At 39.1% G+C, this 72,089-nt stretch overlaps 2 protein-coding genes across 6 annotated transcripts in view; one reads left to right on the top strand and one right to left on the bottom strand.

The window, feature by feature from the left end:
- The window catches only part of LOC133633574 (D-aminoacyl-tRNA deacylase 1-like), a 21,122-nt gene extending 3,220 nt beyond the window's left edge, over positions 1–17,902 (top strand). For 2 of the 5 annotated variants that reach the window (XM_062026142.1, XM_062026145.1), the window contains exons 1-4: positions 2,607–2,774; positions 4,972–5,095; positions 15,322–15,557; positions 16,710–17,902. In XM_062026142.1, the coding sequence (XP_061882126.1) occupies positions 16,902–17,756 (855 nt within the window). In that variant the 5' untranslated portion in view covers positions 2,607–2,774; positions 4,972–5,095; positions 15,322–15,557; positions 16,710–16,901 and the 3' untranslated portion in view covers positions 17,757–17,902. Of the gene's footprint in view, positions 1–2,606; positions 2,775–4,971; positions 5,096–15,321 lie in introns of those variants that run through there. The other 3 variants (XM_062026144.1, XR_009821787.1, XM_062026143.1) reach the window with 3 other exon arrangements.
- A 26,772-nt stretch (positions 17,903–44,674) lies between these two features.
- mchr1a (melanin-concentrating hormone receptor 1a) lies at positions 44,675–69,470 on the bottom strand. The gene is made up of 2 exons (XM_062025948.1): positions 69,413–69,470; positions 44,675–45,740 (listed from the first exon to the last, which is right to left on the bottom strand). Exons 1-2 carry the CDS (start codon positions 69,468–69,470, stop codon positions 44,719–44,721), a joined length of 1,080 nt encoding a protein of 359 aa, XP_061881932.1. The 3' UTR covers positions 44,675–44,718.
- Between the last annotated feature and the right edge of the window lie 2,619 nt (positions 69,471–72,089).

Below are 72,089 nucleotides of genomic sequence, written 5' to 3'. Positions count from 1 at the left end.
ATAAGTCGGATAACTCGCTAAATGTAGCAACCAAGTCATGGAGCCAGAAGACTGCCAGGAAGTTTTGGTATCGAAAAAAAAAAACTTGGCATTGTAAAAAAAAGTTATATTGACACAAAAGAACAAATATTGGTGTTGTAAAATGCTGAAGTGATAAATTAAACACAGACATTCAAAAACATATTTTTTTGTGGTTAATGCCAATCTTCCGATTTTTTTTACACCGATATTAACGATTACAATTTTTTTAATGAACATTTTAGTTTTTTCATATTTTATTTTTTCCGTTTTATACTACCGGCACTATTTTTTACAAAGAGGGGGCGGGGCTTGGAGTGCGAGAACTCACCTGCTGGTTTTAAGGAAGTCTTAGCTATAAACATATAATATTTTCATTTATTTATTTATTTCAGGCAATGACATAAAGAAGTACAAGTTGAAAAAACATAATAATATAAATTAATATAGTGCATGATTGTCCAGTTTTGTCTGAATATACAAATAGGCGCCTACTTGAACATATTTTTTAATGATAATTTTTTTTATGCCTATTTGTTTCCTAAGTAAGTATGTGGTCCTTAAGTTAAATAACTGTCAAAAAAAAGCTTTTTCACGACAAAATGTTGTTGCATTAATTTTTTATTTATTTACCAATTGGATATGAAAACAGAATAATGCACTTTTATTTCATTGCATTAGTTAACGAGCAGGTCTGCCTTTACCAATCTACTCATTGCGGTGTCTCCAGTATGCGTTAGGCCCCCAACCCCCTCTTACCGCTAACGTTAGTGGCTATCGCTATCATTAGCTGACAATACACAACGTGTGCGTGTGTGTTTGTTGCATGGTGCAACAAGATATCTATGTGCTGAGCATGCCAAATAAAAAGCGCTCAAAAGTAAGACTCTCCTTTTCAAAATATGCAAGCTCGATGCTAATATATATACCATATTCATGCTACTGATTAGCATTGGCGATTTTACAAGGCAATTTCAACACCTCCGAATTTGATAATGAAAACTACAACTCGGATGCACATTACAATCAAACAGCTGGTGTGTAGTAGGTACGGTACTTACAATATAAATATTTTGTGTTATGATCCGTTGCCTGGATCATGTTTTCGTCGTTTAGTTTTGACTACCTCAGTTCTGTTTTCTGCACTCCTGGGTTTGTGTTTTCAGTTACATTGGTGCTGATTAGTTGCAGCTGCCTCTGATTAGTATCTGGGATGCTCACCTGCTGCCAGGCACTAATCAGAGTGCTATTTATTAACGTTGCTCGCCACACACTGTCTGGCTTCCTAGTTTGCATCCCGCAACAGGTAACAATGGTTAGTTTTGATTCGTCTTTGTATGCTAGCTCCCGCGCTAGCCTCCTTAGCTTTTGCCTCCCGTGCCCTTGTTTTTCCCTGTATGATTTATACCAATAAATCATTTCCTACCTGCACGCTTCTCCGGAGTCCGTCTGCACCCTGGGAGAACGACCTCCGCATCACCATGCGACCCGTTCGTTACATTTTGTAGGGCACAACAAAAGACTAGAACGACATATTAAAATAAATAGCAAAGACCACTTCCTGTTGCATACTTGCCATTGAGACTCAATGAGAAGTGTAAGAAAACAGCATATAAAAGTTATCATTAACAGCGTAGGGTGTTAAATGTTCATTAAAATAATGACATTTTATTATTAAACAAATAAAAAATTTTTACCACATGAACTCACACAAAGGTCCCGAAAATTGGTACTGTTGAGGTACCGGTATGGACTCCCATGTGCCGAAAATTGGTACTAAATCAGTTCAAATGTGAAAGGTACCCATCCCTATCTGTGTGGTAAATCTATACAGGCTGCACGCTGACTACTCTAAAGTATATCCGAGTTTCCTTTCCATAGTAAAGCAGAAATGTGAAGGTATACTCGCTTTTCCGTATCATCTTTTTCTATCATGATTTCTTTTTATTCCTTTCATGAAAATGCATATATACAAGCCATGTACAGTTCACACTTTCATTGTTTTTTGTTTCTTATACATTTCCATGATCAGAAAGGAGCAGATGGAAGAATATTATTCTTATAGTTTTTGCCCCCTTTTTTAAAACAAATTATTTAGATGACTTTATTGTTCCCTCCACCAACACCCGGACTCCAACATACTTTTTAATTTTCGTTTAAGCATCAAAATCAAAAATCAGTTTGATATAATTCCAGTTGTCTCTTTTTGTAACTCTTTTTAAAATCAAAAATATTCTTGCAACTTTTTAAGTCTTTCTTTAGAGAATTCCATGCTTTCACACCAATAACAGACAAGCACGTTAGTTTCAAATTTGTTCGCACTCTTGGATACTTAAAATCATCCGGCCTTCTGTGATTCTCATCTTCAGATGTGAACACAAATAACTTTTGTAAGTCCTTCGGAAGAACTTTATTTCTAGGTTTGAACATCACTAATAGAGTATGCAATTCTACAATGACTTTTAGTTTTCATAATCCTGCCCTAATGAAGAGTGGATTTGTGGTCTCTATATCTTACTTTAAAAATAATACACATTACTCTTTTCTGTAAAAGAAATAAAGGCATTATGTTGCTGTGGTATGTATTTCCCCATATTTCTGCACAATAATTGAAATAAGGTAGAATAATTGAGCGATATAACATTCTCATTGTGTTATACGGTTATGAGGTATGACAGCAGGCTTTTTTTTTTTTCTACAGTTGGCCAAAAACGACGACTGATTAATACGGACATCATTTCAGGGAGCAGTGAAAGGTGAGCTTTCAAATGTGCTCCATGATTGGATCTTAAACCTGCAGGCTTGTTTAGTTATATTCACTTTCACATTTGAGCTTGAGAGAATGCTGAGCTTGCACATTGTCCCAGGATGAATAAATATGTCCTAAAACTCTTGGCTCACAGCATGTTGGAGTAAATAATAATATATTTCACTTTGCCCCTCAGTGACCTACTCAGTGGCCTAGTGGTTAGAGCAGGGGTGGGCAATTAATTTTCACCGGGGGCCGCATAAGCAACCCGAGCACTGCTGGAGGGCCACACGACAATATTTCAATTAAATTTTGCTCAATATTATTTTTGATATACCGTAAGATAAATAATAATGATGATAATAATAATAATAATTTAATTTAACCTAACTTAACTTTATACAAAAGCAGATTGCTTTTGATGGTCACTTTATCCTGCATTATCCAACATTTTTCCCCATCAGATTTGGACAACCACCTGTTGTTAAAAATAGTTTTTAATCATATTTATTTTATATTGTTTTTTATATTGGTTTTATATGTAATTGTTTTTTCTTTTTATTCAGTCATTGGTGGAGCTAAGGATAATATTTGAATATTGTTTTTAATATTGTTGTGCAGCACTTTGGAAACATTTTGTTGTTTAAATGTGCTATATAAATAAAGTGGATTGGATTGTCACACCTGCCAGCTTGTCCCAACACGCATTTACCTCTGTGAACAAGTCATTACCTGTGGTTGTCTCTTTAATTGACTGCATCAGAGCTCTCATCCAAAGTTAGCGAAAAACAGTCCATGTCTCCGGGCATTATCAGCGCAACAAAGTCCAATAAGCACTCCTTAATAAACTCTCCGTCAGAAAACGCCTTACTTTTTCTGGCGCTTTTGTGAGAAATGACGAAACTTGTCCTGACGGCTGCATCTCTGGGGGTGTGAAATATGGCACAAAGTCCTTGTTGGGTTTGCAGTTTTACCATCAACGCATCAGCCTCCCTTGCGCGCGCTTCATCAGACACATTCCGGTATTTTCCCTCGTGTTTCTTCGTGTAGTGGCGATTAAAATGATATTTAAACACAGCAACCTGTGTACCACACATTAAGCACACGGCTTTACCATTAATTTATGTAAAGAAATACTTGCCAGTCCAAAACACGCCATTCCTCATCAACTTTTCTTTTTTTAGCGTCTCATCACTTGTCTCTATGCACCTTCACTCACAGGTTCCCCCCGGACATACGGCATAAATAACACATTTCAAAATAAAAGCAGCACAGTTGTATTGCGCGCACGACATAGATGTTTTTTAAACTTTATTTTGTCATTTGTAATTGCGCCGTTCAATTCACTCACAATCGCACACGCGCATACGTCCACACGGAAGTAATACAAAAAACACTTTTCAAAACAAAAGCAGCACCGTTGTATTGCACACTCGACATAGATACTTTTTGAAATGTATTTTGTAATTTATGATTGGCCTCACGCGGGCCGGACAGGGATGCGCAAAGGGCCGGATGCGGCCCGCGGGCCGTACAATGCCCAGGTCTGCAGAGTGTCCGCCCTGAGATCGGTAGGTTGTGAGTTCAAACCCCGACTGAGTCATACCAAAGACTATAAAAAAAATGGGACCCATTACCTCCCTGCTTGGCACTCAGCATCAAGGGTTGGAATTGGGGGTTAAATCACCAAAAATGATTCCCGGGCGCGGCACCGCTGCTGCCCACTGCTCCCCACTGCTCCCCTCACCTCCCAGCGGATGATCAAGGGGATGGGTCAAATGCAGAGGACAAATTTCACCACACCTCGTGTGTGTGTTACAATCATTGGTACTTTAACTTTAACTTAACTTTAACTTTCTTTGGATACTTACAGCAATACATCTCTTGCAAGGTTGTCCCACTGTTATGTTTGTTGATCATTCACCAATGATAGGCTTTCTAGGAAATGACAAGTGACCATGAAGGATGGTACAAAGTATTCTACTTGATTGTGTAAAGACCTGTATCAAGTTGTTATGAATGTGTTGTTGTGCAGCTTGCGTCTCCACCAATCAGCTCTCAGCTTCCATACGCCGCCTGTCATCACCTCGTGTTTACTTACATGGTTTTTGTTCAGTATTTCAGTATCCTTTCATTTTACGTAGCGGCATTTTTCCATGTTTATTCCCGTTATTTTTGTCTTCTAGCTTCTTTTTGTCTTCTAGCCAATCAGGCGGCGATTTATGCCTGCCTCGCCTGTTCCTCAGTGCTGGAGGATTTTGTGAGGAACCCGCATGGCTGCGGTAGGTTGTGACCCCAAGATGCAGAAAACAGGAGCATGACATGCAGGTAGGAGTCTTTAAAATACTCAAAATAGGAGGAAGCAGTCATACATGCAAACGGTCCTAAACACAATCAATCCTGGAGCACTGAGGACTGATTATGGGTTATGGGTTATGGGTTATACTTGTATAGCGCTTTTCTATCTTCAAGGTACTCAAAGCGCTTTGACACTATTTCCACATTCACCCATTCACACACACATTCACACACCGATGGCGGGAGCTGCCATGCAAGGCCCTAACCACGACCCATCAGGAGCAAGGGTGAAGTGTCTTGCTCAAGGACACAACGGACGTGACGAGGTTGGTAGAAGGTGGGGATTGAACCAGGAACCCTCAGGTTGCTGGCACGGCCACTGTTCCAACCACGCCACACCGTCCCCGATTGATTGATTGATTGATTGATTGATTGATTGATTGATTGATTGATTTAAACTTTCATCAGTAGATTGCACAGTACAGTACATATTCCGTACAATTGACCACTAAATGTTAACACCCGAAAAAGTTTTTCAACTTGTTTAAGTCGGGGTCCACGTTAATTAATTCATGGTAAAACAGGCGAGGCAGGCATAAATCGCAGCGTGATTGGCAACTCCAACCAGGTGTGCCAGGCTACCAATCAGGGACAGGTGAGGGAAACGAGCGCTCAGGGAGACATGCAGGAAGGGGAACAAAAATAAGAGCGCCGACAGGAAACAAACACCAAACGAGGAACCACAACCAGAAGTGAAGTGACAGATCGTCACACTTTTCTCTCCATTCCGAATGAGTGGCGAGTATTTTGTTTAGTAGGGATGCTAAAAAAATTTATTTACATCTAAAACGCTGTTTTTATTTATTCTGATTCTAAATCAATTCATAATTTTCAATAATTCTTTATTTAAAAAACAAAAGATAGTATTTTTTTTTTTCAATAATCAATTTTTGGATTAGACTTAGACTTAGACTTCCTTTTATTGTCATTCAAATTTGAACTTTACAGTACAGATAAGAACGAAATTTCGTTGCATTAGCGCGTTGTAGTGCAGGATAAAAGAGCAATAAGGTGCAGATATAAATAAATAGATTACTGTACAGATAAATATATTGCACTTTTGCATATGCATCCACGTTTATGGATGTATGTTATATTGTCTTTATAGTCCAGCGAGGTAATCCGTTTTGAGGGGGAATTGAGGGGATTATTATGATGCGTTCAAGAGTCTTATGGCCTGAGGAAAGAAGGTGTTACAGAAACCTTGAGGTTATGCTACGGAGGCTGCGGAACCTCTTTCTAGAGTCCAGCAGTGAAAATAGTCCTTGGTGGGGTGGGAGGAGTCTCAACAGATTTTCTGAGCCCTGGTCAGGCAGCGGCTTTTTGCGATCTCCCGGATTAAAACCATTAAACAACTATTACTGATGTTACTATCATTATTACAACTATTATTGATTTTGTTGCTTCTGTTATTTTTTTAGTATTGTTTGTAAGTATTGTAGAGTGCATCAGGAAAATATTCACAGCGCTTCACTTATCCCACATTTTGTTATGTTACAGCCTTACTCTAAAATGGGACAAATTAATTTCTATCTTTGACTTGTCTATGAGACCCAAACCAGCAGCTGTCAGGGAAATACTCATAAATGATAGCATAAGGACACATTTTGTGGAAATGATTAGGTTTAAAAACACCCTCCCCAGCAGGCACAAGACATTGAAACAACGTTGAGAACTTGTTGAATTAGGTCCTGAAGTTGAGCAACTCAAACCTAACGTTGAAACAACATGTTTTTTATGTTGTTTAATCAATGTTGGGTTCTGACGTTGATTTGACCATTAAATTTAGGTCATTTACCCATCAATATTTTACAACACAAATACAACGTTGAAAAAACATGCTTTTTGACGACGTTTATTCAATGTCAGGTTGTGATGTTGATTTGACCATTGAAATTACTACGTGGATCCAACATTAGACATAAACATTGTCTCAATTTACAAATACAACTATGTTTTTTTCAACGTCAGGTTTAAAGGATATTTATGAACAATCAACATTGTATCAATACAATGTTTTACAACATGGCCTTTTTAAAAACATTTTATACCAAATCTGAATAGCAGTGTTTTGGCTCAATACATAAACACATTTTATTTTGTGCAATACTTCAATGCCGCACCTTTCGATCTCTATTTCAAGGAGATATGCACTTTTTTGGGAATGCTGCCTGTCCTTCTGAGCATACAAATGTATAGTATACAAATACATATTTTGAACAAACAATTATTTTATTAATAATAGTAGCTCTTAATTTAGCACCAAAATGAAGCATCAATATCTACTTAGTTTTTCGGCCTGGTTATTACTACTATGTCAATATGGGACAGAGTTTCATTGCACATGCAGACCGACTTACTGAAAACCCGGGTAAATGTAATGATTCCAGTTGAGAAAACTTTCATGCAAACTATTTCTACTATTTCTATTCTTCAATCATCTGACCATGAATGTAGTGTTAAATGTGTATATGTGTGTATGAGGGGCTGTTAGGGACATTATTCAGAATTGCCTCTTACATACACTACTGAAATGCTCTCACATAAACAACTGAAATGTTTTTCTCTCACACACACTACTAAAACACTCTCATACACACCTAACAGCCCCTCATGTGTGTACGTGTATGTGTATACAATTTGTTATAGTTTATCACGGAGGCAAGTGCAATTCACATTAGTGCACTTCCTCCTCTATTGTATTGCTGTCTCACCATAGTTCTGTGTGACAAGCCCTTTGCCCAATTATGTTGTTAAGCTGAAACAATTGTCATGCTTCGGCAGCTCAGTGCTGCCAATTACTGAAGCAAATGACTGCCTTTCACTTTAGAAAGCTAAAATAGATCCAAGGCTCATGAGTCGGGACGTGTCTGCATAAGCACAGTTTGGGGTTGGCCCTTTTTTCTCTTCCCAGTGCACAAAGCAAGCGACGTAAAGGAATGCTTGGGTGGGTTCAGTGCGGAAGAACTTGACTGAAGCCTCTTGGTGACCTTTAAACTCACAAACGCACACTAAAGTCTAACGGAAAGTCTGGCCTGAATCCTGGCGATGTCTCACATAGAGTTTCAAAACGTTCTGGTCGGACACAAACATTGATCAGGAGGAGTTGGAGAAAAATGAAAGACATTCTTCATATGAGCTCACTTTCAGTGATGTCTGAGGCAGTGGCAGCTGCTGGTCTCTCAAGGAGGAGAAATTAATTCTCTGCCTACCTGTGAGAGCTTTGGCACGGTGAAGGAGCTCACGGTTGCACCTGCTGCTCGTCAGGGAGACTAACTACAGAGCATCAGAAGTCAAGAGTCTCCAGACACGAGTACAATTTCCAATAACGTCAGAAATAGATGATGGATTTGTAGTTTTTAACGAAGACAAAGTGACTAAGAGGGTTGGAAAAGTCTCCAGATCATCTCGGAACCGTAGGTGGTTTATATTTCAAGATTGCTGATTCCATGCCACACAGTGTCCATGCTAGCCCAGAGACGCTTAGCCTCCCCCATTACAAAGAATGTGACACAATGTCGGGCATTTTTAAATCAAACTTAATTTGATGCATGTTTTGTACTAAAACAAATTCAAGGGAAAAAAACTGGGAGGGGAGGAGATTGTGCCCCATGAGGAACAGTTCAAGTACCTTGGGGTCTGGTTCACGAGTGAGGGAAGAGTGGACCGTGAGATCGACAGGCGGATCTCTGCACTGATGCGGACCCTGCATCGGTCCGTCGTGGAGAAAAAGAAGCTGAGCCGGAAGGCAAAGCTCTTAATTTACCCATCCTCACCTATGGTCATGAGCTTTGGGTTATGACCAAAAGGACAAGATCACGGGTACAAGCGGCCAAAATGAGTTTTCTCCGTCAGGTGGCGGGCTCTCCCTTAGAGGTAGAGTGAGAAGCTCTGTCACCCGGGAGGAGCTCAAAGTAAAGCCGCTGCTCCTCCACCTCGAGAGGAGCCAGATGAGGTGGTTCGGGCATCTGGTCAGGGTGCCCACCGAATGCATGTCCAACCGGTAGAAGGCCACGGGGAAGATCCAGGACACGTAGAGGAGTCTCTCAGATGGCCTGGGAACGCCTCGTGATCCCCCAGGAGGAGCTGGACGAAGTGGCTGAAGTAGAGGGAAGTCTGGGCTTCTTCGCTTAGGCTGCTGCTACCGCGACCCGACTTCGGATTAGCAGAAGAAGATGGATGGATGGGAAAGAAACTTTTAAATTATACAATTCTGTGCAAAATTAAAAAAATGTTTGTTGTTGCCAAAATACTGGACAACTGTGCATTAATAGGGTGACTTTCCTGTACAGTCACAGAGACTGCATGCTGATGTGTCTGACTATTTTTATGAGCTCCAAATTTTTCAATAGCTTTTTTCCAATTTCTAAATCTAAAAGTGATAAAGGTGGATTCTGATTTCTACAGAAAATAGTGTACATTTGTCCTGGTTAATTGAAATGAAATAACACAAAACTCCCTTCTGCACTGCATCATAATGAAGCCAAGGCACGTCCATTTTTTTTTTTTTTAAGTTTTGTTTTATATTACTTGAGTGTCTAGGATTTTTGGCTGTGGCAAGTCACAATGTGGACTGCACTTACTACAAGCAAGCAGCACCATTTTCCGCTTTTTTGTGAACTCTTGTAAAATATCCACTGTTATACTGTACGTAGTTTTGCTCCTTTCTCCTCATGACTTGGACTCCCTGCCTTAAGCCTGTGACGTTCTTGCATGGCAATAACGGTTTGGAACGCATGGCTGCGATGGTTGTGTTCCCTCCAATGCAAAAAGACAAGCAGGAGTATGTCTTTTAATTCCTTGTAGCAGGACAACAAAATACAAAACCTCAGACGCTAAATAAGCATCAAGCCAAAAACCAAATAGTCACCAAGGGTGAACAACGAGAGTCTATAATGAGGGAAAACACTTAAGCATGGTGAAAACAAGGTGAAACGTAAATGTTGCATTTAAGGCTGAAACGACGCGTCGACGTAGTCGACGTCATCGGTTACGTAAATACGTCGACGCCGTTTTTGTGCGTCGGCGCGTCGCATATTTACGTCACACTACCGTCATGGCGGAGCGCAAAGCAGACTGTGCGAGCGAGGGGAAAAACGCACGCCAAAAGTCGTCAAAAGTGTGGGAGTATTTCAATACACAGCCTAATAATGTTGTTGTATGCACACTGTGTCGAGCGGAAATGGCCTATCATAGCAGCACAACGGCTATGAACGAACATTTGAAAAGAAAACCATCAACCATCAACTAGTCAATCGTCCGCGTTAGCATACGTTGTCATCATTACACAAAAACATGAATGTGTCATTTGTATCTGCTAGGGGTGTAACGGTATGTGTTTTGTATTGAACCGTTTCGGTACGGGGCTTTCGGTTCGGTACGGGGGTGTACCGAACGAGTTTCTAAGCTAAAGCTAACTTTAGCTGCTAAAGTCTTAACAAGTTGCTTTGCTCCTCTGTCTCAGCACGCAGCATTGTCCCACCCATACAACCATCTGATTGGTACTAGGGATGTGCGTATCGATCCTGTGGTATCGATATATCGATACTCACACGCTACTCATTTGGCATCACTTTTCTGAAAAAAGTATCGATATAAACCAAAAAAACGGCGTGTGGGGGGTGCAAGCATCACTTTCAGATGTTTTTGATGACTTACTTAACTTACTATGTGCTGGGACACCCCTGTACCTGGCAGAGTATAGAGCTGGCCCAGTCACGTGACAGGAGACAGCGAATGAGCGTCGTCAACGTGCAACACACACACAGCCAGCCGACAGCGATGCAGCCAGGCATATCCAGTGTTGTCCAATTGTTGACTTAAAACAGGCATTGTTTTTTTGTTTTTTTTAGTAATGTTTACTGAATATTTTTGTTTAAATGATTATCCTAAATTCAAATAATTTCCACACAGAGGAATTTACTGTTAGTTGAAAATTGCTTGAGTATTTAAAACAAGATAAGAAAGAGATACAATTTTGAGATTCTTCATCTTTGCATTACAGTTTTATTTTTTTCCAAGAAAATCTTGACTATATGATTGAATGTGATTTTGGTTTTAATCTGTAACATGATTTCTTACATTTCGAAAACATTAGCCTATTTCATATTTCATTAATTGCTAATTATATCACAAACTTTAAAAAATAACTGCAGCTTCTTGCAATTCGGATTTGACTGTTAATTGGAAAGCCCTAATATTTAATTATTATTATATATAATATATAGTTATTATTATATATAATATTTAATTTATTTGTCATATTTATGTTATTTAATTAAATTTTACTTTTATTATATATTGACCATAATAAATGTGGTATAAATGGTCTGTATTTGTCTTGTGATTTGTCTTAAATAATAACAATAGTAATAATATTTTTGAGTGACAAAAAATTGCCAATAAGAAATTATTGGTATCGGTATCGGTATCGATGAAAATGCAAGAAAAAGTGTCGGTATCGTATCGAATCCTAAAAGTGTGGTATAGCCCATCCCTAATTGGTACACACGCAGCATTGTCCCACCCACACAACCATCTGATTGGTACACACGCAGCATTATCAGCCAATCAGCAGTGCGTATTCATAGCGCATGTAGTCAGCGCTTCAGCGTCGAGCAGATAGGTGTTTAGCAGGTGAGCATCAGGCAGCGGACTCTCCCCAAATGATAATAAACACCTCCCAGTCAACTACTAGTAACATCACTATGAGCCCGTTGACCTACTAGAAACTTAAACTGCAGCTCAGCTCACTCGCAGTCCTGGCTTGAGGTGAAGGCTAATTACCTCTCAGTTCCAGCCACATCGACCCCTTCTGAGCGCCTATTTTCAGCTGCTGGGAATATTGTAAACAAGAAAAGAAGCAAAGCAAGTAGACATGCTAACCTTTCTTCATTACAACTGTTAGTCACTCACTGGAATGAGTAGAATTGGTTATTGTGTACTGTGTTGGACTGGATGTTTATTTTGCACATTTTAAAAGCAATACTTAATGTTTACAGTGCTCCAGAATATTTAGATTGGCACTTTTTTGTATTGGATGTTTATCTTTATTTTTGCACATTTTAGCAAATAAGCAATACTTTCACTTTTGTTGAAATGTTTACACTGTTGTTACAGAATATTTCGTTTTGCACTTTTTTGTATTGGATGTTTATCTTTATTTTTGCACATTTTAAAGCAAAATAAGCAATACTTTTACTTTTGAAATGCTTATACTATTGCAGAATATTAAGATTTGCACTGGATGTTTACTTTTATATTTGCACATTAAAAAGCAAATAAGCTACTTTTAATTTTGTTAAATGTTAAAAGTTTTAAATGTTTATATTGTTACAGAATATTTTGTCATGTTGTTGTCAATGTTGACTGAGTGGCCATACTTTTTTTTTTTGTAAATAAAAGCCATGCCTTTTGAAAAAACTGGCCTACTTTTATTTTTTCATCTTCATTTTAAATAAAATAAAATAAAAAATAATCGGTAAAAGGAAAAATAATCTATAGATGAATCGAAAAAATAATCTATAGATTAACCGATTAATCGAAAAAAATTATCTATGGATTAATCGATAGAAAAATAATCGTTAGCTGCAGCCTTAGTTGCATTGACCGAGCGACTTGTGCTAGGTGACTAGAACATACGTATAAAGGGGAGTGATTAACCAAACAGCTGGTGGGGAACACTAATTACTAAAACGAGGGCATGTGTGGAGAATTAGTGTACATGGAAACCAAAAGTAAAGGAAAGAGGTTAGGGCACAGAAACAGACAAAAGCCACAAAACATAAATCAAGCCATGGCTCGGGCAACGGATCATGACAAACGGATTTACAACAGACAACATTACCTAGAGTTATGTACTGCAGCAAAAACATAACTCAAACCCCAATAGTACTGTAGACATTTTTAAGTTATCACAATAAAATAAATGTAATGTATCCTAAAAACAATTATTTGACATGAGTCATCAGATGTTCCTTTTTTTATTATAATCAATAATTGATAATAATAATAATTGACCTGCTGAGTGGCCTAGTGGTTAGAGTGTCCGCCCTGAGACTGGAAGGTCTTGAGTTCAAACCCCGGCCGAGTCATACCAAAGACTATAAAAATGGGACCCGTTGCCTCTCTGGGGGTTAAATCACCAAAATGATTCCTGAGCGCGGCCACCGCTGCTGCTCACTGCTCCCCTCACCTCCCAGGGGGTGAACATGCGGATGGGTCAAATGCAGAAGATAATTTCACCACACCTAGTGTGTGTGTGTGACTATCGTTGGGACTTTAACTTTTGAACTTAAATACTATTTTGAAATCTTTCTTTACAAACTCGAGTCACATGACATTGACTCGAGTCAGACTCGAGTCATGAATTTGATGACTTTAGACTCGACTTGACAAAATGTAAAAAGACTTGCAACTCGACTTATCGCTATCTGGAACGGGATGACAAAATACGGGATGACAAAATACTCTCTATGTCCACTACTTGATGTCCATATCCTAACCCCCCCTCCACACCCCTGATTGTAAATAATGTAAATAATTCATTGTGATTATCTTGTGTGATGACTGTATTATGATGATAGTATATATGATAGTATGTATCTGTATCATGAATCAATTTAAGTGGACCCCGACTTAAACAAGTTGAAAAACTTATTCGGGTGTTACCATTTAGTGGTCAATTGTACGGAATATGTACTTCACTGTGCAACCTACTAATAAAAGTCTCAATCAATCAATCAAGTCCTGCATGTTACTGCATTTAGAACAGTTTTGGGAAGTTGGTGTGGATGATTAGTACTAGGACGCTGACACGGAACTGGGTCTGCACACCAGGGAGGTGTCAGAACAAAGTGCAACCAACACTTTATGTTGAATTAACGAGAGGAAGCATATTCTGCTCTCATTTTCAATAGTCAAGCAATTTTCAATAAAAGTACAGTAACCAACATTTTAACAGCAGATTTACATGCTATATCTCCTTTGGTTTTAATTGACCAAATTGACTACAACCTCAGTCATGATTTCGTTGTTTAATTCAATGACTATCATCCACTTCTTCCCAGAACTGTCTTACACTCACTTTCTTCACACTAAAACACTTCCTTGTGGTCTTCATAACATGTAATGGTGGTTCTTTGGTCAAAATTTTGCATAGTTAATGTTTTACACAGCATTTTCTAGTAGCTTTCTGACTATCTCTTTTAGAATGCGCCGTTTTGTGGGCCGTCTAATTTTCGTGCCTCCACTCAGACTGCGTCTTCTCCCCGTCAGCCATGTTGTAGTTTTTTGCGCTTCCATATGGAGTCTACTGACAAATATAAGTCCGAACTATAAGTTACTTTGTATTAGAAATGGCAACAGCGCAGGACGCATGTGCATGTACGAGCCAGTCTGCCCCACAACAAAATGATAGAGAAAAAGAAGGAGCTTATTGACTACCAATGGCAGACTTGCGCAAAGCTCTTCGGGTAAAACTTGACCATATAGGGAGACTGGGGAAAAACTTCATAAGTGGGGCAAATTCCAAACTTTTTTGGAAGAAGTATGAAGGAAGGCAAGATTGGTTTTATAAATATCTATGCCATACGTCCATGGTTTGATTTCAAATATATACAGATCCCAAATACACAAAAAGGGGTACTAATAGGTAAGATGGGTTGGTTTTGTATAAAAGGTCCTCTTTAAGGAGCACAAAAATCCAGTATCTTTTTCATAGGATTGTTTGACCTTTGCTTATATTTTGTAATGTGGATATTTAAACGCACATTAAAAAGTACATTTTTTAATTTTTTAATTTTTATTTAGCCTTTATTTAACCAGGTAAAATCCCATTAAGATCAAATATCTCTTTTCCAAGGGAGACCTGGCCAAGAGGGCAGCAGCAAGGTTACATTAAAAACAGTAAACAACACATAAAACATCAAATTTACAACATTAAAACTTGCTCACATAACACATGTGCATACAGACAAGGTAGACTGCAGTCCTTTCACAGAAGCTTTAAACTAATCAATGTAACAAGGGTTACAAAACCTTTTTTATTTACAAAAAAGTTGTTTTTATTTCTATTTTCATTAACAACCTTATTTAGCCTTTGTTTTATGAAACTAGGTTAATCAATTATTCTCTTAATCAGCTCAGAGTTTCTGTATTTCTCAGTGTTTTCTCAACTTGTTTTTTCTTGCCTGCAGAGTACGTAAGATACTCAATCTGCGGCTTTTTGAGGACGAGAATGGGCGGGCATGGAGCAAAAGTGTCATGGACCGGAATTTTGAGGTGCTGTGTGTGAGTCAGTTCACCCTGCAGTGCATTCTTAAAGGCAACAAGCCGGACTTCCATTCAGCGATGCCCGCAGAGTTGGCCCAACCTTTCTACGCCAGCATCCTGGAGAATATGAGGAGTGGCTACAAGTCCGAGCTTGTTAAAGGTGGGTTAACCGATGACACTTTCATGTGTTACTTTACATAATAGTCTGGGGAAAACTTTGTTTTGTCTCTAAAAGTGCTGGTCTATGAAGTCTCGCCCTTATAATTCAAGGGCTAGACTCAATGACATGTCATTGAGTAAAGCACAGACATCTGCCTATGCTGAATTGGTGCCAACAGACTCAAACTGTAATACATTCCTTTATCAGCATCTTTATCTAGATCAGGGGTGTCCAAACTGCTCGCCAGTGTCTTCAAATCTGACCTGCAAGACGTCATGTAATAAGGAATTTGGCCGCAGGGAGATATCAAGTCATTTTGAAAGTTGATTGATATGCTGCTACCTTATTGCCAACTTGTGGAGTTATTCAGGTCCACGACCAATTAGAATTCTTTGAATGATATAAAGGTGCAACCGTTTCTTACAAAACTCAAAACTAGAGATGTCCGATATTATCGGACTGCCGATATTATCGGCCTATATATGCTTTAAAATGTAATATCGGAAATTATCGGTATCGGTTTCAAAATTATTAGTATCGGTTTCAAAAAGTAAAATTTATGACTTTTTAAAACGCCGCTGTGTACATGGACGTAGAGAGAAATACAGAGCGCCAATAAACCTTAAAGGCACTGCCTTTGTGTGCCGGCCCAGTCACATAATATCTACGGCTTTTCACACACACAAGTGAATGCATGCATACTTGGTCAAAAGCAAAGCACATATTGTTGAGACTTGACCAGATCACCCACCCACACACTGCAGAATGTATAAAAACCAGTGTTGACCGATGCACAGAGGACTGGGGAATACCACAACACAAAATTCTGACAGTCATAACAGATAACGGAAGCAACATGGTTGCAGCGTTCAAACCTAATGAATCGGATGCATCAGCCAGCTCCGAGGAAGATTCCGCCGAGACAAGTGACACTGAAGACTCTGAGGTGGTTGAAGACCAAAGGTAAATTATTTCAGTTTGCTGTTAATTAACAATTTCAGAATGTCAGTCTCATTGAGTTATGCTAGGTTATAGTCACTTATAGCTATTGTTTATTGTATTGTATGGTATTGTTCATGCCAATTTTACTAAATTTCCTATATTAGATTAATAAAGTGTCTTATTCTCTGTGTTTTTGTCTTATCTATCTAGGTTTGGACACAGGACTCCATGTGTTGTACACACACTGCAACTCGTGGTGAACATGGTCCAGAAAGATGCAAGTGTCAGCCGACTGCTGGGCAAAGTTAGAGAGCTTGTCAAGCTCTTCCGCAAGTCATCGGTGGCAACTGAGCGACTGCTGCAGCTGTGTCAACTAACTCTGGTCAAAGACTGCCCTACTAGATGGTCCAGCACATATCTGATGATATCACGGCTTCTTCAGATCAAGGACTCAGTAGTTCAAGTTGCGGATGGGATGAGTTGGGACTATATCTACTTCCAAGTGAGTGGCAGAGGCTGACTGCTCTAAGAGATTTACTCCTCCCCTTCACTGAGCATACCCAGATGCTCCAGAGCGACACACAGTCTTTATCCCTTGTTGTGCCTGCCCTTCTGGACCTGCAAGGTCATCTGTCTGAGTTCCCCCATGCCCAGGGTTTTAGCTTCAAGGACCTAGCTTCTCTGGCAAAGAAGATGAAGGCAAACATGGACAAGCGGTTCAGTTGCTTTCTTGATCACACAAACTCTAAGTTTTCACCGCTCGCTGCTGCTGCATGCTTTCTCGACCCAACAGTTTCAGAAGCACTCCTTGAAAATGATGATGAGCAAATTACAGCGCTTCTGGAAAAAGCAGAAGAGTACATTACTCATTTGGTGTTACCAGTTGTACGGGAAGAGGAGGATGAACATGAGGAGCCAGAGGAGGAAGAAAAGGAAGAGAGACTACAAAGAAAGCGGCCCAGATTCAAATTCTTGTCAAAAGCAAGCCGGCCATCCAGGTCTAGCTGCTCAAAGCCATGTGTCAAGGAGGAAATGAAGAAATTCAAGGAGCAGCTGTCACAGCCTACAAACGAAGAGAGTGAGACTGCCCTTGAATTTTGGGCTGCACAGGGAGATTCTGTTTACCCAAGCCTAAAACCTATCGCCTTAGATCTTGTGGACATGCCAGCATCTCAAGCATTTGCTGAGAGAGTGTTTAGCATAACAGGTGACCTCACTCGTGGCCGTCGAAACAGCGCAAGAGCCATTTTAGAGTGAAGCGCTTTTCTGAAACTAAATCGAGGTCAGTAGGCTAATTTTGCTAACAGCAAGTTGTTACTATTATTAGTACAGATACAGATATGTGATTGTGATATTAAGTTTGTTCTTGTTTTGAGACAGGCCCTCCTCTAATTCATATTAAACACTGTGACTGTTGTTATTGTTTTTATTTATTGAATTTACTGGTGTTTACAGTATTTACAGGGTGGTCTTTTTTGTTCCAAAAACTTAAGAACATGTTTGTTTCATACTTTCAAGTATGTACAGTATAACTCTCTGGTATAACTTACAACCTACCTCACTGTACCTCAGGAATTAATTATTTTATTACATGGTTTGCACAAATTAAAGAGTGGGGTTGTATGATATCTGTTGTAATTGCACTGGCAGACAGGGCCAAGTTGAGCATATGTGTTCCTCATCCATCACTCATATTTTGGGCATGTTTATGTTCATTGTACTTAAAGAAATTCTGAGAAAGCCACAATTGCTGAAGTAGAATGTTTTTGTTTTTTGGCTTTTTTGGAGTAATGAACTTTGATTCCACTGTTACCACTTTATCTGTGTGTAATAAACAATCCTTGGATCAGAAATTTGCTGTTGGGTGGAAACCTTATATGTCTAAAACCATTCCTTTATTGTTATTATTTGTGAAAATAGCAGATCTGCAAGCTTACAATGGGTTGAACTTATAGATCTGCTGCTATTTTCACAACTTATGTGTGACACTGCCCAACAGCAATCTCCAATAATTATTGACCTAAATTAATTTGTTAAAAGACTATACTTATACTATACTTTTTATTCTTTTTTTTTTGACTAAAACTAGACTAAAACATTTTTGACTTTTCATCGACTAAAACTAGACTAAAACCCTTTTGAGTTTTCGTCGACTAAAACTGGACTAAAACTATCACATATAGAAGTGACTAAAATGTGACTAAAACTAATAAGCATTTTAGTCCAAAAGACTAAGACTAAGACTAAATGTAAGATGGTTGTCAAAAACAACACTGCTACATTCAACAGATTAACAAACCCTCCAATTTCACTTTCAAAAGAACTAATTTCCGCATCAAAGGGCAATGAGTTTGCAATATCTTTTCATGATAATTCTGTGGATGAATGGATGGATCAAGTTCAAGGCATTAAAAATGCAATATTTCCTGAGAAACAAATAGCTACTCTGCAGTCAGCGAGTCAACTAGAGCTGGCACATTTCCCTCCTGTTGAAGAAATCATCCACAGTCTGAGTCCATCAACATGCTGCCTTGATGAGTTACCCCCTAGATCAGTGTTTTTCAACCACTGTGCCGCGGCACACTGGTGTGCCGTGAGATACAGTCGGGCGTGCCGTGGGAGATTATCACCTATTTGGGTTAAAAAATATTTTTTGCAAACTTATAATTATAGTCTGCAAATTATTTGTTGTTGAGTGTCGGTGCTGTCTAGAGCTCGGCAGAGTAACCGTGTAATACTCTTCCATATCATTAGGTGGCAGCCGGTAGCTAATTGCTTTGTAGATGTCGGAAACAGCGGGAGGCAGCGTGCAGGTAAAAAGGTGTCTAAAGCTTAAACCAAAAATAAACAAAAGGTGGGTGCCACTAAGAAAAAGCATTGAAGCTTAGGGAAGGCTATGCAGAACAAAACTAAAACTGAACTGGCTTCAAAGTCAACAAAAACAGAATGCTGGACGACAGGAAAGACTTACTGTGGAGCAAAGACGGCGTCCACAATGTACATCCGAACATGACATGACAATCAACAATCTCCCCACGAAGAAGGATAAAAACAACTGAAATATTCTTGATGGCTAAAACAAAGTAGATGCGGGAAATATCGCTCAAAGGAAGACATGAAACTGCTACAGGAAAATACCAAAAAAAAGAGAAAAAGCCACCAAAATAGGAGCGCAAGACAAGAACTAAAACACTACACACAGGAAAACAGCAAAAAACTCAAAATAAGTCACGGCGTGATGTGACAGGTTGTGACAGTACATCTACTTTGAGACAAGAGCTATATTGATGCATGGTTGGTTATGGTTTAAAGTCATATCCAACAATTGCGACAACGACTTTTTACTGTCAACTGAGTTTCGTTTATTTTCAACGCAAAAAATTTGCCTTGGCTCAAAAAAGGTTGAAAAACACTGCACTAGATGTCTAAAATCTGTGCTGAGCAGGTCGTTACCACAATTTGCTCGTCTAGTTAACATCTCACTTCAGACTGGAATATTTCCAAAAGCCTTAACTCTAGTTTTGATGCCACAGTACTGAAGAACTATCGGCCCATATCAAACCTGCCATTTATGGGCAAGGTCCTTGAAAAAGTTGTATACCAACAGCTTAGTGACTTTCTCCTGTTTAAAAATGTTTTTGATATTTTCCACTCAGACTTCAGGCACCGCCACAGCAATGAAACAATGCTGATCAAGGTAACAAATGATATCCGCCTGAACACAGAGTCTCAGTCTTGGTTCTGCTGGACCTGAGTACTGCCTTTGACACAGTTGACCGTACTATCTTAATACAGAGGTTAGAGGTTCCCACTGGGTGGGAATATCTGCTTCTGCTCTTAACTGGTTCAAGTCCTATCGTCATCACAGGACATATTTTGTTCCTGTGTCTCTACCATGTGGCTATGACCTGTGGGAATCCTCAGGGCTCGATACTGGGACCCCTATTGTTCAACTTATACATGCTGCCACTAGGTCAGCTAATACGCAGCTTCAACGTGTTCTACCACAACTACGCAGATAACTTTCAGATCTACGTGTCACTGACAGCACGTGATCATTGCTCTGTTGATTCACTTTGTCACTGCATAGAACAGATCAGTGTGCGGATGCAAACCAATTTTCTTCAGCTCAACTCAGACAAAACTGTAATTATTGTCTTTGGCCCACAGAAACCAAGATAAACTATTATTAGTCACCTTTAGACACGCTCCCTGAAACCTAATGATCAGATTAAGTTAACAATTAGAAATCTAGGGGTAATAATGGACTCAGACTTGAATTTTAACAGCCACATTAGGTCAGTAACATCAGCAGCTTTTTACCACCTGAAAAACATTGCCAAAATCAGAGAACTAATGTCTAAATCAGGCTTAGAAAGACTAATCCATGCTTTTGTCTCCAGCAGGTTAGACTATTGTAATGGCCTTCTCACTGGGCTCTCTAAACGAGCTGTAAATCAGCTGCAGTACATCAAAAATGCTGCTGCTCAAGTCCTGACTAGAACCAGAAAATACGACCATATTAGTCCAGTGGTCAGGTCACTCCACTAGCTTCCTGTTGCTCAGAGAATGGACTCTAAAATGGCTCTCCTTGTGTACAAGTCTTTTCATGGTCTTGTGCCAAAGTACATCTCTGACATGTTAAAGCCATACAAACCATCTCAAGCTCTGAGATCCTCAGGGAGTGGTCTCTTGCTGGTGCCTAGAGTCAGGACCAAACATGGTGAAACTGCATTTCAGTTTTATGCTTCTAAAATCTCGAATAGTCTTCCTGAAGATTTGAGAGAGGCCTTAACTTTGGCAATGTTGAAATCCAGGCTGAAAAGATTTAGACATAGACTTAGACTTCCTTAATTCAAATTTGAACTTTACAGTACAGATAAGAACACATTTTTGTTGCATTAGCTCGTTGTAGTGCAGGATAAAAGAGCAATAAGGTGCAGATATAAATAAATAGATTACTGTACAGATAAATATATTGCACTTTTTCATATACATCCACGTTTATGGATGTATGTTATATTGTCTTTATATTCCAACACTTGTATTTAATTTTATATTTTATCTACACTCTTTGATTAATTAATAATGATTGTTTTTACGATAATTATATTTTGTAATTTAATTTGAAATATGATTTTATATTTTTATTTTTGCCTTCTTTTAATTTTCTGTAGAGCACTTTGAATTGCCTTATGTATGAATTGTCCTCTATAAATAAACGTGCCTTGCCTTACCTTGCCTTGCCTACAATATTATACTGTATAGTCAAACCCATTTGTAAAAATAAGATATTAATTTCCCAATCTGCTGTAATCTGCTTTGTTTCAGGCCAGAATGTGCAGCAGATGCTATTATTATTCCACTAGTGTGTATACTGAACATACACACTGATCTACTTGTTTATCATATCTATTTAATTGTGTAAATGAGCAGCTGCAAGCAGAATGAAACGCTTCACACAAAACACATTTATGTAGATGAATGTATCTTTAAAATATAGAAAATGTAATTAAATGTAAAGTTCAATCACAGTTTGGGTGGAATGTTCCCTTTTTATTAAAAAATAACAGTCAAAAGTGACACAATATGCATTACCACAAAGATCTCAGGAGATGTTTGGCTGAAAAATATGTATTTTCTTTGCTGTAGTTCTTTTGGTATTGACATTTAGGCTTTTAGCAAGTAGCTGCATGTGCACAGCAACACACGACCATAAACAAATACCAATAAATAAAGAACAACATTGCACTTTTTCCCTCCCGCTGTTTGGCAACACACAAAAGACAGCAGGAGCATTGATGTAAAAACAAAGCCCCTCTCTATACGTAATCCAAGCCCCTTCCTGCTACGTCACTGACAATGATTATAATGGCAAATGTCCCTGGGCATTCGTATTTCCCAGAGTTAGTGTTGGAGTTGTTTCAGGAAGATGTGCAAATGTATGTTTTAATTATGTTAAATTGGTTATTTCACATTTTATTTTCCCTGAATTAATTTGAGTCCAAAACATGCATTAAATTAAATTATATTTAATTTTGATTTTTTTAAGTATAAAAACTATTTCACATAAATAAAAAAATGTATGTTGTAATGGAGGGCAGGGGGAGTCATAAAATGAAATTCCCTGGTGTAAACATAACAATATATGTACAGTATTTAGAGTCAATACTGTTATAAGGAAAACATGTATCATTTATCCTGCACTGCAATGAGCTAATTCAACAAAATTCCGTTCTTATCTGTACTGTAAAGATAAAATTTGAATGACAATAAAAGGAAGTCTAAGTCTAATATAACATTGTTTGTGGAAAAAATACACATTTTACAAGAACAAGGTCAGAATTTGTGATAAAAATGTGATTTTATTCAACTAATACCATACAAATTTGTTGAATATTTGGTTTGAGCAGACTTAGATTTTTATCCTCGTACTACAAAAAAATGTGTGCAGAATTGTGACCATATATATATATATATATATATATATATATATATATATATATATATATATATATATATATATATATATATATATATATATATATATATATATATATATATATATATATATATATATATAAAACATACAGTTTACATTGTAGATTGTCACTGAAGGCATCAAAACTATGAATGAACACATGTAGAGTTATGGACTTAACAAAAAGGTGAAATAACTGAAAACATGTTTTATATTGTAGTTTCTTCAAAATAGCCACCCTTTGCTCTGATTACTGCTTTGCACACTCTTGGTATTCTCTCGATGAGCTTAGAGAGGTAGTCACCTGAAAGGGTTTTCACTGCACAGGTGCGCCTTCTCAGGGTTGATTAGTGGAATGTATTGCTTTATCGTTGGGGTTTGCACCATCAGTTGTGTTGTGAATGAGAAGGTGTGTCCAAACCTTTGGCCTGTACTATATATATATATATATATATATATATATATATATATATATATATATATATATATATATATATATTTAGGATCATTATATTTAATTTAACGTTAAACAGATGTTGCAGATTTGACTGCTCTGCTAATAACCAGCTAGTTATGCTTCTTAAAGGCCTACTGAAAGATTAAAGATTAGATTAAAGTACCAATGATTGTTACACACACACTAGATGTGGTGAAATGTGTCCTCTGCATTTGTCCCATCCCCTTGGGGAGCAGTGAGCAGCAGCGGCGCCGCGCCCGGGAATCATTTTGGTGATTTAACCCCCAACTCCAACCCTTTGTTGCTGAGTGCCAAGCAGGGAGGTTATGGGTCCCATTTTTATAGTCTTTGGTATGACTCGGCTGGGATTTGAACTCCAACCTACCGATCTCTGGGCGGACACTCTAACCACTAGGCCACTGAGATGCCCACTACTACGGACCACGCAGTCTGATAGTTTATATATCAATGATGAAATCTTAACATTGCAACACATGCCAATACGGCCGGGTTAACTTATATTGTGCAATTTTATATTTCCCGGGAAACTTCCGGTTGAAAACGTCTAGGTATGATGACGTTTGCGCGTGACGTCAATGGTTGAAGCGGGAGTATTCGGACACCATTATATCCAATACAAACAGCTCTGTTTTCATCGCAAAATTCCACAGTATTCTGGACATCTGTGTTGGTGAATCTTTTGCAATTTGTTTAATGAACAATGGAGACTGCAAAGAAGAAAGCTGTAGGTGGGATTGGTGTATTAGCGGCTGGCTGCAGCAACACAACCAGAAAGACTTTGAGTTGGATAGCAGACACGCTATCCGACGCTAACCGCCGACCACATCGATGATCGGGTGAAGTCCTTCATCGCGCCGTCGATAGCTGGAACGCAGGTGAGCACGGGTGTTGATGAGCAGATGAGGGCTGGCGTAAGTGGAGAGCTAATGTTTTTAGCATAGCTCTGTCGAGGTCCCGTAGCTAAGTTAGCTTCAATGGCGTCGTTAGCAACAGCATTGCTAAGCTTCCCCAGGCGGTACAGCATTAACCGTGTGGTTACAGGTCCAGAGTTTGGTAGTATTGTTGATCTTCTGTCTATCCTTTCAGTCAGGGGCTTATTTCTTTTGTTTCTACCTGCATTTAAGCACAATGCTATTGCATTAGCTCCGTAGCTAAAGTGCTTCGCCGATGTATTGTCGTGGAGATAAAAGTCACTGTGAATGTCCATTTCGCGTTCTCGACTCTCATTTTCAAGAGGATATAGTATCCGAGGTGGTTTAAAATACAAATCCGTGATCCACAATAGAAAAAGGAGAACGTGTGGAATCCAATGAACCCTTGTACCTAAGTTACGGTCAGAGCGAAAACAGATACGTCCTACACTGCACTCTAGTCCTTCACTCTCACGGTCCTCATCCACGAATCTTTCATCCTCGCTCAAATTAATGGGGTAATCGTCGCTTTCTCGGTCCGAATCGCTCTCGCTGCTGGTGTAAACAATGGGGAAATATGAGGAGCCCTTCAACCTGCGACGTCACGCTACTTCCGGTACAGGCATGGCTTTTTTTTATCAGCGACCAAAAGTTGCGAACTTTATCGTTGATGTTCTCTACTAAATCCTTTCAGCAAAAATATGGCAATATCGCGAAATGATCAAGTATGACACATAGAATGGATCTGCTATCCCCGTTTAAATAAGACAATTTCATTTCAGTAGGCCTTTAAACATGAATATCTTTGACAAATAGAATGTAGTATTTAATAGGTGGCCACATAGACCAGAATAAATATTCATGAAAAATTAAAATTAAAAGCAATCTGTTGAGAGTCTCTTTACATTTGATAAAACAGCTGTATTAAACACACGTGAACATTTATTTATTTATTTATTTTAATGCAGGACAGGAATCGATCTAAAAACATACAGTAGCTACAGTTTCATTTTGATGTTTTTAAATGGCTAATAACGTCATTCACAGGATTTAGGCTTTCAAAACAAAACAGAATATATCATTATCCCAATACATTGATTGTGAGCTCGCATAAGGATCACCACTATTGCTATCCAACAAGCCAGTAAAATACTTTTTTCAATTTTTTTTATTTTAATTTGATGAAAAATGTAAATCAAAGCTTGCAGTATAAAATATCATTAAAGGCCTACTGAAATGAATTTTTTTTATTTAAACGGGAATAGCAGATCCATTCTATGTGTCATACTTGATCATTTTGCGATATTGCCATATTTTTGCTGAAAGGATTTAGTATAGAACAACGTCGATAAAGTTCGCAACTTTTGGTCTCTGATAAAAAAAAACCTTGCCCCTACCGGAAGTAGCGTGACGTTGTCAGTTGTTCACTCCCTCATATTTTCCTATTGTTTTCAACGCAGCTAGAGCTATTCGGACCATTACCCCATTAATTTGAGCGAGGATGAAAGATTCGTGGACGAGGAACGTTAGAGTGACGGACTAGAATGCAGTGAAATACATATTTTTTTTCGCTCTGACCCTAACTTAGGTACAAGCTGGCTCATTGGATTCCACACTCTCTCCTTTTTCTATTGTGGATCACGGATTTGTATTTTAAACCATCTCGGATACTATATTCTCTTGAAAATGAGAGTCGAGAACGCGAAATGGACATTCAGTGCCTTTTATCTCCACGACAATACATCGGCAAAACGCTTTAGCTACGAGCTAACGTGATAGCATCGTGCTTTAACTGCATATAGAAACAAAAAAAATAAACCCCTGACTGGAAGGATAGATAGAAAATCAACAATACTATTAAACCGTGGACATGTAAATACACGGTTAATGCTTTCCAGGCTGGCGAAGGTTAACAATGCTGTGCTAACGACGCCATTGAAGCCTACTTAGCAACCGGACCGCACAGAGCTATGCTAAAAACATTAGCTCTCCACCTACGCCAGCCAGCCTTCATCTGCTCATCAACACCCGTGCTCACCTGCGTTCCAGCGATCGGCGGAAGGACGAAGGACTTCACCCGATGCGTTTGGCGGCCCGGAGACGTAGGAAGTCAAGGTGAGGTCGCCGGCTAGCGCGTCTGCTCTCCAACAAAGTCCTCCTGGTTGTGTTGCTGTAGTCCGCTGCTAATACACCGATCCCACCTACAACTGTCTTCTTTGCAACCTTCATTGTTCATTAAACAAATTGCAAAAGATGTCCAGAATACTGTGGAATTATGAAATGAAAACAGAGCTTTTTGTATAGGATTCTACGGGGTACCATAACTTCCGTTTAACTGACTACGTCACGCGCATACGTCATCATACCGCAACGTTTCAGCCGGATATTTCCCGGGAAATTTTAAATGTCACTTTATAATTTAACCCGGCCGTATTGGCATGTGTTGCAATGTTAAGATTTCATCATTGATATATAAACTATCAGACTGCGTGGTCGGTAGTAGTGGCTTTCAGTAGGCCTTTAACCGAACAAAATTAACAAAACACATGTTTTAAAGCACCTCTTCCTGAGGGCGTTTCAGTGTTATTACTTCACCTTTATGGTCAGTTTTTAGGCCAAAATGTGTCCGTTCTCCCTTTTCTGTGTACACACTGTGTCTGTTTGTAAGTACTCTGTATTTGTGCGCTGCCAAACATGCTCCTCTGCTCGCAAAATCAGCAATGTCATGACGTGACAACGCGCCGTCATTACTTTTTAAACAGAGTATAGTACCGTTTTTGATTCATTAGTACCGGTATACCGTACATCCCTACCTGATTTTTATCACCTGCCTCTGATTAGTGGTCGGGACGCTCGCCTGCTCCTGGTCACTCATCAGAGAGCTATTTATTCCTGCCTCACGCCACACTCTGCCTGGCAAAACAGGACACTTACCTTGGTATTTACTTTCATAATAGTTTTTGAATTCTTGCGGCCTGGTTTTTAAGTCTCATTGCTTTCCGTTTCGTATTTTTCCCTTCTTATTGGAATAAATCACCTTCTTACCTGCATGGTGCTTCCGGGCGTCTTTCTGCATGTTGGGGAAACGACCACCGCAAAACCATGCGGGTTAACCTGAAGAGATTTCGTTGCACTTAATTTTTTATATTAAATTATTTTGTATTTGTATAATTTCTATGTAAAAAAAAAAAAAAATACAGTAAAATTAGCAGGTACTTCTGCTGTACATTCCACCTGAAGAGATGTTGGTTGCAGTTTATTATTGATATTAGTATAGTTTTATATAATGTTAAAAAACAAAACAAAAGAAGAGGTCGCAAGTAAAGCTACTATTACAATGTTGGTCACTGTACTTTGGCTTGAAAATGTCTTTAATGTTGAAAATGTGAGCAGAAAATGTTTCCTCTTGTTAATTCAACCTAAAGTGTTGGTTGTACTTTATTCAAATAAGATGTGAATGCATTGGCCATTAAATGTTTGTCTACTTGCTTGTTTGTATGCATAATTCATGTATACATAATTCCCTTACAATGAATAACAGGAATATATGAATCTTTACATGCAGTGTCCAGTATCCACTGTTTATTTCACAGTCACACCGGTGACATTTTTTTTGCTGAATCAATTTCAACTTACTGAATCGTTTCGGATCGTATCGTTCTAAAAAAAAAAAATATGCTAAAATGTTAACATTTAATATGCTAAACTAAGAGCGCCAAAAGTGGTGTGCCGTCAGGGCCAGCAAGGCCTTCTCTGCTGGCCTAACATAACCAGAAATCATGATCATAATTAAAGATAAAAGTATTTTTTTATTTACTTTCCCTAAATATCTACAAGTATTCTTATTCTCTTCATGTCCTATTATGCTCCTTCCAGCGCTGTTGTTTTTAGGTTATAGAGTTTTTATCCAATAAGAATTCAGCTAGCTTATGTTGCAATGCTGTACCAAATATGGCCGGGGCCTTCAGAATCAACAATGCGGGCGTCCGTACACTGTAAGTGAACGGGGACATACAGTTGATAGACAGTTGCGATAGCCAATCAGATCACAAGTTGTTGTCAGTAAGGCCTTTTAGCTGGTCTAAGGCAGATATATATTGTGATGTTATGAGCCAGGTAACATAAGAACACCATTATCCAGCATGCCACAGTAGTGAAGAGCATGCGCAGTAGCACCGGCAGCAGGATGTTTTTTTGATGAGCACTTTGTGGAGTAAACTTTAAGAAGTCAGCAAATACGCCTCACCTGCATCTTTTATGATTAGACAAGACAATACATATATTTGCAAGGCCATTTTCAAGAAAGATATTTAAAGAGAAACTACATCTTGTGAGACAATGTCAGCCAACCAGAACCTCGAATGGGTTCTACAAATTGTGACTTCAGATATGTTATTTGTTTATTTTTTTCACGTTTAATATGTTTTTTGCATTTTTAATTTTGACAGTACCACATAAGATATGTTTTAATTGCTGATTCGGGTTCATTGATTTTTAAATGCGCCAGAAAATTACCCCTTTTGTACACTGTTGAGGTGCTTCAATGCGCAGTAGTGCGTAAATGTGTTCCTGTACAGTATATCACCAGCAATGGCCATGTGGTGACATAAATGATGGTATTTTGAGAGGTAATCATTGGACACAGGACATCACTGAAGGCCTAGGTGGGAAATGCACAGTCTTGTACCAAAATATTTTCCAAAGTGCTAACATATACAGCATGCTAGCAAAAGGTAACAGTAGCCATGACTTTTAGTTTTATACATATAAATTGGATAAGATGCCAACAGTTAGCATGCTAGCACCTACAAAGTTCAGAGAATGCTGAATAAGTTGCGCATATTGACTTTGTAACAGTTTGGTCTGGATGAAAAATATGGGAGTATTATTATTCTGAAATGCGCCAAAATTATCAATTTCAATTCTGCTTCCTTCAATTTGGAATTTCAATTCTACTTCCTGTTTTACAAACCACAATGTCATGATCCATGGTCCGGATCATGTTTTTGTGTTTTCTGTTAATTTTGGACTCCTTTTGTTATTTGTTGTGCTCCTGTGAGTTTGTTTTGGTTGTCATGGTCACTCTTTGTGTGCACCTGTCTCTGATTAGTGCTCGCCCGCTCACCTGCTTCCCGAGCGCTAATCAGAGGCATTATTTAAGTTGCCTTTGCCAGTCACTCGTCCTGCTCTCATTGTGTTTGCTCCATGCACTTGTCACGTGAGTTTTTGAGTTGTAGTGTTCCTTGTCTTTTGCCTATGCTAAGTAATAAGTTCCTTAACTTCCCGTGCGCTCTGCACGCATCCTTGTTGTTTTTGTTTATTGGATGATTTATGATAGATAAATCACTTCCTACCTTACGCCTTCGTCCGGAGCCGTTCCTTTGCATTGGGAGAACAACCGCGCAGCAAGCTGCGACCCCCCGATCGTGACAGAATGAGAGCAGCAACCGTTCTCCCGCAAATGGACCAGAGTGAGATGGATGAAGGTACGCGCATGGTGTTGTGAGCGATGGAAGTGGAGACGCTTCACTATTCGACGTAGGAGAGGTCGAACCTTATGTGGGGACCTGGAGGCTCCCTTATCCCCATCGACTCCCTCTGGTCCGAAGACATCGCCGCTACACAGCAGTACCGGACGCGCAGGCAAAGGCGGAAGCCGTCCAGAAGGGCTTCGCCTCGCCGTCAGAACGCGTCACTCCCGCAAGCTCCTCCCCCGGACCGAAGCAAGTTGCAGGCAGCCCAGTATCCTTCCCCCGATGACGTCACTCCGTCCACGGCTGATGACGTCATGGCCCAGAATTTTTTTTTTCTGAATTCTGTCTCCTTGTGTCAACAACCTCCTAAAGACTTTAATTCTAAAATTATACCTTGTCAGGACATTCTTTTGAAATTTAGATGTCAGCCACAGTCTCCTTCTGAGTGCCAAGCTCCGCCCCCTAGGACTCTAGCCCCGCCCACGTCAGTGACTTTTTCCTCTCATCCTCCCAAAAGACCTCAGGTGGGGGGTGGGAAAAGACATTTTGGACAATTTAGAGGGGAGGATTTTGCCCCCCTCCTGACTTCCCGCCACCCACCCGTAAAGACTGTTCCAGACCGCAAGCAGCGCGTCTGGTATCCGCCCCTTGAGGGGGGGGCTGGGGCCGGGAGCTGTGCTGGTGGGGTTGCTCGGCTGCGCCCAGCCAGGCCGCAACCTCCAGCCCGTCCTCCACCACCAGTCCGTCGGCATGCCAAGCCGCAACCCCCAGCGAGACCACCTCTGCCATGCTCATGGCTAACCTCAGCCCGGGTGGGCCTGCAGACGCCACCAGCATCTCCGGTGGGCCTGCAGACGCCACCAGCATCTCCGGTGGGCCTGCAGACGCCGCCAGCATCTCCGGTGGGCCTGCAGAAGCCGCCAGCATCTCCGGTGGGCCTGCAGACGCCACCAACTCCAGTTCCTGTACCTGCTCCTCGGCAGACGCCTGCACCTCCTCCTCGGCAGACGCCTGCACCTCCTCCTCGGCAGACGCCTGCACCTCCTCCTCGGCAGACGCCTGCACCTGCTCCTCGGCAGACGCCTGCACCTGCTCCTCGGCAGACGCCTGCACCTGCTCCTCGGCAGACGCCTGCACCTGCTCCTCGGCAGACGCCTGCACCTGCTCCTCGGCAGACGCCTGCACCTGCTCCTCGGCAGACGCCTGCACCTGCTCCTCGGCAGACGCCTGCACCTGCTCCTCGGCAGACGCCTGCACCTGCTCCTCGGCAGACGCCTGCACCTGCTCCTCGGCAGACGCCTGCACCTGCTCCTCGGCAGACGCCTGCACCTGCTCCTCGGCAGACGCCTGCACCTGCTCCTCGGCAGACGCCTGCACCTCCTCCTCGGCAGACGCCTGCACCTCCTCCTCGGCAGACGCCTGCACCTGCTCCTCGGCAGACGCCTGCACCTGCTCCTCGGCAGACGCCTGCACCTGCTCCTCGGCAGACGCCTGCACCTGCTCCTCGGCAGACGCCTGCACCTGCTCCTCGGCAGACGCCTGCACCTGCTCCTCGGCAGACGCCTGCACCTGCTCCTCGGCTGACGCCTGCACCTGCTCCTCGGCAGACGCCTGCACCTGCTCCTCGGCTGACGCCTGCACCTGCTCCTCGGCTGACGCCTGCACCTGCTCCTCGGCTGACGCCTGCACCTGCTCCTCGGCTGACGCCTGCACCTGCTCCTCGGCTGACGCCTGCACCTGCTCCTCGGCTGACGCCTGCACCTGCTCCTCGGCAGACGCCTGCTCCTCGGCAGACGCCTGCGCCTGCACCTCGGCAGACGCCTGCGCCTGCACCTCGGCAGACGCCTGCGCCTGCACCACGCCAGACGCCGGTGGTACCTGCAAGCACGCCAGACTCGCCGGTGGTACCTGCAATCACGCCAAACTCGCCGGTGGTACCTGCAACCACACCAGACTCGCCAGTGGTGCCTGCTGCCACGCCTGCCATGACGGCGCCGGTGCCTGCTGCCACGCCTGCCATGACGGCGCCGACACGCCCACCTCCTCGTCGACCACGGATGTGGCCGCTCCCTGGTCGTCCGCCTCGCCAAGTGCGCCCACCTCCCCGTCGGCCACGAATGTGGCCATTCCCTGGTCGCCCGCCTCGCTTGCTGCAGCGGCGTTCCACTCGCCGCCGCCACTTGACTTTGCCTCGGTGGATTCGGGGACACTTGGCCTGGCGACCCACCTCCAAGTCCTCCCTCCGCCCGCCCGTGACTTTTGACCCTGCTTGTTTTTTGTTTTTGTTTTCATATGGACATCTTGTATCTGTCCTTGAGGAGGGGGTACTGTCATGATCCATGGTCCGGATCATGTTTTTGTGTTTTCTGTTAATTTTGGACTACTTTTGTTATTTGTTGTGCTCCTGTGAGTTTGTTTTGGTTGTCATGGTCACTCTTTGTGTGCACCTGTCTCTGATTAGTGCTCGCCCGCTCACCTGCTTCCCGAGCGCTAATCAGAGGCATTATTTAAGTTGCCTTTGCCAGTCACTCGTCCTGCTCTCATTGTGTTTGCTCCATGCACTTGTCACGTGAGTTTTTGAGTTCTAGTGTTCCTTGTCTTTTGCCTATGCTAAGTAATAAGTTCCTTAACTTCCCGTGCGCTCTGCACGCATCCTTGTTGTTTTTGTTTATTGGATGATTTATGATAGATAAATCACTTCCTACCTTACGCCTTCGTCCGGAGCCGTTCCTTTGCATTGGGAGAACAACCGCGCAGCAAGCTGCGACCCCCCGATCGTGACACACAATTCAAATTCATTTAAATTGATGGAATGGATTTGGAATTTCGGAGACATAATCAATTTTATTTTGAATTTTGCACAATGATATTCTTTATTTGTGTTACTGCAGCTCAATAATTGTGTGTCGGTATGAGATAATAACTACAAAAAAATAACAATAGCACAAAAAAGGACAGTGCTGCGTACAGACAGCACACAGAGCCTCTATTCAATAAGCATAAACATTGGCATTCACTGTTCTGGTACAACAGATAAAATCATGCACAAAAAGAAACTATAACGTGCTACCCAATAAAATGCTTTTTTTTTCCAGCAGGAGAGAAGATATGCGAAAAGTGACATTTAAAACATTTGACCACACATTTAACAGTCAACACTTCAGCATATCTGCACGTGGAAATCAATTATTTAACGTGTTGAGCAAGAAACAATACAGTTCCTATTAGAAAACTGGTAACATGAAACTTGGTAAACAGGAAGTGAAAAGAATATCAGTTATTACTAGTGACGAGTGAAACAATACCGAAGCATGATGAGACACGTGGAGTGATACTGGGAACCCTGAAGCCTAGACATGTGTTACTTTAAGAAAAAAAAAAATCATGTTTGACATCGGTTTTTGTCACCATTATTGATCTAAATGAAACGAAGAAAAAAGGAAAAATCTGAAGTGTGACTTCGCCACATCATCTAGCAAATGACCATTATGAAACACCAACACATTATCAGTGCAGTGTCGATACAGGTAGTGAGTGTGTCATACACTCAGAGGCCTCATTTTACCCATCACTAGTAATAACGATCTTTTTTGTATGTCATAATAACCACAAGTGCCATTTAATCACATTAAAACATCACCAACAACACCAAATAGCAGTGTAAAGTTGTAGTTGAAAGCTACTAGCGCTAGCTCATTAGCCTGTAGCATTCTCTTTTTCTCTTTACATTCCCACATTAACAAGCTGAAATCACCACAATCGCTCCCTAGTGTACGAGAGGCACACTGCGTATGCCCAACCGTCTCATTCGAGCTAGAGCATGGAAACTGGGACATTACATGTGGGTGTGAAAATAGAAGTAACCAAATTATTTGAGGAATCAGACTAATTTAGAGCGTGGAAACGCACGGCTCTGCTTCTTCCAACTCCTTTTTGGAGATGTTGAACTATGCAAGTGTAAACATGTGATGTCCTTCAATGTAGCTTTGTTAGGGTTGTTCAAAAACAAACAAAAAAACTAACTATTCCAACAACAAAATTGCCTGATAATTAAATCACCAAAAATTATTCTCGGGCGCGGCCACCGCTGCTGCTCACTGCTCCCCTCAGCTCCCAGGGGGTGATCAAGGGTGATGGGTCAAATGCAGAGAATAATTTTGCCACACCTAGTGTGTGTGTGTGACAATCATGGGTAACTTTAACTTTTTAACTTTAATACGATTGTTAGTAGAGATGTCCGATGATATCGGCCTGCCTGCATATATCGGCCGATATTATCGGCCGATATATGCGTTAAAATGTAATATCGGAAATTATCGGTATCGTTTTTTTTATTATCGGTATCGTTTTTTGTTTTTTTTTAAATTTGTTTTTTAAATTTTTTTATTAAATCAACATAAAAAACACAAGATACACTTACAATTAGTGCACCAACCCAAAAAACCTCCCTCCCCCATTTACACTCATTTACACAAAAGGGTTGTTTTTCTTTCTTTCTTTCTTTCTTTTAGTTTATTTCGAACATGAACACATTTACATCATAATACATCACACAATTTCATATCATTTCATTTACATCATGCCCGAAAAGGAGTAGGAAGAAGCAAAGCTTATTTAATCCTACCCCTTTCCCACTTCAAAGCATTTACAATTATATAAAATCATTTACTGACCTTTTTATATAATAAAAAAACATCTATGAATTAGTATATACAACAGTTTGTAATATGTAATTAATTAATTCAGTCATTATTAACATACTGAGATGAAGAATATTTTCAATAAGGTTGGACGTTTTTCTCATAATTCTTCTTCTTTGTACTTTGTAAGCACTATTAATTTAAACAACCTCTTAAACTGGATCATGTCAGTACAATTTTTAACTTCTTTACTTAATCCATTCCATAATTTAATTCCACATACTGTTATGCTAAAAGTTTTAAGTGTTGTACGTGCATATAAATGTTTTAAATGATTTTTTCCTCTAAGGTTATATTTCTCCTCTTTAGTTGAGAAGAAATGTTGTACATTCTTTGGTAGCAGGTTATAGATTGCTTTGTACATAATTTTAGCTGTTTGCAATTTTACCAAATCACCAAACTTTAATATTTTTGACTTAATAAATAAAGGGTTTGTATGTTCTCTATATCCAACATTATGTATTATTCTAACTGATCTTTTTTGTAACATGGTTAACGAATGTAGCGCACATTTGTAGTTATTTCCCCATATTTCTGCACAATAAGTCAGATATGGTAACACTAGTGAGCAGTAGAGAATATGAAGTGATTTTTGGCCCATGACGTGTTTTGTTTTATTCATTATTGAAATGTTTTTTGCTACCTTATGTTGTATGTTTTGTAAATGAGATTTCCAATTCATTTTATCATCTATTAATACTCCCAAAAATCTGGTTTCTTTTACCCTTTCGATGTCTACTCCGTCTATTTGTATTTGCGTATGATGCTCTTTCCTACTATTACCAAATAGCATTATTTTAGTTTTACTGAGATTCAAAGATAGTCTGTTTTTGTCAAACCATCTTTTTAATTTGTTCATTTCTTCTGTTATTATTTGTATTATCTTCTGTGTGTTCTCTCCTGAACAGAAAGCAGTTGTATCATCTGCAAATAAAACTAACTTTATGTCCTTTGTAACTTTACAAATGTCGTTTATATAAAGATTAAACAATTTTGGTCCCAGTATTGATCCCTGCGGCACACCACAGGATATATCTAGCCGTGTTGACATATTTTCACCCATCTTCACATATTGCTTCCTGTTGGTTAAATAGCTTCTTACCCAGTTCAATACCAAACCTCTGATGCCATATCGTTCTAATTTTTGTATTAAAATATCATGATTAATTGTATCAAATGCTTTTGTTAAGTCCATGAATACTGCTGCCGCACATTCTTTACCATCTATTGCATTGGTAATTTCCTCTGTTATTTTAATTAATGGTATTGATGTTGAGATATTTGCGTATATTAGTGTAGGGGGTAGCGGGGGGAGTATATTGTAGCGTCCCAGGAAGAGTTAGTGTTGCAAGGGGTTCTGGGTATTTGTTCTGTTGTGTTTATGTTGTGTTACGGTGCGGATGTTCTCCTGAAACGTGTTTGTCATTCTTGTTTGGTGTGGGTTCACAGTGTGGCGCATATTTGTTACAGTGTTAAAGTTGTTTATACGGACACCCTCAGTGTGACCTGTATGGCTGTTGACCAAGTATGCATTTGCATTCACTTGCGTGTGTGGAGAGCCGTAGATATTATGTGACTGAGCTGGCACGCAAAGGCAGTGCCTTTAAGGCACACCCCCAATATTGATGTCTGGGTGGAAATCGGGAGAAATTCGGGAGAATGGTTGCCCCCGGAGATTTTCGGGAGGGGCACTGAAATTCGGGAGTCTCCCGGGAAAATCGGGAGGGTTGGCAAGTATGCACCAGACTATAATCTGCAAATATACTGTATACCGGTGCGAAATATTTCATAAATGTTTGTGTACATACCTTAATTGTTTCCAAACGATGCCTGTCACATGGCAGTAAAATGGCTGATGAAACAAAACAAAAGTCATCGTCATGGACTCACTAGCTGCGGAAGCTAGCTCTCCAATCAGCTAAACAGACTTGTTTTGGTGATTTGCGAAACTGAAACAATACAAAAAGAATGCATTTGTGTGTTACAGAATACTAACACACACACTTGTAAACGTGTTGGCGTATTTGCTAGCGCTAACGACTCTCGCTTGATTACATTACTATAGCACGTACAAATATGCACGAAAACACTCCTACTAACATCACACACGGGACGGTTTAGTAAGTATAAATAGTTTTAGTTGTATTGTAAAATTTACGAACATTGCTTGGGGCGATAAATGACAAAAACGCTATGGATGGTTTTACTTCTGGTTCAAACCACAAAACAGGAAGTACATTTTCAACCTGCAGTGAGCAAACTCGTCCAAAAGATAGCGCCGTTGCACAAACAAAGAAACACCTTTTCAGTGCCTTGTCGATGTAATATGAAAACTAATTGTTGACTACAAAACATTATGGCCGTTAGCGGAAAAAAAATTATAAATTAGCCACACATTTTTTTAAGTCGCTGGGTTCAAAGCTTTGGAAAAAAGTAATGGCTTATAGTCCGGAAAATACGGTAAATATTTACATTATTTTATGGTGTGGAATGTTAGAAAAGGCCTGCTGAAGTGGAATTACTCAAACAGAAAGCAATGGTGGCTATCATGACAGTTTGGACTACTTTAGTTATGTTCTGTATCATTTCCTGTCCTGGTGCTTCTACTTTGTAGTTTCAGTGTTGTAGTTCCTGCTTATTTCTTATTGGGTTTGCTGTCCCTCCATCTTTCGCTTTCCTTTCAGTACCCCTGCTTTCTATTTGTAATTCGCATGATTTATTTTCTGATTCACCTGTCAGGCGCTAGGCTAGATTATCGTATTTTGTCACTGTTTGCCTTTGTGCTGCATGCCTCGCTACCACTGTGTACTCTGCACCAGCCTGCTGTTTGCTGCCCTTTGTTAATTAGCCCACTTTAATTAAACTCTTTTACCCAACACGTCTCCAGCTCGCAACAAGCTCGACCATGCGCAACCGTGACAGATTGTATGCAAAACACTAACTTATTTATAAATAGCCGTCTGGAATTGACTCGTGCCATCTTTAAGTTGAAGTGGAGTGGTAATTGTTTTTTGGTGACACCAAGTGGTCACAATAATTTCTTAGGTCATGCTCATGGGGCAGTAAGTTGATTGATGCAGACACATTTGTTACTGGATAATTTCTAATGCATTTCTGACTTGACGACTTTGTAATTGTAACTATAATTGTTGTCAAATGTGGTATTTTAGACTGTATTATAGTTCAATTAAGGGCACTTATGTACATCTAGCTTGTGTGGTATTGTGTGCGTAGCTGTTGTGTAGCTGCTAGTAGCCTATAGCTTACCAACTTGCTGTCCATTTTTTTGGCAAAAAGCAAATCGGTGGATTGATTTAGCTATCTTGTGATATTTTAGCATATATACAATAAAATAAATAAAGGTGTGTACTGCACTTGTTGTTCTCCTTAATTTAATTTGGTGATTTGTATTGTAATGTATTTGAAGTATTTATTTCGGACATGTCGAAAAACAAAAAAGAAAAGGAAAAACAAAACAACAACAAAAAGAGTAATGAAAACATAATTAATGACAATATAGCATTGTTTTTCGAACAAATATACATTTACAATGCTTGAGTCACATGTTTACAGTTTCACATTCCAACATGTCCAAAAAGGAGTAGGAAGAAGTAGAGCTTATTTCGTCTGACCCCTTTTCCATGAAGAAATAATTTCTAACACAATTGTTCACTTCCTTTTTCAATCTTTAACACAACAAGTAAATGAAAAAAATAAAAATCAATATAGTTCACATAGATTAATAGTTAAATTAGTGTATGGTTCACATAATTTACTGAATATGTGATATACTGTGTCATTCATCATTAAGGTTCAAGATATTTATCACTATTCCTCTTCCTTGTACTTTGTAAAAACTTTGCATTTGAACAGTTTTAGTAAATTATTTGAACAGTTTTAGTACATTATTTGACTTCTCTGCATAATCTTTTCCATAATTCATTTCTGCATACTGTTATAATGTATTAAAGGAGTGGTCCCCAACCACCGGGCCGTGGATCGATTGGTACCGGGCCGCACAAGAAATAATAAAAAAAATAAAATATTTAATTTTTTTTTTTTTTTTTTTTTAATTAAATCAACATAAAAAACACAAGATACACTTACAATTAGTGCACCTTCCCAAAAAACATCCCTCCCCCATTTACACTCATTCACACTCATTCGCACAAAAGGGTTGTTTTTTTCTGTTATTAATATTTCTGGTTCCTACATTATATATCAATATAGATCAATACAGTCTGCAGGGATACAGTCCGTAAGCACACATGATTGTGTTTTTTAAGACAAAAAAAAAACAAAAAAAATAAAAATACCCTGCACATCCCATACCCTCCCCCCGGTCCGTGGGACAAATTTACAAGCGTTGACCGGTCCGCAGTGACAAAAAGGTTGGGGACCACTGTATTAAAGGTTTTAAGTGTTGTACGTACATAGAAATGTATTAGGTTAAATTTTCCTCTAAGGTTATATTTCTCCTCTTTTGTTGAGAAGAACTGTTGTACATTCTTAGGTAGCAGGTTATAGTTTGCTTTGTACATAATTTTAGCTGTTTGCAAATTCACCAAATCATTACATTTCAATAATTTACATGCAATAAATCTAGGGTTTGAGTCAGTCTACCCCAGGGCAGCTGTGGCTACAAATGTAGCTTACCACCACCAGGTGTGAATGAATGATGGGTTCCCACTTCTCTGTGAGCGCTTTGAGTATCTAACAATAGAAAAAGCGCGATATAAATCTAATCCATTATTATTATTATTATTATTATTGAGTGTTCTCTATATCTGACGTTATGTATTATTCTAACTAATCTTTTTTTGTAACGTGGCTATTGAAATAAGTGTATTTTTGTAGTTATTTCCTCATATTTTTGCACAACAACTCAGATATGGTAACACTGGCGATCAGTAGAGAATATGGAGCGATTTCTAGAACATTTTCAGCTTTATTAATTATTAAAATATTTATTGCCACCTTATGTTGTATATTTTTAAATTTGATTTACAGTTAATTAGTTTTATATATTACACACCAAAATTGTATTTATTTTACTCTTTCAATGTCTATGCTGTCTATTTGTATTTGTGTGTGACTTTCTCTTGTGCTGTTACCGAATAGCATTATTTTAGTTTTACTGAGATTCAAAGATAGTCAGTTTTGTCAAACTATCTCTTTAATTTCTTCTTTTCTTCTGTTATTATTTGTATTAGCTTTTGTTTGTTCTTTCCCGAAGAAAACCCAGTCGTGTCGTCTGCAAATAACACTAACTTTACGTCCTTTGTAACTTTACAAATGTCGTTTACATAGAGATTAAACAACATTGGTCCCAGTATTGATCCCTGGGGTACACCGCGAGATATAATTAGAGCTGTAGATGTGTGTTCGCCATAGCAACGCGTATTGCTTCCTGTTGGTTAAGTAGCTTCTTACCCAGTTTAAGACCAACCCTCGGATGCCATACCGTTGTAATTTGTTAATTAAGATACTATGATCTTTTGTGTCAAATGCTTTTGTTAGATCAATAAACACTGCTGCTGCACAATTATTTCCATGAATGCCATCAATGTTGAGATGTTGGCTTTTTATCCGTATTGGTTCTCGGCGAGTGTTCCACTTTTATTTATGAATTTTTCCCACCTGTGGTTGATTTTAGAAAATTGTGGGAGTAAAGAAACAGGTCTATAGTTTGTAAATTGGTGTTTGTCTCCGGTCTTCTATTTGCTATTTTCATTTTGTTTGAGTTTTTTGGATAGGTTGTTGATATATGTTAAAGCAGGGGTGTCAAACTCAAATACAGAATGGGCCAAAATTTTAAACTGAACAAAGCCACGGGCCAAGGTTGAACAAATTAACCTTTTAATAGGGACCCAAACTGTCACAGGGGTGGGTCGCAGCTGGCTGCGGGGTTGTTCTTCCAATGCAAAAACGGCTCCGGACGACAGCGTGAAGGTGAGCTTGGATTTATTCAACATAAATCACTCAAACTACCATCAAAAAAGCAAACAATAAAGCAAAAAGGCAAGCGTGCCAAAAACACAAATGAAGCTGCTACTGAGCAGAAGCTATGATGTGGACTATGAAAACTTACTTGTTCAGCAAGGGACATGAACCGATGTGACAAAGACAATGAACGCAGAACGAGTGAACAGAAAGAAAGACTTAAATAACAGACATGATTAACAACAGGTGCGTGACTCAAAACGTGAAACAGGTGCGTGACATGACTGGTGAAAACTAATGGGTGACCATGGAAACCAAACCAAACAAGGAAGTGCAACCAGGAACTAAAAAGAGTCCACAAAACAAACACATGGCCAAAACAAAAACATGAACAGACATGACACAAACAAGTTTTGCATTGAATATTGAACAAACAAGGCTTATATAACTTTATAGTGACATGCAAAATCGAGTTTCAAATAATAATAATAATAATTAAAAAATATCAATGGCATATCAAATAAAATGTAAATACAAATTGAATGCCTCTTTTCTATGTGCAGCCTTCTGAGGTAAATATCAAAATAAACTTTTTCCACAGGCTAATAATACATTTGAAAATAAAATAACAATAATGAAAATGAAAATACAGCCCCGCTACCACCAAATCTCCTCATCCCACACACACACACCTTGTAGCATCCCGGAAGAGTTAGTGCTGCAAAGGGTTCTGGGTATTTGTTCTGTTGTGTTTATGTTGTGTTACGGTGCGGATGTTCTCCTGAAATTTGTTTGTCATTCTTGTTTGGTATGGGTTCACAGTGTGGCGTATATTTCTAACAGTGTTAAAGTTTTTTATTCGGCTACCCTCAGTGTAACCTGTATCGCTGTTGATGAAGTATGTGTTGCATTAATTTGTGTGTGCATGCAGAAGCGCGCTGGCTGGCTGGCTGGCTGGCTGGCTGGCTAGCTGGCTGGCTGGCTGGCTGGCTGGCTGGCTGGCTGGCTGGCTGGCTGGCTGGCTGGCGTTTGGAAGACCCCCTGGGAGGTTTGGCAAGTATTAGAATTAGTGGTGAAAGCGGTGGCGGGGCCAGTTGTAGTGTTAATTTGATATTGCCTCAAGGGCCAAGTGAAATTACACGGCGGTAGTGAAGGGATCGGCAGTTCTTTTGACTGTACTGAATCAGTAGAATCAGTTCCTTAAATTGATTCGTTCAAAAAATGTGTTCACCAAATCCCTCCCCCCGCCCTCTCATTGGCTGCGTCGTTCGCCGACGTCGAGGGTTCAGTGAGTCACAGAATGCGCCAGTTCCACTCATAGCGGCATGGTCGCGGCGGAGCTCAACTGAACTGACAAAGGAACGAATCAGTTCATGAAGTGATTCGGTTCAGTACGTTCACTCAAAAGATCCGTTCTTTTGAACGAATCGTTCGCGAACGACACAACACTACACGGCGGCCCGCGGGCCAGAGTTTGACACCCATGAAAAACCACACTGCTCCTCCTGGATCCAAGGTTCGATTATTCGGCGAAGCCTCCTTTCCAGTACCCCTGAATAGAATTTTCCAGGAAAGCTGAGGAGCGTGATCCCACGATAGTTACAACACACCCTCCGGTTCCCCTTCATAAAGAGAGGAACCACCACCCCCGATGTCCACACAATGCTTGCAGAGTCTTGTCAACCAAGACAGCCCCAAAGCATTCAGAGCCTTAATGAACTCCAGGCGAATCTCATCCACCCACTGAAATAATCTCTTGTAAATGCTTGTAAAATGCTGGTGAGCTTGTTTTTTTCTCTTTATACTTATTTTCTGCCTCTATGAATCTTTGTGTAATAAATATTCTATATAATGTATTCTTCTTGTTGCAAGCATTTTTCAATACCTTGTCATCCATAGTTAATTGTTCTTCTTTTTCTTCTTACTAAGTTGTTATCACAGACAATATCTGTCATAGAGTATGATCTACATCACTTTCACTGTTCCAGGTTGGTTTCCTCAGATCGTCCTTAGAAACAATCATACTTTTCTCTTTGTGTAGTCTACAAAATGTATTTTTTTATCATTCTTCTTTCTCTTCTTGTAGTTTCCGTCATAGACTAAAACTGGTAGATGATCACTGATGTCGGTTTTTAGCAGAGCAGTTGTAGTATTGATATCAAAATGTAATAAGCGCTCTGGTGGTTATAATTTATCATATCTTCGACTACCTCAAAGGACACATCATAGTCAACCTGGTCAACAGAAGAACAAGGTCCATGTTAACCGCTGCCATGTTGTTTGTTTATCCAACAACGGGATATCCTCGCAAGCTTGCCGGAGCCAACGCTTGGTGTCTTGCCTCCGAGATAAAAGCTACCTCTGTGGTAGCTCCTTTTGGTCGTCTATCCAAAGCCAGAAACCCTTTTCAGCATGCATGCGCCAATGCCGGGGCCTTTCTGTACCTCCTTCAACCTGTTAGCAGCAATTTAAGTTTGTATTTGTCACTACAGTAATCCCGCTGTTCATTGGTTCCAAACATGACCTGCGATAATTCAACTTCTGCCAAGTACGAAGTTTCATTTTAAATCAAATATATTCACAGACCTCTAAAAACCCAGTTTACAACCTTTTTAAATACATTTTTCATCATTATGAGAGCCCTTTAAACGTGAAATAACACCTTTATACTCTTCTAATCCAATATAGTAATGCTGCCTGAGGCTGATAGTTTTAGTTCATTTATCAATGCTTGAAAATGCTTAATTTAGGGCAAAATCTTAAAAAACAAACCAAATGTTTTTGAAATATCATATCGGGAAACCCCTAATAATTTGCAATCGTCACGGCTTGTCACACCACGCCGTGCCTTATTTTGACTTTTTCACTTATTGTGGTTTTTCACTCCCTGTTTTCCCCTTTCCTGCAGCAGCTTTACGCCTGCCTTTGAACACTTTTCCCCTCACCTGTTTTGTGTTTGTAAATAGCACTATTTAAGTTGAGCTTGCGACACCATTGGATTGTCGGGACATTAGTCACTGGTCACTATAGACGATTCTTCCTTACTGAGCTCAAGTACGCACGTACTTTGTGGACGCCGTCTGCTCCACATTACTTGTAAGTGTTTTTGCTGTGTTCCAGAATTTGATTTTGTTTCCCTCATAGTCTGTCCGTTCAGAGCACTTCTTTGTTGCTCTCGCTTTTTGTTTTGTTTGTTTAATCAATAAATACCCTTTTTACTGCACCCTGCCACCTCGTTCGTCTGCATTTATAATATCACTACAACCTTCGTTGTCTTCCACGACGCAACCGCTTGACAGCTTTGTCACCTATAAACCAAAGCAAGGATATAGACTGTTTTACCTAACTTTCGATAACTTAGCATACATTTGCATACTCGTGATTGGTTTTGGGAACAGAAAAAAAGTGAAGCGGCCATTCTAAATATAAGTTGCGTTGTGCTGTTCAATTGCTTTAATGGCAAAGTGCAGTTTATAAACTTGGCAAAAGTGGTTTATTATGGCTGATTTTCTTCCACTATCGCCATCATTGCTGTATTACGATTAGGAGTGTGACGATACTTTCTCACATACCGATCATGAAGCCTTGAGTGAGATATCAGAAGGAATCATAGTACATTTCTCATTTTGTAGTGTGGAAAAGGTTTGATCAAGAGAAATTACTCGGAGAACAATGGTTGGTATGACAATCACTAATCTTATGGAATATTTATATTTTTGAAGTTGAGTGATAATTTGTGTTTTGGTGACACTTAGTGGTCACAATAGTTCGTTAAATTAAGGGCATGACGCAGGAAGTTGAATGATGCGGACACGGTTGTTACTGGATAGTTTCTAATAATATGTAATTATAATTAATCCTTTTTTTTTATTGACAACTGTGGTGTTTTACTCTGCAATATTGTTCAACTAAGGACACTTCTTACATATGTGCTATTGTTTGCTTAGCCGTTGTGTAACTGCTGGCTTCGAGTAGCCTACTGCCTGCCATGTTTCACTGAAATACAAGAAAATATCTTATTGGGGTACATTTCGATGCTAACTGGCTGTACGGCTTTGCATGAGGAAATGCACTGCAGGACAGCCTGTATCGGATTTTACATACAAGCCAATGTGTTCCAATTTTTTTTCTGATATCAGACCAATATCGGAGAGGGACACCTCTAATTATGATGTTATCATAGGCGAAATATTGTAATCAGACCCTTCCATCCCTCTTTGGGTGATTCTTCTTTACTGTGAGGGGACATTGGAGGGCAACATGTCCCTGGAAGCTTGCTCGTCGTGACCTCTGTCCGGGACCATCCTCATACTGACGCTGCGCCCCTCCGCCGTGCTGGAGTTGACGTTGAACTTCATGTTGGCGGGACGCACGGCTCTGAGGAACTGCCTCTTGAAGGTTTCACTCAGCACGATGTAGAGGAAGGGGTTGATGCAGCTGTTGGCGTAGCCCATGCTGATGGCGATGTTGTAGGCATAGGAGAAGGCCAGACTCGGGTTCTGCACGCCCAGGTGGACCAGCTGGAGGATGTAGTAGGGAGCCCAGCAGATGAAAAAGGCCAGGCAGATGGCGACCGCCATGCGGGTCACCTTCCTGGTGCGGACCCTCAGGTTCCTCTGAGGGAGCGGGGCGACGCTGGTGGACACGTGCTGCAGGATCTTGAAGAACACCCTGCAGATGATGGCCAGCGGGATAGCGAAGGCCAAGAAGAACTGGCACAGCGTGAACCAGAAGGTGTCGGTCACCGGGTCGGGCAGAAGCAAGGCACAGGCCACCAGGCCGTCGGGCAGCGGCATGAGGTCGGCGTACATCCACACCGGGATGATGGTGATCAAGGACAGAGCCCAGACAAAGGCGATGACCATCGAGGCCACGTACGGCGTTCGGATGTAGTTGAAGCGTATGGGGTGGACCGTGGCCACGTAGCGATCCAGGGTCATCGCCGTGAGGATGTAAGTGCTCACAATCTGACTGTTGGAGTCCAGCGCGGTGATAACTGTGCACAGTGTGGCTCCGAAGCGCCACGTCCCGTTGCCGAGCAACTGGTGGATGAGGAACGGCATCCCGAGGAGGAAGAGGACGTCCACGATGGACAGGTTCAGGATGAACACGTCGGGGACGGTCTGCTTGGCGCGGCACTTGGTTTTCTTCATGATGGTGTAGATGACGATGCAGTTGCCCAGGATGCCAAAGAGGAAGATGATGCCAAAGATGACCAGGAGGACGGCGCTGCAGTGGTGGGGACTGTCCACAGCTGAAGGACGAAAAGGACAAATATGATTCATACACAGTAGGGTTGTACGATATACCGGTATTAGTATAGTACGGCGATACTAATGAATCATATTCGGTACTATACTGCCTCTGAAAAGTACCAATCCCGCGCCCCCGTCGTCGTCACGCTGGTTTTAGTTTGGTAGCGCACAATCACAGAGTACTTACAAGCAGACACAGTGTGTAGACAGAAAAGGGAGAACGGACGCATTTTGGCTTAAAAACTAAGGATAAAGGTGAAGTTATAACACTGAAACGCCCTCAGGAAGAGGTGCTTTTAAGACATGGCTAACTAGCTAGCGGCTAAAGTCCAGCCCCATTCAACGGTGTTTTAGCTACTTCTAAATCACTAATCCTCGCCTCCATGGCGACAAATAAAGTAAGTTTCTTACAAGTATCATCCCTGCAGGACGAGGAATAGCTGAACATGCTTCACTACACACCGTAGCTCACCGGCATCAAAATGTAAACAAACGCCATTGTTGGATCTACACCTAACATCCACTGTAATGATACCAAGTACAGGAGCGGAACTAGTCGATACTACTATGATTACGTCGATATTTTTTGGCATCACATCTTCTTTCGTTTTTTTAAAATTCATATTATGTTTATAAAGTCAGGAAATATGTCCCTGGACACATGAGGACTTTGAATATGACCAATGTATGATCCTGTAACGACTTGGTATCGGATTGATACCCAAATTTGTGGTATCATCCAAAACTAATGTAAAGCATCCAAACAACAGAAGAATAAGTGATTATTACATTTGAACAGAAGTATAGATAAAACATGTTAAAAGAGAAAGTAAGCAGATATTAACAGTAAATGAACAAGTAGATTAATATGCCATTTTCTACCACTTGTCCTTAATAATTTTGACAAAATAATAGAATGATAAATGACACAATATGTTACTGCATATGTCAGCAGCTAAATTAGGAGCCTTTGTTTGTTTACTTACTAATAAAAGACAAGTTGTCTAGTATGTTCACTATTTTATTTAAGGACAAACTTGTAATAAGAAACATGTTTAATGTACCGTAAGATTTTTTGTTAAAATAAAACCAATAATGCACTTTTTTCTGGTCCCCTTTATATAGAAAAGTACCGAATAGTATCGAAATGATTTTGTTACCTAAATATATGTATGGGACAACACTAGTACACAGACTAATGGAACATTACTGGTTGTTTTGAAGGGTGTCAAAATATGATTGCCATTAATGAATTAGTCATATTTAGCGCTTTATGCCCCTAATCTACTAAAAGTTTGTGTGTACTAAAACATGTGCAAAACTAATAGCACACACAAAGCTGATCTACTAAACTTGTACGCAGAGCATTGCGTCTCTTAATTAAGCCCATTTAGCTTTCTTCAGAATATATGCTGATCATCCGAGCGCCCACTGTTGATAGAAAAAGAACGAGTACCTGTGGCTGAGGATAGTGTTCAACAAATGTTGTTTGAATCCCATTTCATTTAAATTTCTTTAAAAAATGCGGAAGTCATATTTTGACACAAAAATGAAGGACATTTCACATGCTTGAATGTGCTACTGCAAAAAAAACCCCAGCACTTTTAGGACAATGAGACTAGATTGTTTAACAAAGAAATCTCAGCTCTGTATCACAGATAAAACTGCATATTTGTGAAGAAGAATCAACAGCACCATCAAGTGTAAAAGAACTGCCATGCTGGGGAAATACATCGAAATGTATCGATAACAATTTTTCAACATGTGATTGAAATGAAGACTTTCAGATATAATATACAAGGTTTAACAAAAATATAGTATTTAACATTGAGGATCTCTGGCACTTTTTTGCACAATATCACTATATCTCTGAAGTGCTATGAGTGTCTAGAAAAGCACTATATAAATCTAAACCATTATTATTTATATTTTTACCAGAGGTGTCTCGATACAATTTTTTCATTTCCAATACGATACCAATATTGGACTCCGACCAATGTTAATCTGATACCACATCAGCACTAATCACAGTACATAATTTTGGGGTTTTTTAGTGTGAAATGCTAAAAAAAAAAAGGTTTGATCAGATGAAATTACTTAGAGAACACTAACCTTATATCAGATTTATACTTTTGAAGTAGAGTGAAAACAATTTTTTGCCGACCCCTTGTGGTTACAATAATTCATTGGGTTAAGCGAATGACGCAGTAAATTGAATGATGTGGACACGTTTGTTGCTGGATACTTTCTAATACTGCTTCTGCTTTGGAGACTTCTTAGCTGCCATGTTTTAAAAGACTTCCATAGTTCCAGGCTTTAGACCAGGGGTCGGCAACACAAAACGTTGAAAGAGTCATATTGCACCAAAAATACAAAAAACAAATCTGTTCGGAGCTGCAAAAAATCAAAAGCCATATGTGAGTCTTATAATAAAGGCATGACGTAAGTGTCTATTTTAGCTATAATAGCCTACTAACAAAATGTGTCGCAGGCTGAAGCAAATCTTCGTTGACAGAAATGTTGAAATGTAATATTTATTCTACACATTTTTACAACATTAGAAACCATTAGTAAATCTGAGGCTACTCAGAAGGTGAGTAAATTCCTGGAAATTACTGGCTTTTAATGGCCAAAGGTATAGATGTGTGTGTCCAAGTTAAGGCTGTCTCCTTTTAATAGATTTATTACAATCTTTGTCCAGCTAGGTAATTTTTGCTGTGGTCTGGAACAACATGACACACAAACAACTATCTGAAATGCAACCAATATTACATCCAGATAATGTGTCAGACATGCAAAACTAAATTATATACAAAGAGCATAAAAGTAAAGGATAATACATGAGCTCAAATATACCCACAAATGAGGCATAATGATGCAATATGTACATACAGCTAGCCTAAATAGCATGTTAGCATTGATTAGCTTGCAATCATGCACTGACCAAATATGCCTGATTAGCACTCCAACAAGTCAATAATATCAACAAAGCGCACCTTTGTGCATTCACGCACAGTATAAAACTTTTGGTGGACAAAATGAGACAAAGAAGGAGTGGAAGATTTTACATGTAAACAAACTGTTGCGTCACAGTCCACACTATGGTGAGTTCAAGAGCCGCCGAAATTAGTAGGACAAAACGATGTTCACCAAATACTCTCATCAGTGAAGCATACACACACACATATTAAACAGTGGGCTAACAATTGGGAAGGTTTATGTCATGTTTGTCCTCAAATAAAAAACATACTAAAACAAAAGAAATATTTTTCCCCATCTTTATCCATTTTCAATCCTTTTTTAAAAATGCTCCAGGGAGCCACTGGGGCGGCACTAAAGAGCCGCATGCAGCTCGAGAGCCGTGGGTTGCTGATCTCCGCCTTAGACCAATGCAGTCATTGGACCAGATTCCTGTTAGCCCCGCCCACTGACTTTGAAGCGTGAGTTTGACAGATAAAATTAATTCATGAAGCACTGACACGCATGTTCATGAAATAATTTAATAAATCATTTAACCAATAGCTAAATTGTGAAATTATTAGTTAAATCATTAAATAAGGATTAATTAAATGATCAAATGATAAAATATTGCAATAATTAAACAAATGATTAATTAATTTAGTGTACTTCTGCATTAAATAAATGAATTACATATATATGTAATTAATTCCAACATATATAATAAACAACACATTTGAGTACTGTTTTTTTATCCCATTTGACACATAAATTAACATATGGGAAACACCGCCTTCATGTGCTGCTTTTTTGGGAGTCAGGCTGCCTTCACTTTAGTGTACAACATGATGTCTTGTCTTAAAATGAAAATGAAAATAAATGACACTATCACGTTGCATCCATTCAAACAGGCCTTCAAAAAGCCGGCTGTGGATTTTGCCACAACTACGGCGGGTTCCAACATTGTAAACACCACTGGTAGCGTCTAGAAACAGGAAGATCTAAATCAAGGGTGTCCAAAGTGCGGCCCGGGGGCCATTTGCGGCCCGCAGATAATTGTTTACCGGCCCGCCACACATTCTGCAAAAATTGCAAAATTGATAGTATTGCAAAAATTAAAAAAAACATTTTAAAAAGTGGAATGAGGTGAAATCTAACGAGAAAAAGTTGCAATGTTGACACAAAGCTGCCATGCAGGCTGTTTATTTTTCTTTTGTCTTTCTTTATTTTTCTTTTTTTTTTGCCATTGCTCCAAAAAAAAGAAGACAAAAAATCTATGTTATAATGAATTATTGACCTATTCTTGGCTCCAATTACTTCAAAAATGTCACTTTAAAATGTTTTATGTGGAAAAAATATTGCATATATTGTGTGGTTGCCATATAAAAACATCAAAGATTTCTTTGACAAAAGAGCATAAAAACAAACAAAATAATTGTTCAAACGTAAAATCGACAGATATATCTGAAGTTGATCTCGTAACTTAAGTGTTGAAAGTAAAAAAAATATAATAAAAATGTATCACTTTATGAGTGGGGGACCTTTTGGATCCCAAACATATTTAGTGGGATTTTATTAATATTTTCACTCATTTCTCAAAAATATTAAAGAATTAAAATCAATGGTGTCCTGCATTATTGATCTGTTAGAGCTCTAATTACTAAATACTGCATATTTCCAGTTTCACAATAAAAAAAACAAAGTTGTCTTTGACAGAAAAGGCATAAAACCTTTTTTTTTTTTTTTTTTACTTTTTATCAACCTAAAGTTGATATAGAGATTTACTGTAAGTGTTAAATTAAAAAAAATAATAATAATTTGACTTATTTTTAATGTTTTAATGACTGAGACCATTTATGGTCCCCGGGAGCCCTAAAGGTTAAAAAAAAAAAATCCATATATTTTGTTATGGTTTGAAAATGAAAAATATCAAAATGGCCCCCGCATGCTTAAATTTTTCCGTGTGCGGCCCTCAGTGGAAAAAGTTTGGACACCCCTGATCTAAATCAATAGATAACCTGTCCAGACAAATGAAACCATGGTCCGCTTGTGTCAGAATGATGGGAACGAGTAGAGGAGGACAGGAGCGGCTCATGATCCAAAGCATACCACATCATGTGTTAAACATGGTGGAGGTCGTGTACTGTATGGTCAACTGTGAAATTGTCCTAATACTTGTGGACCGACTAACTATATGGTGAAAAGGTAAAGCAACTGCTGCTGTCAATCGGTTTAAAAAATGAGCGATTAAGGATCTGTAGTTAGTTAGTCTAATTAATCTTTTTTTCATCTCACCAAAAAACAACGGTGAAATTCATTACATTATTTCAGAGGTAGTTTTTAAGTGCGCTCTGTTTTTTAATATAATGTACATATTGTACAGTACATGTGTCACGTTTGGGTCGCATGTTTATGCGTGGGTCGTTCTCCAGGATGCAGACGGAAAGTCCGGAGCCAAGGCGCAGGTAAGGCGGTGATTTATTCTCCATAAATCAGACAAGGTACAAACAAAAGAGACGCGTGCCGATTGCACGGGGGAGCTAAGGCAAACCTTAGCACAGGAATCAAAAAAGGTAACAGGCATAGGAACTAGTAACTGTTGCGTTAAGCAAACAAGGAAGCCAGACTGAGTGCGGCGCACAACGTGAATAAGTAGCTCTGATTAGTGACCGGCAGCAGTTGAGCGTGCCGAACACTAATCAGAGGCAGTTGAAAACAATCTGCAGTCATGGCAACTAAAACACAAACCAAGGGGTGCTCAAAACAGGAACTGAGGGAATCGAAAACTAAACAAAACATGATCCAGGCAGCGGATCATGACAACATGTTTAAAAATAGTACAAAGTCAGTTTGTTTCTACTCTACGCTAAAAACAAGACATTTAATAATAATAATAAATGATGCATGATGCATGCAGTCACATCCTTCCCAATGTCCAACCGGCCATCATTAATTTCAGAAAGATCGGAGCAAGTGGAAGGAAATTATAACCGTTTCCACCACAAGGGGGCGATGTTTGTGTGGCTATCAATTTGTAGTTGATCAGACCCCAACCTAAAAGCTTGTTATCAGTTTGGAAGGAGAGTTGAGCGTTTTAAGTGCATTAATGACTGTTTGATGTTGATGGCGAGGAGCATTTTTGTGGCCCACTACGAATGGACGCGAACTACTGACCGATCCAACACTCCAGGGTGCCGCTGCATTTGTACCAATTCTGATCAAGATCTGAATTTGTGTAGCCGTGTTATAAATGTTGAAAGTGCATTAATGACTGTTTGATGTTGATGGCGAGGAGCATTTTTGTGGCCCACTACGAATGGACACGAACTACTGACCGATCCAACACTCCAGGGTGCCGCTGCATTTGTACCAATTCTGATCAAGATCTGAATTTGTGTAGCCGTGTTATAAATGTTGAAAGTTTTGTGGCTAACCATCAAATCAAAGTTCGGCCTCAAGCCACGCCCACATCTTATATTGAAGGCAAAATTCCTTCACAATTTATCATCGCCTATACATCAAGTATTTGTCATTTTAACCTCAACTCATTTGGTCAAAAGTCCCTCTGAGGAGTTTGTGGAAGTAGACCCCAGTTTTTGGTCTGAAAATGGCCAACGAAATCCAAGATGGCCGACTTCCTGTTTGTTTTCAAATACGGGTTCTTGAGACTTTAACATGCGTCCTGTCATGATGAACGTCTCCAGCCATTTTCGTGACGATACATGAGTTGAGTTGAGTTGAGTTGAGTTTGAGTTTATTTCGAACATGCAAGCATGCAACATGATATATCGCAATTTCCAGTTTCTCTTTTCAACATGTTCGAAAAGGAGTAGGAAGAAGCAGAGTTTATTTAATCCTACTCCTTTTTCTTTTACATAACAGTTGCTAAAACTTCCTGTTCTCAATTTATTCACAATATACTCCATAAGTAATCACAATAAAAATAAATAAATAAATGATAATTGGTGAAGTAAGTTATACATCATATGATGAGATGAGTAAGATTATTTTGAGAATGAATGATGGATGAATGAATGGAAGGATGAAATGAATGGATGGATGAAATAAATTGAGAATGTTTGTCATGGTTCTTCTTCTTTGTACTTTGTAAACACTTTAAGTTTGAAGAGTTTCTTAAAGTGGATCATATTAGTACATTGTTTGATTGCTTTGCTTAATCCATTCCATAATTTAATTCCACATACAGATATACTGAAGGTCTTAAGTGTTGTTAAATGAAAAATTTCTGTAAGATTATATTTCTTGTCTTTTTTTGAGAAGAATTGTTGTATATTCTTGGATAGCAGGTTATAGTTTGCTTTGTGCATAATTTTAGCTGTTTGCAAATTCACTATGTCGTGGAATTTCAGTATTTTTGATTCAATAAATAAAGGGTTTGTATGTTCTCTATATCCAACATTATGTATTATTCTAATTTAGGCTAACCATATTCTGAAATCCCAAAAAAGGACACATATATGCGTGCCAAGGCGGGCAGCACGCCAAGGCCGGGGCTAGGTGAAAATTTGCCAATGATACTCGAACTTGCTTTATAAATAATATATTTTTTTAAATAAAGCATTTTTTCTCCTCTGTTGACAGCAGTGTTGGCGCTAGGAATTTTCAAAATGGGGTCCCAGGGACCCCATCAAGTCATAAAAATGGGGTCCCACAGTAAATTTTTTGGGTACCACTTTTTTGTAAGCGTTTTGAAAACAAATGACAAATGTATGCATTATCCTGTTGTATCTCACATTCTATGTTGTGTTTTGGAAAAAGGTTGTCATAAATGTTACTTAATTCATTAAAAAAGATAATATAAAAGAAAACAAATGTGTATACATATGTAAATGTATCAGTTATAAACATTCATTCACTTTCTTCTTTCCTTCATGGATCTAAACTTTACCACTGCTGCTAGTTTTTTCCATGTTTTTATTTAATAAGTTGTAGGTGTATTTATTTCAGTATAAAAGTGTAAAAAGTGTTTTGCTTGGGTCAGGAAATGATGATAATGGTGTGCCAGGGCATACATACATTTTATATTTAACCCTTAAATCTCTGGAGTCTACATCAACTTCGGATCTATTCCTCATTTCAAAATGTTTTAGTTTTTTTTATGTTGTTTTTTTGTTTGTTTTCCGCCCTTTTTTGTCAAACAAAACTATATTTTTTATGGCAAACAAACAAAATATGCAAAATCTTCCACCAAAAATATTTTTCATAGTGGAATATTTGATGTGAAGTAATCGGAACCTTTGATAGGTCAATAATTCATAATAACATAACAATGACCGTTTGAAAGAAAAAAAAACCAGCTTTGTCAACATTGCAACTTTTTCTAAATTACATTTCACCTTTAAGCTTTTTTATTTCACTTTTGTTATGTTTTTGTTAATTTTAATAGTGTTTTTAGAATGTGCCGTGGGCCTTTAAAACATTAGCTGTGGGCCCCAAATGGTAAATTTTTTTTTTTTTAAACTAATAATAATCTGCGTCCTTTCTGTTTTCAATATGTTAAAAAGACACAAAAAGTGCGTTAACGCCAACACTGCTTGACAGTATAACAAAATAAGTCACACTTATATTCTGTAACATTCACAGTTTTGGAAAAAAAAGTGCAGAGGTAGAAATATTCAAAATAACCTCTTGTACATAATGTAAACATAAATAATGCCTCAAAACAAGTTAATTAAATTTAAACAAAAATCATCCGTGAAGTTGCATTTACGTTTAGGCATTTCTTGTTCTCATGTCTCTCTCCACTCACTAGCTGTCTCGCTCTGTGTCTCTGCCCCTCCCTCACGAATGTTGCTACGTGCTCGCACCTTCAGGTTTTTTTTTTAACCCCTTCTTAACTTAACCCTGGACGTACATTGAAAATACACGCAACCCTAATTCAAAATGCCGGACATTTGAGGCATTTAAGAAACCCCGCTCGGACACCTCCGCAAAAGAGGACATGTCCGGGGAAAAGAGGACGTATGGTCAGCCTATTCTAACTGATCTTTTTTGTAACACCGTTAATGAATGAAGTGTACCTTTGTAATTATTTTGTTATGATCCGCTGCCCGGATCATATTTCTGTTTATGCTTTCTTGTCACATGTGTTTTCAGCACTTTGAGTTTTGTTAGTTTCTGTTGCCATGACTGCAGATTGCTCACACCTGCCTCTGGTTAGTGTTCGGAACGCGCACCTGTTGCCCGGGCGCTAATCAGAGGGCTATTTAGTCTATGCGCTGGCCTCACTCGGTCTGGCTTGCTAGTTTGTTTTCACACAACAGTTGACGGCTTTTGTTTCCTGCTCTTTAGCTGCTAGTTTTCACACTAGGCTATTTTGGCTTGCTAGCTCCCACGCTAGTCCTTTAGTTTTGTACCTTAAGTGCTATGAGCGATTTATGTTTTAATAAATCATTTCTTACCTGCAAGCTGTGTCCGAAGCCCGATCTGCATTCCTGAGAGAACCACATCCGCATCTTTATGCGACCAGGTCGTCACATATTTCCCCATATTTCTGCACAATAACTCAGATATGGTAACACTAGCGAGCAGTAGAGAATATGAAGTGATTTTTGGTCTAGAACATGTTTTGCTTTACATGACTCTGGTGGCAGGGACTTTTTTGTTCTTTACTTTTCAACAGAACCGATTATTTAGTTTTCATGTTCCCAGGTTGGTGCGCCTTGTAAATGAAAAAGGGAAATCGTGACGTCACACGCCAGTTTTGACACGGCGGTTTCGCCACAGTCGCCAACACGCACGGAGCAGGCATCTTGTCAGTGCAGCAGATAACTAAAGTAAGTGTATAAAAGTTCAAATAGAAGTGTTCTGCTTTCTCAATAAGTGCAACATTTATGTGAGTGTGTCTGTTTCGTTACTAAATGCAGTTGGTCCGGGGGTCAAGTACACATCGTCATTCAATGAGGATATTACACATCCAGTTTGCACCCTTCGCTAGGAGAAGAGAGGTATGAACGTTGGAGACCTGCTCTATCATAAAGCTGAAAGCATTTTTTTTTCATTTTATTTTTATTGACATCCAGCATCAGACATTCCTATCCATTACATCATATTCACATACATCTTATATCTGTTGTCTGCCCTAAATGTCCAAATGTTTTTTGTTTATATCCCAACCATACCACCCACCACCCCCCCAAAAAGAAAGTAACAGCAAAAAAAACAACAACAAAGTAATATCTACAAATACAACAATTAAATAAACAAAAAATAAATGATAATACATTAATAATAATAATAATCAAAAAAAAAAAATATTAAAAATATATAAACAGATACATATATATATATATATATATATATATATATATATATATATATATATATATATATATATATATATATATATATATATATATATATATATACACACACATACACATATACATACATACATACATACATACCTGTACACATATAGGGAGTGTCAAGACTTGGTCTTTGGCGTGGTTTGCTCTCCCGTGGTGCAAAATAATTGGACCATACGTGGCGTGAAGGTGAGGACATGTTTAATCTTTTAACTCAAACAAAAAGTACAAACAAAAGGCGCTCACAGAGGAGGTAACAAACTTGGCTATGACAAAACAAAAAGCGCGCACAAAGGCGGAAGTAGAAAACTAGACTATGAAACAAAAGACATGCACGTGGGCACAAAACTATGAACAATAAACAAAACTTACTTGGCATGAGATGAAACAAGAACTAACGTGACAAGGAACTGTGAACATGGCATTATTGTGTGATGTCGCCAGGACGAACAACAGAAACAGAAAAGCCTATATAGTGACATGATAAGTGAAAACAGGTGCGTGACTAACTGTGAACAGGTGCGTGACATGACAATGTGAAAACGTGAGACAGGTGTGTGTGAGTCCAAACGTGGAACAGGTGAAACTAATGAGTAACCATGGAAACAAAACAAAACCAGGAAGTGAAACCAGGAACTAAGGAAGTGTCCAAAAAACAAAACAGCACATGGCCAAACAAAAACATGAACACAGACATGACAGGGAGTAATCCTTTTTTTTTTTGAGCAGTACAATCACTAATTCGAAAAATTAAAATCAGATTTATGGGGCGTGACATAATTGACCCAGTTTTCCCAGTATGAAGTAAATGTTTCCAATTTATAATTAATAAAGGCAGTTATCTTCTTCATTTTATATATGTCCATTGTGATTTCCATCCATTGCTTCGAAGTTGGGCTATCCTGGGATATCCATTTCCTAGTAATGGTCTTTTTACAGGCCACCAGTAGGATATTCATTAAGTGTTTATCTTTCTTCAGCCAGTCCTGAGGTACATGTCCAAAAAACAAAGTTTTACTTTCAAGTTTGAAAATATCCTGTAGAGCTTGGTGTATCTCTTTCCAGTAGTCCTTTATGATGGAGCAGTCCCAGAAAACATGGTGGTGGTTTGCATTTGAATTCCCACAGTTTCTCCAACAGGCAGGGGAGTTGTTATCATAGTGAGACTTCTGGGAAGGTGTAATAAAAAATCTGATCAAACTTTTCCAGCCAAACTCCCTCCACTTGGGTGAGCTGGTACAAGTCCATTGATATTTCCATATTATTGTCCATTCTTCCTCAGATATAGTTATCCCTCCTTCCTTCTCCCATTTTATTTTAATATATGAAGTTGAATATGATTTCATATTCAACAGACCCTTATACAAGCATGAAATACTTATATCAATAGTTTCTGAATTGTAGGCTTTTGTAAACAATTCAATCAAACATATACTCGTCTTTGTGACACTTTTCACCTTCATATTAACAAAATGTCGCAACTGCAAATATCGATAGAAGTCTTGGTTTTCTAATATATATATCCTTTTAATAGTTTCAAAACTAAGCATTTTTTCATCTTTCATTACACTACATAAAGCTGTTATACCCTTAGATATCCAGTCCCTAAATCTTGAGTCTAATTTATTAGGTGTAAACTCTGTATCATAGGCACACCATTTAAGAACTGCAATATCACTCTCGAGTTTATATTTCTTTATAATCATTTTCCACACTGTAAGGGTCCATTTCACCCATGGGTTATCAGTGTTACTTATGTGGGTGTGTAAATTGCTATCCGCCAGGATTGCTTGTATGGGGATGGAGGGCATTTCTTCTTCAATAATTTTCCATTGAGCAATGTATGAGGGGTTGCACCAGCATATCACTGCTCTCATCTGGGCTGCAAAATAATAATCTCGGAGGCAAGGTAAACCCCATCCTCCCTTTTGTTTGACCAATTGTAAAGTTTTGAGATGAACTCTTGGCTTTTTACTTTGCCATATATACCTTGATAGCATTTTGTCCCATTCATTGAATTGGTTTTGGTTAATCTCTATTGGCAAGGTTTGAAATAGGTACAGCAATCTTGGCAGTACATTCATTTTGATGGAATCAATTCTAGAACTAAGGCTAAAAAAAGGAATTAAGTTCCATCTTGCTATGTCATCTTTTATTTTTTTATGTATGGGTAGATAATTGTATTCTGATAATTTTGTTAGATCTTTTGGCAAATTAATGCCCAGGTATTTAAAAGACTCTGTTTGCCATATCAAAGGGTAACTACTTCTGATTTCCCCTGGTGGGTTATAATTATATGAGAGTAGATGGGTTTTACCTATATTGATTTTATATCCTGATAGTTGACCATACAGTTCAAATGATTGCATTAATTTAGGGAGCGAGTATGTTGGATGTCCGATGTAGACCAAAATGTCATCCGCATAGCAGGCCAATTTATACTCTCTTCCTTTAATCATGATTCCCTTAATATCTTCATTTTGTCTGATAGACTGAGCTAATGGCTCCAGATATAATGAAAAGAGTAATGGTGACCATGCACATCCCTGTCTAGAGCCCCTTTCTAGGGTAAAACTGTTTGATAAATATCCATTGACTTTAATCCTAGCAGTAGGATTGTTATATAGTGCCTGTATAGTTTTAATGATTGTATCCTGAAAGCCGAATTTATGTAGAACTCTGTAAAGAAAATTCCAATTAACAAATCAAAGGCCTTTTCAGCATCCACACTTATAACAATTGCTTCAATGTTTTTTCTTTGTATATGATCCATAATATGTAGTGTCTTTCTTATATTGTCTTGTGTTTGTCGTTGATGTATAAAACCTGTTTGATCATTATGTATCAATATAGGTAAGACATTTTCTAATCGTTTGGCCATAATGGAAGTAAATCATTTATAATCTACATTGAGAACCGATATTGGCCTGTACGATCCACATTCAATTATATCCTTGCCTTATTTTGGTATAGCTGAGATAATTGCCTCTCTCCAACTAATTGGCGTTTGTGCCTTTTTTAAGACCCAATTCAATGTGGGGAGTAAAACAGGTATTAATTCTTTTTTAAATTCCTTATACCACTCTGCCGTGTAACCGTCTGATCCTGGCGATTTACTTAGTTTAAGTCTATTAATTGCAACTTTTAATTCATTTTCAGTTATTTCTGCAGATATTGTTTGGTTTTGTTTTTCATCTAAAATAGGTAAATCCAGGGAGTTCAGGAAGCTGTCAATTTGGGTTATGCTCCTACTAGAGACCTCAGAGTATAAAGTTTTATAAAAATGTTCGAAGGCTTCCTGAATTTCGTTTGGTTTAGTTTTTATCTCTTTTGTTCTTGGATCCCTGATTTTATGAATTGTGTTTTCCGCCGTCTTGTTTTTTAGTTTCCAGGCCAATATTTTCATAGACTTAGAGCCACTTTCATAGTGTCTCTGTTTTGAGAACGTTAGATTTTTTTTTATTTCTTGTGTGGCCAAACTTAATTTCATTCCTAGTATTTCTTATTTCCCTTAATGTATCCTGTGCCAAATCTAGTTTGTGTTTTCTTTCTAATTCTTTTAGTTTTTTTATTAAGTCATTTGATTTTGTATTCTCATTTTTTTTCTTAAATGAAGATATTGCTATAATTTTCCCTCTTAAAACAGCCTTCAGGGTGTCCCATATCATGGGAGGCGAAACCTCTCCTGTGTCATTGAACTCCAAGAAGAGATTAATTTCAGATTTAATTTGTGTTTTAAATGATAGGTCATTCAGCAGACTTGAGTTTAGTTTCCATGTATTCTTTTTTGCCCTCAGATTAAAGTCAATAGATAGGTATATAGGTGCATGGTCACTTAAACCTATCATCCCAATTTCACAGGTACATATTTTATCTTTATCCTTTCCAAATGTTAGAAAATAATCTATTCTTGTATAAAGACAGTGTGGCGCAGAGAAATAAGTATAATCCCTTCTGTCTGGAAAAAAGTCTCGCCATATGTCAATTAAGCCTACTTCCTCAAAAAGTGTGTTTACTTTCTTATAAAGGGGTTTAACGTTATGTATTTTTGTACTAGATGAGTCCAATTTTGGCTGTAGATATATATTTAAATCCCCGCCACAAATCAAAAAGCCTTCGGTTTCCGTTACCATAATATTGGTGATTTTTTGGAAGAAATTAATACCACTCCCAGGGGGTGCATAGACATTCAGTAAGGTGATTGGGTTCCCATCTATCTTTCCCTTTACTAAAATAAATCTACCCTCCTTATCACCAAATTCCAGTACTTTTTCAAAATTTTGCTTTTTTGAGATGAGAATTGCAACTCCTCTTCTATGTCCTAATTTATGTGACGAAAAAAACAAATGAGTGAAGCCCATTCTCTTTAGTTTTACATGCTCCTTGTCAGTCAAATGGGTCTCCTGCAAATATACTATGTGGGCTTGTTCTGTCCTCACATTTCATAATATTTTATTGCGTTTAATTGGGTTCAATAGCCCATTAACATTAAACGATACACATTTTACTTTGTCACTAACCATATGTATTTACTTGTAAGTATACCAAAAAATATTCAAAATAAAACCTAGCAAGTCTACTCCCATAACGAAAAAATTGAAATAGCAAATAAAACAAAGCAGAATAACTAAAAAAAATTAAAAAAGAACAGAAGAAAAAAGAAAAGTGTAGTTCCAAGGCAGGGGTCTCTAATAGATGACCCTGAGTTAAGCTAGATAGAACGTCTAGCTGTGGGGGAAATCCTCTCCCAACTATGGGCTGAGGGCCCCCATCATGGCACTTGGTAGAAATAGAAAAAAAATCTCTGTTCATTACATAGATACATCCCTCATTTATATTTTTTCTCATCTCGCTGGGGTTATTATATAAACGCAAATGTCATAGAATGAATTTAAAGTCACCTGTTTTGGTTCTGTTCATCTTACCAACACTTTAAGAGGTCAGTCAAAATTAACAGGTCCTCCGGAGAAGGCGATGATTATCTTCTGAAGGCTTGCAGGCTCTCCTTGATGCTTTTCTCTGGCTCCTCACCTGTCCCCTCCCGGCTCCTTCCTCCCATGGTCTCCCAGGCGGAGCGGGACAGCTGATCCAGCAGGCTTTCCCTCGGCGTAATCACGCTGACTGGCAGTCCTCTGTCCTTCATGTCTTTTGTCGCCTCCTTTGCTGTCCGGTACAGCTGCGTGCCGTCCTCATAAAACACTCGTAATTTGGCCGGGAACGGAGTCTGGAAGCGGATATTTCTTTGCTTTAACACTCGCTTGGCTTCAGCATATTCTTTACTCTTTTGCAGGACTGCTGGGGGGTAATCCTGGTCAAAGTATATTTGTCTCCCGTTCAGAAAAATCTTCTTCTTTCCCCAGGCTTTACGCATGACATCTTCTTTCATCCTGTAGCGGAGGAATTTGACTATTATTGACCGCGGCTTGTCTTCTCTGTCTCCGGCGGGTCTTGGCGCGAACGCGCGGTGCGCCCTTTCGATGTCGAGTTGCGTAGTTGCGGGGATCTCCAACATGTCCCGCAGCAGTTTTTCCCCAAACTCTGGCATGGACGGTCCCTCGGCTCCTTCGGGAACATTGTATATCCTCAAGTTCTCGCGTCGGGATCTCCCTTCATAGTCGAGTAGTTTGTTTTCTTGCTGATTAATGACTTTTATCATGTTGTTCAACACATACTCCATGTTTAGAATCCGGTCCTCCACCTTCTCAATTCGCTCCTCTGTATCTGTTATTTGTTGTTTAATGTTGGTGAGCTCGGATTTAATATCGCTCAGCTGTTCTTTTATGTCCTTTCGGAAGTCCCGAATCTCCTCCAGAACTTGGACTAAACCTTCTGCGTCCGCCTCCTTTGAGCGAGGGTTAGCATTAGCACCGCCATCTTGTAGCTTTACAGGTGAGCTGTTCGCGGACACAGAGCTTTCCTCATTTACAGGCTCTGCACCGATATTTGCTCGATTTCCTCTGGTTTTCCCCATTCTTGCCCCTTTTGTTTATTCAGAGATTATCTGAAACTTTGGCATTTTATGGTCTAACGGGGCGAAATAACTTTTCTCACGAGGGAGATGTTACTCTAAGCTGCCATTCAGCTTGGTGACGTCACCGGAACCTACCTTCCATGATCCATTTCTATTTGATTCTTATAGGTAACAATTCGATTCAGAATCAATTATTGAGTTTAAACGATTCTCGATTCAAAATCCGTACTTCTAAATATCATTGGGTGCCACTTCTGAGATTGACTACATTCCTCTAAAAAATAGATAAACAGATGTGATAAATTTACTTAAAGGTAGACTGGCCATACGTCCTCTTTTCCCCGGACATGTCCTCTTTTGCGGGGCTGTCCGAGCTGGGTTTCTTAAATGCCTCAATTGTCCGGCATTTTCAATGTACGTCAAGGGTTAAGAAGGGGTTAAAAACAAAGCAAAGTGTGAAGGTGTGCCACGCAACAGCATTCGTGAGGGAGGGGCAGAGACAGAGAGAGCGAGGGAGTGGATTAATGATTGATTGATTTAAACTTTTATTAGTAGATTGCACAGTACAGTACATATTCCGTACAATTGACCACTAAATGGTAACACCCGAATAAGTTTTTCAACTTGTTTAAGTCGGGGTCCACGTTAATCAATTCATGGTACAAATATATACTATCATCATAATACATTCATCACACAAGTTAATCATCAGAGTATATACATTGAATTATTTACATTATTTACAATCCGGGGGGTGGGATGTGGAGGGGTTTGGGGCGGGGTGGTTAGGGGGAGGGACAGACACAATAGAGAGAGTGGAGAGACAGACAGAACACAAGAGAGAAGCCGAAACGTAAATGCAACTTCACGGATGATTTGCGGGAAAAGTATCCGTGTTTTCGTCCTGGCCGTGACACATGGAAAGCAGAATGCACTGTGTGCAAAGCAGGAATGTATATACCTGTATCTGTGGCAAATAATGGGGCCAATGATCTACAAGCCCATATTGACACTACAAAGCACAAAACAGCTGTGCAGGGCGAGAGCTCGTCTGCTGTTTTTTGTTTGAATTTAATTAACTTGTTTTGAGGCATTATTTATGTTTACATTATATCCAATCAGAATCAGAAATATTTTATTAATCCCCCGATTTATTTAATTTAGAGTTTACAGAATATAAGTGTGACTTATTTTGTTATACTGTCAAGCAGTGTTGGCATTAACACACTTTTTGTGTCTTTTTAACGCATTGAAATCAGAAAGAACGCAGATTTTTTTTTTTTTTTACCATTTGCGGCCCACAGCTAATGTTTTAAAGGCCCACGGCACATTCTAAAAATACTATTAAAATAAACAAAAACATAACAAAAGTGAAATAAAAAAGCTCAAAGGTGAAATGTAATTTAGAAACCGTTTCAATGTTGACTAATAAAACAAAGCTGTTTTTTTTTTTTTTCAAACTGTCGTTGTTTAAAACATAATATTGAATCAAAATCAATGTTATTATGAATTATTGACCTATCCAAGGTTCCGATTACGTCACATCAAATATTCTAATTTGAAAAATATTTTTGGTGGAAGATTTTGCATACTTTGTGTGTTTGCCATTAAAAACATAGTTTTGTTTGACCAATAAGGGCGGAAAACAAACAAACACAAAACTAAAACATTTTGAAATGAGGGATAGATCTGAAGTTGATGTAGACTCCAGAGATTTAAGCGTTAAATATAAAATGTATGTATGCCCTGGCACACCATTATCATCATTTTATGACCGAAGAAAAACACTTTTTACACTTTTATACTGAAATAAATACACCTACAACTTATTAAATAAAAACATAGAAAAAACTACCAGCAGCGGTAAAGTTTAGATCCATGAAGGAAAGAAGAAAGTGAATGAATGTTTATAACTGAATAAATTTACATATGCATACACATTTTTCTTTTTTTATTATTTTTTTTAATGAATTAAGTAACGTTTATGACAACCTTTTTCCAAAACACAATATAAAATGTGAGATATAACAGGATAACGCATACATTTATCCTTTGTTTTCAAAACGCTTACAAAAAAGTGGGACCCCAAAAATTTACTGTGGGACCCCATTTTGAAAATTCCTAGCGCCATCACTGCTGTCAACAGAGGAGAAAAAAATGCTTTATTTAATTGAATATATTATTTATAAGGCAAGTTCAAGTATCATTGGCAAATTTTCACCTAGTCCCGGCCTTGGCGTGCTGCCCACCTTGGCACGCATATATGTGTCCTCTTTTTGGGATTTCAGAATGTGGTCAGCCTACTTAAAGGGGAACTGCCCTGTTTTTGGAATTTTGCCTATCGTTCACAATTCTTATAAGAGACAAGAAAACAAACGTTTTCTTTTTTGTTTCGCTTTCCAACATATAAAAATCAGCTCGTTCTTGGTGGCTAGCAATGCAACTAATGAGAGCAATTACCGGTAATTCTACCTCTAAATCACTTTAAAAATGCATTCAAAAACCGTCACCAATACTTGATTTATGTTCCGTTACCTGTAAAATAACCAGGCTGTAGTTACATTGTTATTGTAAGAACGAACACTTCGGGACTCTTTTTTTATTGTAGTAACACATCCACGTGCTACGGTATTAGCCGTAAAAGCTAGCTACGGCAAGAAATAAATTAGCTTCTCTGACGACACAAGTTTGTAATGCACAACATTTTGATACGACACCAATTTGTACTGATTGAAAAACATGAACAATCATATTGCAGTATCTGTAAAGTATTAGTCCACATTTCATGTTTTGTGTGTACACAGCTAGCCAGATACGCTGTATGTCATGATACACGCATGATGTGCTGCGTGTATCATGATCAATACAAAGCGTGACTCACTTATGGGTAAGCACTCCATTTATGTCAAAATTTTGCAGCTTCAATTCACTTTCACCTCACTCTCTCGGCTTCCGCCTGCTCCAACATCTCACACTTCCTTCGTGCTAGCTTCTAGAAGCAGTAGTTCATCCGTCATCATTGTTTAGGATAGGATAGGATAGGTCTTTATTGTCATTGCACAAGTACAACGAAACTTTGTTTTCAGCAAAAACTCGTTCAAGATTAGACAAACAAACAGTGTAAAGGGTTACAGAACAGGAACGCTGACGGGTCGCCACAAGGCGCCCCGTAAAAGATGGGGGAAAAGGTAAAACGCTGGGGAAGGATGAGTAAAAAAATACAATCGAGACTGGGCTCCTAAGGGGGCCCAGTCTGGAGTGGGAAAAAAACTCCATAGCAAAGCACATATACATATTACAACATACATCTCGAGATATCTAGCAACAGAGGGGAGGGAGTGGGGCGTCATGGTGTCAGGCTGCAGCTCTCAGGCGCTGCCCATTCTTCCATCACCCCTATGGGATTTGCATCAAGGGCGTTGGATTTGGGGTTGGGGTATGTGTGTGTGGCGTATATTTTTGTGGATGCATGTGTGTGTGTAAGCCTGCCGCGTGTCTCTGTTCCGTGGCCTTGATGTCGTGCAGCCGATAAGTCCAAAGTCAACAACAACAGGTGTGTGTCCATGAGAGACAAGAAGGGAGTTTGTTGTGTCTTCGCTGCACTGTCCTTCAGGAGAGTCTCGAAGCCAGGGAAACAATCCAAGTTAGAATGTTTTGTATACGAGTGAAAATAAAATTTGCTTTTCACTCTAAATTGTCTATGACTGGTCCTCAAAATCCTGCGGGGCAGACAGTCCGATGTGATCCAAAATCACAAGCGTGTCCACAGTTCTTCCCGCATACTCCAATCATTTGTGGCAGCTTTGGGGTACTTTGAAGACTGCCAGAAACTTCCAATTTGTCGACAAACCAGAGCAACACTTACTCCAATCAGCAGATGTCCTGTTGTCATTTGTTACTAAGTCTGTCATGATTACAACACACTCGTGTTTGAAACCGGAAGTAGAAACACAAGTTGTTGCCGGAAATAACGGAAATAAATGCGCTAAAGAATTACTACCGGCAACGATTAAAATGACCAAATCAGGTAAATATTCTTGCTTCTAAACGATTCTCGATTCAAAATCAGTACTTTTAAAAACATTGGGTGCCAGTTCTATGATTGACTACAAGCGTGACTCACTCATTGGATAGTTGTGCGTTTGGTCCAGCTGGCCGGAGACTTTTTTTCCGGTTCATTATGGGTAAGCACTCCATATATGTCGAAATTTTGCAGCTTCAATTCACTTTCACCTCACTCTCTCGGCTTCCGTCTGCTCCAACATCTCACTCTTCCTTCATGCTAGCTTCTAGAAGCAGTAGTTCATCCGTGATCATAGTTTGTTACCAAGTCTGCCATGATTACAACACACTCACGTTTGAATCCGGAAGTAGAAACACAAGTTGTTGCCGGAAATAACGGAAATAAATGCGCTGAAGAATTAGTTCCGACAAAGATTAAAATGACCAAAATACGGTAAACTTTGAACATATTATACATTGATATGTAAGTGTATGTTACTACATTATATATAGACTTGCAGTGTGTATGTAAAACGTTGATGGAAGGTTTTGAAGTTGTTTTTTAGAGGGCTTTGAAGGCTACAAGCAGCATTATCTTCTAAGCCTTTTTTTATCATCTTTAAAAGACCCCCAAAAAAGACATGTGTGTTCTTGTCTCTCATAATGATTGTTAACAATAGGCACAAAAAAAAAGTGCAGTTCCCCTTTAAAAGAAAACTGGTTTTGTTGAATAAAAGTCTACCCAAACATTTAATAAAGTCGAATCCAAATAAGGCAACAAGAGAAGTGTCCCACACACAGCAGATACAGTATAATCATCTACATCAGGGGTGTCAAACGTGCGGCCCGATGGCTGCATCAGGGATGAGTTTATGAAAATGAGCCGAAATTTTTGAATGAAAGAAACTGCTGTTCTAAATGTGTCCACTAGATGTCGCAATAGCAATTCTTTGTATCTTTGTAGATGATGCTGCATATGTAAAAAAAAAAAAAAAACCACATGATGTTAGTGCACCAGCTAAGGAAAATTAGCAAACTACATAAATAACATACTATAATTAGATTTTTACATAATTTTTTTATCTCGATAGATTGAAAATTAACACTAATGAGTTGACTGATGAACATTATCACATAATTTATTCAGAAAGTATAAAAAACGAAAAATAAAGATAGAATACTATTAACCGCAACATGTAAGTGTAAAAAAAACAACAACATTATATGTACATTTTCAGAATGTGCTTGTTCTATTTTTAAACAAAGAAAACAATCTGAAGTCGTCTTTATTTTTAAGTTATCGTGCCGTGATTTTACCACTTCGGAGTAGATTTTTCTCCATGTGGCCCCCGATCTGAAATGAGTTTGACACCCCTGATCTACATCAACAATATGATTTGCCTGAGTGGCTGGACAGGACAGATTTTTTTTTTTTTTAAATAGTTTTTTGATTTGTTTGAATCCATTAAGAATTGTTACAAATAAGAATTGTGATTCATTCGAATATATATATATATATATATATATATATATATATATATACATATATATATATATATATATATATATATATATATATATATATATATATATATATATATATTAGAGATGTCCGATAAATGCTTTAAAATGTAATATCGGAAATTATTGGTATCGGTTTCAAAAAGTAAAATGAATTACTTTTTAAAACGCCGCTGTACGGAGCGGTACATATCCGGTAAAACACGGACGTAGGGAGCAGTACAGAGCAGTTGCGTCTTCCAGTCAGCAGCCCTTCCCCCCTCCCCTCTCCCCTCTCCCCTCTCCCACACACAACACAGGAGTTGACGACTGCAGCATGAGAGGGTTACTGGCGACACTTGATGACCTCATCAAACCGCCGCGAACGGAGCACAACAACAGGAGTGTGTTGTTGCCGGGGCTGTAGCCGTGGCTAACAAGCGAACTCGCTCGGTGACTGACTAACGACACCATGTCTATGGTTTGTGATTATTTTAAAGTGTGTCTGACAGATAAAAAACTGGCAATTTGCAATGACTGCAAAAAGTTGTTTATGCAAGGAGGAACCAAGACGTCTTCCTTTAATACAAGCAATTTGATCTCCCACCTCTTCAAGAATCATAAGGAGATACACAATGAATACAAGCGGAAAATGGATGAAAATCAAACACCGAAAGCAGCTTGCAGTGAACGGAGGTGCCCTGTCTCAACGCAGCATTTCAGAAGCTCTGGCTGACTGGTAGGCCACTTCAAGCACTCACCACTCGCTTGCAGCACATTTGTGTTACTCATACAAATACGTTAGAGCAGGGCAGATTGAGCCCAGTTTATAATTTCCTGTTATACAGTATGCCAGGCAGTCTACTAAAGGAAGACTATGTTATTGTTTACTTTATTACTCTAGTATACTCTGGACTGAAGCTGTGTGCCTTCATTGTTTTTGTAGCTGTTGTTTTGAGGCATGTTTAAAAAAAATTTTTTAAATAATGCACTTTGTGAAAGTCAAAGTATAGTATTTCCCATAGTTGTAGTGGGTATCAGGATTATCTCAGGGAGAGCATGTCCCAAATTCCAAGCTGCTGTTTTGAGGTATGTTAAAAAAAAATAATGCACTTTGTGACTTCAATAATAAATATGGCAGTGCCATGTTGGCACTTTTTTCCATAACTTGAGTTGAAGTTGTTCTCTTATTTTGGAAAACCTTGTTACTTTGTTTAATGCATCCAGCGGGGCATCACAACAAAATTAGGAATAATAATGTGTTTGTTCCACAATGTATATATCGGCATCGGTTGAAATCGGAATTAATTAATTAAGAGTTGGACAATATCGGAATATTGGATATCGGCAAAAAAGCCATTATCGGACATCTCTAATATATATATATATATATATATATATATATATATATATATATATATATATATATATATATATATATATATATATATATATATATATTTTTTTTTTTGTTTTGTTTTTGTTTTGTTGTTTTTTTGCTTAAACCCCTAATAAGAAATGTAATTCAGTGGCCTGCTTATGTATAAATATCTAAAATGCCGAAGAAAACTTGAAAAAAAAATACATTAATGGTGAACTGTAATCTTTTTTTTTTTTTTTTTCCTTTCTTTCTTTTTTTCTGACAATGCAGTGAACACAAAGTGCACGTAATGGAAAGAAATATCACACAAATCAATAACAACTTACCAAAGAAAACTAAAGAACACACAAAAGTGGATGTGTCCGTATTCAGTTCTTTACAATGTGATGATGATGTTTCACTTTTATTTTCATGTTAAAGATGAGTCCATGAAGCTGTAGATAAATGAAAACATGTTTTTTTTTTTAATGAAAACATGACCAAAATGTTTAAAAAAAACAGCATGAGATGTGATATGTGTACTTTACCTACCTGATGCTGTTGTGTTGGTGGATTCCATAGAAAAATTGGAATCCGGAAGAAAATCCATGGTTAATAACTCCCAAGTGCAGCCTCAGTTTCAATATTCCTCTGTCAGGTTGCTGCTCTTCATCACTGAGCGTCTTCCTCACTGCCTGTCAATCGTCGTCATCATCATCATCATCATCACAGATCGGAAGTAGAATATCATGCGCCTAAAAGTGTGCACAAGTGCTATATTTCCCAATGTGGACAGTGAACAAAAAAAAATACCCTGCGGGATAACTTCTGCATGCGTTTAATCCTCCCTTTTTACCGCGTGTGTCACTAAGCTGCAGTTCCGGTTTTGGCCGGCAGATGTCACTGTTGTCTCTCATTAGTCAACCCATGCACGTTTCGTGTCAGCATCTAATTGTTTGGCCAATAGTCAGCCTGGCTCGCCCTGCTGGAGGAAAAAGCGGACCTAAAAAAAACAGTACTCATTATGGCTGTAGGTGTAAAGCATTTCAGGTGAGAAATTATAATTCACCCTGCAAGGATCTTTTGCATCCAGCAGAGTTTTTAATCAGGCGGTTATCTAGTTTTTCAGACGTTTTCCTACAAACCCCGTTTCCATATGAGTTGGGAAATTGTCCATCCATCCATTTTCTACCGCTTATTCCCTTTGGGGTCGCGGGGGGCGCTGGAGCCTATCTCAGCTACAATCGGGCGGAAGGCGGTGTACACCCTGGACAAGTCGCCACCTCATCGCAGGGCCAACACAGATAGACAGACAACATTCACACTCACATTTACACATTAGGGTCAATTTAGTGTTGCCAATCAACCTATCCCCAGGTGCATGTCTTTGGAGGTGGGAGGAAGCCGGAGTACCCGGAGGGAACCCACGCAGTCACGGGGAGGACATGCAAACTCCACACAGAAAGATCCAGAGGCCGGGATTGAACTCACGACTACTCAGGACCTTCGTATTGTGAGGCAGACGCACTAACCCCTCTTCCACCGTGCTGCTCCTTGGGAAATTGTGTTAGATGTAAATATAAACGGAATATAATGATTTGCAAATCCTTTTCAACCCATATTCAATTGAATGCACTACAAAGACAAGATATTTGATGTTCAAACTCATAAACTTTTTTTTTTTTTGTGCAAATAATAATTAACTTAGAATTTCATGGCTGCAACACGTGCCAAAGTAGTTGGGAAAGGGCATGTTCACCACTGTGTTACATGGCCTTTCCTTTTAACAACACTCAGTAAACGTTTGGGAACTGAGGAGACACATTTTTTAAGCTTCTCGGGTGGAATTCTTTCCCATTCCTGCTTGATATACAGCTTAAGTTGTTCAACAGTCCGGGGGTCTCCGTTGAGGTATTTTAGGCTTCATAATGCGCCACACATTTTCAATGGGAGACAGGTCTGGACTACAGGCAGGCCAGTCTAGTACCCGCCCCCTTTTACTATGAAGCCACGTTGATGAAACACGTGGCTTGGCATTGTCTTGCTGAAATAAGCAGGGGTGTCCATGGTAACGTTGCTTGGATGGCAACATATGTTGCTCCCAAACCTGTATGTACCTTTCAGCATTAATGGCGCCTTCACAGATGTGTAAGTTATCCATGCCTTGGGCACTAATACACCCCCATACCATCACAGATGCTGGCTTTTCAACTTTGCGCCTATAACAATCCGGATGGTTCTTTTCCTCTTTGACGTCCACAGTTTCCAAAAACAATTTGAAATGTGGACTCGTCAGACCACAGAACACTTTTCCACTTTGTATCAGTCCATCTAAGATGAGCTCAGGCCCAGCGAAGCCGACAGCGTTTCTGAGTGTTGTTGATAAACGGTTTTCACCTTGCATAGGAGAGTTTTAAAGGCCTACTGAAACCCACTACTACCGACCATGCAGTCTGATAGTTTATATATCAATGATGAAATCTTAACATTGAAACACATGCCAATACGGCCGGGTTAACTTATAAAGTGCAATTTTAAAATTCCCGCCTCACTTCCGGTTGAAAAACTCCTTTGGATATGATTTATGTGCGTGACGTCACAAAATCCATGGAAGTGGTTGTACCCCATTGACCCGATACAAAAACCTCTTGTTTTCTTCGACAAAATTCCACAGTATTCTGGACATCTGTGTTGGTGAATCTTTTGCAATTTGTTTAATGAACAATGGAGGCTGCAAAGAAGAATTTTGTAGGTGGGATCGATCTGTGTCTTAGCGGCTAAGTACAATACTTACAGCAACACAACAAGGACTACTTACTACGCCTAGCCGATGCTTGCCGCCAAACCCTTCGTCGAGCCGTCGATCGCTGGAACGCAGGTGAGCACGGCTGTTGATGGGAAGATAAGGGCTGGCTGGCGTAGGTGGAGCGCTAATGTTTTTATCATAGTTCTGTGAGGTCCGGTTGCTAAGTTGCTAAATTAGCCTTAGCGTGGTTAGCAACAGCATTGTTAAGCCTTACCAGGCTGAGAATTTTTAACCGTGTAGTTACATGTACATGGTTTAATAGTATTGTTGATCTCCTGTCTATCCTTCCAGTCAGGGGTTTATTTCTTTTGTTTCTATCTTCATTTGAGAAAGATGCTATCACGTTAGCTCAGTAGCCAGGTGTGTCACCGATGTATTGTCGTGGAGATAAAAGTCACTTTAAATGTTTCGCGTGCTCGACTC

The sequence above is a fragment of the Entelurus aequoreus genome, linkage group LG18 (genome assembly GCF_033978785.1).
Source record: "Entelurus aequoreus isolate RoL-2023_Sb linkage group LG18, RoL_Eaeq_v1.1, whole genome shotgun sequence".
In the NCBI taxonomy this organism is placed as follows: domain Eukaryota; kingdom Metazoa; phylum Chordata; class Actinopteri; order Syngnathiformes; family Syngnathidae; genus Entelurus; species Entelurus aequoreus.
The sequence above is the reverse complement of the archived record's forward strand: the minus strand, read 5'-3'. Positions and strand labels throughout refer to the sequence as shown.

Excerpts from the sequence above, each read along its gene's own strand:
- mchr1a (XM_062025948.1), bottom strand. The coding sequence starts at position 69,470 with ATGGATTTTCTTCCGGATTCCAATTTTTCTATGGAATCCACCAACACA. Across the intron at positions 45,741-69,412 it reads CACCAACACAACAGCATCAG|CTGTGGACAGTCCCCACCAC; the intron begins GTAGGTAAAGTA and ends TTCGTCCTTCAG.